This window comes from Dermacentor silvarum, chromosome 4 (assembly GCF_013339745.2).
Source record: "Dermacentor silvarum isolate Dsil-2018 chromosome 4, BIME_Dsil_1.4, whole genome shotgun sequence".
Classification (NCBI taxonomy): Eukaryota; Metazoa; Arthropoda; class Arachnida; order Ixodida; family Ixodidae; genus Dermacentor; species Dermacentor silvarum.
The window spans coordinates 178596392-178668480 of record NC_051157.2 but is presented as its reverse complement, the minus strand read 5'-3'; the positions used below and the strand labels follow the sequence as shown (position 1 = coordinate 178668480).

The window sequence follows — 72089 nt, the reverse complement described above, 5'->3', positions numbered from 1 at the left end:
TGACTAATTTCACTCTCTCTCTCTTCAAGTTGAGAGAATACCCCTAGTGCAGGGTAGCAAACCGGATGCTCTTCTGGTTGACCTCCCTGCCTTTCCTCTCCTTGCTCTCTCTCTCTCTGTGTGCAGTATAATGACGTCATAGGAAAATAAGCTTGTGCGGGATCCGTGCCCACACTACAAAATCACTGTGCTCCATATATTATTATTGTGAAATGTGAAGCTGCTTCTCCCACGTATTAAAAGTTATACGTAGGTACAGTTCGGTATGTTCTATGTTTTCCATGTTTTTCCATTGAGGCCACCTGAAACGACCCGGGATGGCTAACAGTACAAATGAATTTATAAATCATTAAATAAATTAAAATATTGGAACATGAAATGTCCTTCTGTCCGTATTTGCTTTCATAACACCGGTTTGACAATTACTACTGACATGTTGGTCGATAAGCCTAGAAGAGCACTCCTGGTACTAAACTCAGCAAGTTTATGAAGAATTTGAACATAAAGTAAGTTATTAGCTCGCTTCAACGTGGACAAAAATGTTTCAGCCACCAAGCACGCCACAAGTCGAAATGAACAAGTGTTCACACTCTAGCTGCAATACTAAAGAATGTGAACAGTGGGCGATTTAGATGCCCCTTGATCAGACCAATCACGCGCAAGGAACTCCCACAACGCGACTGTTTCGACACTGCTCAGAGAATGCACAAATAATATCCGGCATACATTCATTTACTCACCAGTACTTGAAGCCCCACATGTGCCGGACCAGCGCCGCGCAGCGGATATCGTCTTCAAGGTTTTCATCCAAGAATGCTGGAATGAAACAGCAGGCACCTCGTTACGTGGCGCTTGCACGTAAAATTAACTGCACGCAGTGCTATCGTCCGCCATCAAACATGAAACCAATATTTTGTGAGCTGCCATTCTCGCGCATTCTAGCCCGTATGAGGCTATCTTGGTGACACAAAGTGTTCCGGACGTGTAGTAAAATGACACGCTACGACAGCGACACATAGTTGGATAATTACATAGCGCCAACGACCTCGAGATAGACATGCCTGAAGGTGACAACTGGAAGCGCGACGGTGTGCTTGGGACTTTTCGCCACTCGCGTTGGTGTCAGGTTGCAGCCCAGCAACGGACACTCATGCGCATGCTTGGCCGAGTGAAACGATGTCGTGACCAGCTTCCGCAAGGCTCACTACCACAGTGACCGCTTTGTTCATTTGATGAAACAGTGCACTCAGAAAGCCTGGCAGCATAATTGGTTGGAACGCACAGGCCGACATACCGCACAGTCTCAGCGGCGGAATTGAAGCAGAGGGCAAATCAGCGAGTAAGAAAAGCACCTATGTGCTGAAGTTCTGGGTCATGAAGTTCGCCATTTAGGAGCCCGCAGGGCATTGAGAGTTTGAAAATCCAATGGAACGACGCAGTGAGCAAGCATCGCCGTTGATGGTTCCACTGACATTGGAAGATCTTGAACCCTCCGTTAGGAAAATAACCTAAATAAATGTGATGCAAATGTGCACTACCAGAGGTATGGCAGGCTAAGAGCAATGAAAAGTAAATGAAGATGGGCTTAAACCCAAAATGAAGTTTAACAAAAATGCTTTTTCAGAAAAGTCAAATTTTAACTGCTGAAGTATTCTTCGAAAACTCTATTTTCGTTAATTTCACGATAATAGGTTTACGAGAAAATAAAGGCCTGAGTTCCTTTTTTTTATTTCTTGCTGCAATTACAGATCCGGTAGGTAAGAGTGACGTAAAACATTTGAATGTATTTTCTCGTACTTTGGTCGTTGTATTTCAGTAAATGTCTTTAAAACTTGCTAAGTTTAGTCTCCAACTCATGCAGAATGCCATGCCATTCACCTTTCTTAAGAGATCTTGCCTGACGGTTACGAATGTGTAACGCGAATGTTGAAGTGATAGCTGTGGTCTAGGCTAGGCGTTTTCGCTCCCGATCTCGAGCTCACCAAGCCACTGCAAGGGCCTGGCGTTTGCATGGCGCTTCTGTGTAAAAAAATTAGGGGCAGCTTCACACTAATGGTGCGAAGACTGGGCAAACAGCGAAGCTGGCGACACCACCAAGCTTATCTCGGTTCGGCCAAGTTTTTGCAAGCTTATGCTTCGAGACTCGGCCACGTCTTGCGCAAGATCACCCCGGTATCATAGACAGCCCAAGGAGCAATGAACACTCGGTCATTAAAGTATCTGTAGGCTTCTGGACGCTCGAACGCTTTTCCTCGCTTTCGCGGACTCTTAACTCTGTATCTTCTGCGAATCACCGACGTTTTGCCGCCGCTTCGGCGGCGTGATACTCGGAATCGGACCGAAGTCGTCTCACTTGCTCTCGAGTAGAGGCGCAGCGGCTTTCGCGCCGCGCTTCCTTTTCTTCCGCCACCCCATCTTCGCGGCGACGTGCTCGTCGCGGAGACGGTGGGGCTTTGGTTTCGCCGCGGCAGCGACGCGGAGCTATATTACCTGTGGGTCGGCGTAGCGACGTCACGGCTTAGCTCCGTGTCTGCGCAGCCGCGGCAACGACTCCGCACAGCGCGGTGACGTCATGGCTCGGCAGAGCTAAGGCGAAGCGATGCGGCGCGTGCGATGACGCCACGGCTCACGCAGCTGTGGTGAGGCACAGCGGGGTCTGCGCAGCTGGTGCGAAGCGTTTCTAGGCGACGCATGGTGACTTCATCGCCAGGCGGAGGTTTTGAGGCATACAGTGGACGGACCATCCTCGAGCTTAAACAGCTTCGCTAGTTCACAGGGGGGTATGTGCCATTGTGCTTGGACCCTTTGTGCACGACCTCCAGGATCGGCCCACAGTTGTTCGCACTACGTGGCCTAACCAAGAGCTTTAACGGCTCCTCTGTTAAAACTTAATGCCCACCCCTCCCCTACCGGGAACAGAGGTGCACGCGAAGCTTTTCCAACAGTAGGGGAGAGGTTGGTTAGTTTTTTTGAGCGTTACAGACGTTCACGGGACCACTGCCACTGCCATTCCTTCAACGAATGATTGGCTGGGGGAATGGCGTGATCGCGCGCGCCAGCTGCAGGCGCCGCGTCTACTTCTTCATGCATTTAAAACCCCGCTCTAAAGTAGCGTATTATGAACCAACAGTCGCTGAATCGGTTAGTGTGGTGGTCTCGCAACCCGGATGTTGGTGGTTTGATTCCTCAGCCGGACGAGCAATTCTTAATTTCTCGCGGCTTGGGTTTTTTCACACGCCAACACCCACACCGATGCCGACACGAGTAAGGCAATACAAGCTTCGCTTGAATATGTATTACAGCGTTCTCCTTCAAACTACGCTTCTCTCCGATGCTCGAGCACTGGCCGGCTTTCTACGCATACACTGTCGCGACCGAAGGTGGCATGACGAAAATGGGATGACAATAGTGAAATGACGAGGATACTATAACGACGACAATGTCATAACGAAAGCATGAGGACAGTGAGATAACTATGAGTGTATGACGACGAGGACGGTATGACAAGAATCAGATCGCGAAGCTGGAATTAAGACGATGGAGCGACGGCATCATGACGACGGTGTGATCACGAATCCATGACGACGATGGAACGACACCGGCGTCATAATCAAATTTGAGGATCGATGGCGTGATTGCGATGGAATGAAGAAATAATGATGTCGACGGACCGACGGTGGCATGACGACAATGAGCTGAGTGGATGACGACGATCGCGTGAAGAAAACGGCGTGACAAAGGCTGTAGAATAAAAATAAATGACCACGATCGCGTGAGATCGCATGACGGCGACAGCATGACGACGGTAGCTTTACGAGGACGGCGTGACAACATGCCCCGTGGCACATATTCCAGTAGCATTTACCGATCGGAACTGTATACTGTACTGTCTCCGAGATCGGCGTACCACTGTAGAGAGAAACAAATTTATTGAAATAAATAGTGTGCTTGGTTTCTGCGGTGGAGCCCCTCTTCCAAGACCCCACTGGCTACTGCGGCGCGCCGGGCTTGGTCGAGGGTCGCCGATTACCTTCCCAAGTCCAGTTCGGAGAGTGGCGCCTCCCACGACCAATTGCTGAGTGTATCGTTGAGTAGCGGCGAGAAGGCGTCTGCCGGATGCTGCTCGCATTGGTTAGTGATGTGCTCTAGTGTTGGGGTGGAGTCGCACCACGGACATCTGTCGCTGTATTTGTCGGGAAACATTCTTTTGGAGTCTATGTAAGTGTGGGTAGGTGTTTGTCTGTATTCGGCGCCAGTCCCTCGCCTGTCGCCTGTTGAGCTTGAGGTGAGATGGAGCTTTGGTTCGTCTTCCTAGTCGTTGGGGCTCAGGTATGTCTCTCGATGTGCTGCCGGGTGTTGAAGAGGCATCCGTTCGAGCGGTATGTATCGCGACTCGGCCTGTTATAGCTCGAGCCAGGCGATCCGCCCGATCGTTGCCGTCCATTCCGGTGTACGCGGGACACCAGGTTATGCCGTGGTCCATTTGGAGGCTTGGTCCTAGTATGCGAAGGACCCCGGCCGGTAGAACTCCCCGAAGGAAGAGCCGGCAGGCGTCTTGCGAGTCTTTGAGTATATAAGCCGACTGGTTCTTGGCCTCAGCGTCTCGGATGGCTAGGGCTATGGCCGCGGATTCCGCCGTGGTGCTTGAAGTCGTGCGTACGGACGCTGCTACGATCGGTCTCCCCCGGTTAATCGCGACAGCCGCATAAGTAGGAGTCGCTGTCTCGACTCGAGGGTAAAAGCCCGCGTCAGTAAAGTAGGTGTCTGCGTCCTCCTGCCTTTTGCGCAGGATGGCTGCTCGGGCTGTAGATGGCGCCAACGGCGACTGAGCAACAAGCTAAGAAAGGCTAATGCTTAATACATATACTAGGCCTGAGAAGATTTCATCAGAATCCAAGACGTAACGGCGAGCTATTACAGAAACTTCCAATGCGGCGTCACAACCCGTCTCCCGTTTTTTTTTCCGCTTACCAAACCTCCTCTCATGATTAGAGTGCCTTTTTTGGTATTGTAGAAGGGTAATGTGCGAATGCAGCTGAAATTATTTTCATCTTGAATATGTTGTCCTTCTAAGGAGGAGGAGGAATAAACTTTATTTAGGGAAATGAGCAGACGCTAAAATCGTCCGAGGTGGGCGGCGTCCCTAGTCCAGGATGCCGTGGGCCTGAACCGATATTTTGGCCCTGCTCACCAGGCGATGCTGGTCTTCAGGGCTCGGGCTTGTCAGCTGGGCCTCCCACTGCTCGATGGTTGGTCCGGTGATGGGTGGTGTCGATGGGTTTTGTTGACATTCCCATATCATATGGTAGAGGGTATTGGGCGCAGAGCAGAAGGCGCATTTGTGAGTATAGCTCGTAGGATACATGGCGTGTAGCAGGGTGCTGTGCGGTAATGTGCCGGTCTGTAGTTTTCGGAAGATCACTGCCTCTTCTCTTGTTAGCTTGGGATGCGGGGGTGGGTAGATCCTCCTGCCCAGTCTGTAATGACTCAGGATATCGGAGCATCTTTTCGGGACGCTATCATGTTGGTCTGCCGGTGCTCGTGAACCTGGTGGGATAGCCCGGAGAATGTGACCTCTAAGAAGTTTTATTTGAGAACTCTAGGTCAGTTACCCTTGCTAATTAGCAATAGTAAACGCAGCTCGACGCCAACGCGAACACCATCTTAAGTGCAGTATAGGTGGTGTGGTTACGGTCGAAGGTGGACTTTTGAGTTTTATGCTAAGCGCGCATTGCATACTTGGCGAAAATGCACGAACTGACCGATACCCGTCGCCGTGGCGTCGTGGATGTGGCGTTGTTCTGAGCATGCAGTCTCTTGTTTCATCACCGGCCGTGGCGGTAGTGGTAGCGAAAGGCAAAGACACTCGTGAACTTGGATTTAATTGCACCTTAAGACACTCCAGGATGTAAAATGATAAGTCGCGTCGACGTTGCAGAATTCTTTCGTCCGACAGAGGCTGGTCGTCTAACTGGTTCAGCACGACGGAAGAGATTGTGTCTGCACACTGCTCTGCGGACACTGACAAAGAACATGCCAAATTGTTTCCGCGTCGCCGCAATCGCCACATGCTGCGGTGTCCGCATTGGCAATCCCTATGCGGAACACGTAGGCATTAGTAAACGTGGCGCCCAACCATAGCCGACACAAAAAGGTCGCGTGTCGTCGGGGAAGTCTTGGTGGAACTCGAAGGCTTAAGGTTGGATTCAGGGTGCATAAACGGGCGTGCATTAAATGTGTTTCCTTCCACGCTGATGTAGTGCATTTGCGTGCAAGTAGGTGGAGCTTTCTTGCAGCATCTGTCCTAGAAATTGGGAGCGATAGGCAGTTGCCTTCTACATGAGCTGAACGAGCAGCTTCATCAGCACGTTCATTGCCACAGTGACTTGGTAGCCACTGAAAAATGATTTCATGGCCTTTCTCAGTCAGCTGGTGTATGGTCTCGGTGATCCTTAAAACCAACTGTTAATGCGGACCGCGCCGTAAGGCTGACTGTAAACTCTGTAGTGCCGTCTTCTAGTCGCAGAAAATGAACCATTTTTGTCTTGGTTCGTCATTAATAAAGTGTAGTGCGACTTGAAGCGCAGCGAGTTCTTATAAAGTCGACGTTGTCAAGTGAGATGTTTTCATATTGATGGTGGTGGCTATTTCTGGGATGACGACCGCTGCGGTAAGCTGTTTTACAGGACGGAGCCGTCGGTGTATATGTGGGTGTAATTCCGGTACTTCGCATATAATAGGAGTAACGTAAGCTGTTTAAGAGCCGGCGATGACGTATCTACTTTTTTTCCGGACGCCAGGTACTGTCAGTTTCATCGCTGGCTGAACGAGGCACCAAGGAAGGGTGGGAGGTCTCGCGGAAGGTGTCAAGCAAAATGGTATAGCCCCACGATGTACGGGTACCGTTCGGCAGAACGAGGCGCATGGTCTCTCTACGGGTAGAGAGGCTAGATGGCGTCACGTAGTCCATGCAAGGTGCCTTACGTGCACTCTTAGTGCTTCAACTGCGATGTTGGTCTTGGTGATATAGTCTCGGGCGATTGCAATAGTTGCCGCCGTTGACGCACTTTGAGGAAGACCTAGACAAATCCAGAGCGCCTGAACCTGCACACTTTGTATAGTATGTAGACGTGTTTTGCTTGCGTTAGTCAATGCTGGCAAGCTGTGCCACAAAAAGCTGAGAAACATAGCTCAATATAGTTGAAGCATAGCCCTTGTCGACATTCCACAGGTCTTTCCAGCGCAGAACTTCAAAAGGTGACAGATGCCTGCCAACCACTTCTTCCTGTACAATACATGTGAGCTCCATGAAATGTCTCTGCCAGTTATGACACCCAAGAATTTGTATGACCGTACAAATGGTATTGTATGCCCATTGATTAATACAGTGTAGGGCGTCATTTGCTTACGTGTAAATGCCACAAGTGCTCATTTATCAGATGAAATCTCCAAGTCTTGATTCCGGAGGGAGACTGGCAGCCTTTTGGATCCTGGCGCGCAGCTATAAGCGTCTCACTCCGGACGCCCAAACGCATATGTCGTCCGCGTACATTTACAATTTAACTGTGCTTGGAAAGTGATCAAGAAGACCAATCAGCGTAAGGTTTAAAAACCTAGCTAGGCTCAGTACGCCACCCTGGAGGACGCCGCAGTAGGTGTAATTTAAAGAAGTGAGGCCATCCTCCGTGATCACAAAGAAAGATCGCACAGAGAGATAGCTATGTATTGATTGGAACAACCGATCACCGAGGCCTACCTCTTCGAGAGCGGCTATAGGATGGCTTTGTGTGTAACTTTGTCGTGCGCCTCTTTGACGTCCAGGAAGAAAGAAGCGCACAGACGTTTACCCCCTTTTTGGTGCTGAACGTAGCTAATCAGGTCGACGACATTTTCAATCGACGAGCGGCCTCGTCGGAATCCTGCCATGGCATCTGGGTAGACGTTGTGGTATTAAAAATACCCCTCCAGGCGTCCGAGCATAATCGTTTCCATCACTTTTCCCACACAGCTCGCCAATGCAATCGGGGGATACGATGAAAGGTCCAACGGAGACTTGCCAGGCTTCATTAACGCAAATACGCGACTAGTCTTCCCCCTTGTGGGAAGTGTGCCGGTTCGCCATGATTCATTATGCAGTTCAAGCAGAACACTCCTCGCCCGCTCACCCAGATGACGCAGAGCTCAGTAAGAAATCCCGTCAGGTCCTGGTGATGACGTACGTCTGGCCAAAGCTAGCGTCGCCTTTAGTTCATGGATGGAAAATTGTAGATCCATGCGGGGGGTCACGTGCGGGCAGGAAGCTGATGGAATGTGTTATGGTATTGGCCCGGATAATCTGGCACAGAAGTCTTCTGCGACACCAACATCTGGTCGTTGTTGGAAGAGGGTCAGAGCCTTGAATGGAGACCGCTGTACGGGTTTTGTCCACAGCCCTCGCACCGTCCTCGATAAGTGCGACAGAGGCTTGCGAGGGTACAGCGATTCACACAAAGCAGTCCCGCGTTTTGTCTCTAGTTTATCTAACTGGCGCTGGATCTTCTTTTGTAGGCGTCTAGAAGCCCGTAGATCGTCCATTGACTTCGCGCGTTGGTATTTACGTGGGCACGTCACCGCATTGTTCGAAGTCGCTTTCTATATCAAATTCAGTTAATTTCGAAGAGCCCATTAGGGTACGCGTATTATCTTTCACTGTGTTCTTCATCATCTTCCAAATTTTATAATAAATTACCTTGACATTGGTCTTCCGTAACAGACTGGAATCTGGGCTACTCCACTCTTTGGCCTCTGATCTTGAGTCGCAGAAGTCGCTTGTACTTCAGTGGCAGATACCCACTCTACAAGGACTGGCCAAGAAGGGCTAGTACACATTTTGGAAGTTCGAGTGTATTTCATATACTTGAGCTTTCATATACTCTGTATTACAGACAAAAGTAAAAACACCTTGTGAATAGTGTCACCCATTTGGTAAAATGGAAACATCAAACTAAAGAATGAAATAAATTTAGAAATGGAAGAAAAGTCTCCCGTCTCCCGGCTCAGAAAAGTCTCCCTTCAATGATACCAAGGGTGAATGTGCCCATAGATAACACAAGAGAAAGCGCTAAGTTGAATTCGAGTTAATGTAGTGTGCTTAGTGTGCTTTACTTTCCGCGTAAACACTTTGCTAGTGCTCATCGTCCGCTTTGCTGACGACTATAATGTCGCAGAAATATACGCCGGTCGTGGGGACCATATTATCCTCTACGCTCAATGCACAATTTAAGCAATTTACTCAGAAGAAACAGTACAGCTGCTAGACCAATATCGTTTGCTTTCAAAGAAGCGATGTCTATACGGGAGAATTATGCATTCTGCCAGAAAGTTCAAGACCACATCACAAACATCAACGTTTAGCACGCCATTTTTATGTATACGCACCTGATTTAGAAAAACCTGCAATTAGGTCGTTTTATTTATTTTCTTTGGCATGAAACTGATCGCCATCGCAATGGCATATGAGAACAGGTCTAACTGCAGCTGAATGTAACTTGATGTTTACCCAATAGTTTGCTCTCATCTCAATTTTGCCAACCTAAGTTAGAAAAATAATCGATGACGATTTACTCGACAAGCAATACTGTCCTATGCGATCTTTGAGGTATTCTCTTCTCTTTTGCACTTACACATGCAGCATATCTATAGCTCTCAGCTGGTGAGAGCGATGGACAACACACCATGCAGAGCTTTCGTTTATGTCATCTCAAAAATAAAGCAGTTACCACCAAACTAAAGTCACCCACGTAACCAAGCACACTGGCTTCGTTTCCCTTGCTGCAGCTTTACCTTCCTTGTCATTTGTGGATTGTTCTTCCTCGCTGCCCCACTCTTGTGTGAAGTTTCAAGGAGGTTATCTAGTAGCAATCGTTACGCACTTATATCATGCAACACCCATAATCAATATGTTAAAAGTCTGCCGTTTTATTGATATTGCACGCCTTGTTGTGTAAACGACTTATGTTATTGTGACATTGTGACAACTTACAACTATAACTTACGTTATTGTGACAAACCAACTAATAACTTGACTAACTTCTGACTATTATTACTTACTACTAACAAACTGGATACTACCTTCTAACTTGACTAACTTATTATTGACTAACTTAAGCTATTGGAGCAAAATGAACTCTCTATCGGACTGACCTACTTATAGCCTTCAGGAAGATACTTCTATACGACACGATGTAGAAACCGTGGAGCTTTCTTTCTAAAGCTTGTTAGAGTTCAATATGGCTGTCACCAATGTCATGAATGAAAACGTCCAATGTATTGCATGCTCACATACCATCGCAGAGTTCATGACAGCGTCCGTTGCGCATACCAGGCTTGTACTTATCGAAGCAGAAGAATTGACTCGCCAGCTGCAATGACACACAGAAAAAAAGAGTGGCCAAGGGAACAAGAGTTGTTGGCAAGGTAAGACACGCCTGATGACACTTTGCTTTGGCTCAGCTTGGGAAAATTGCCTGGTGGGAAGAAATGAGAAACAAACGAGGAAATAATAACCTGAGAACAGCGCAACAGCAAAAAATGAAAAAAGGGGGAGTCGTCTCTCATTACACTTGCGCTAAGTGCTACGCCGCAGCGTACCAATTGCCTATTTTATCTGCAAGGAACACGCGTTCACGCAGCTGTATTTTCTCTTGAAAAAAATTCTGAATCACAGTGAAATACGCTAAATCACACTAAATACGCTGGCTGTAGGATTGTAGTCACCCGGCCGTTAATAAATGCAACGCCTGAACTCCCCAAGTATAGGTAACCAGGCAGGTGCGAATATGGCTAAGCTCCCTGCCTTTTGCAGGGACAATAAACACGTAAATTTTGAAGTCTATTTATCAATTATGGGTTAAATAAAATTGCTACACCCTAATTCTTGGCCCATTTCGAGGCGTTACGTGCAACACCTATAAAATTTCCCCGCTCCACTGGAAAGCCCAAACATGGCAGAACAATCATATATATAGGAAATAAGAACCAAGTTATTCGCGACAGGTAGTGAAATTTTTAAATGTATACCTTGATTAGGCGCTCTGAAAATAACTGCCGAGTACTCGTCCTGTCCCTATTTCAATGGGCAATATGCATCATGCAGTTTCTTTTTCCAGGCCTTCTCACTGAACTATGCAAGACACGTTGTTTATATTTCGTTCAAATACTAAGAATGTCTTGATTGATAAATGTTTGCTCGGTATTGGTTAAAAAATGCTGGCTTTCCCGTAATCGAGAGTAGATGTAAGCTTGAAATTGTTGCCATATGGCGTGTTTTGCTGCCTCTGGTGCCGCCGCCTTCAACCGCTTTTCTTCTTCCAACAGTGCAGCGCACTCAGCGTCTATCGCTACTTTTTCTTCTTGTCGCGGGCCGCTCACGACTCACGGACCACTGGCGTTTAAAAGAGCACACGCAACCCTGTCTCAGCGCCAAAACATGACAATCAAGTGTATGGTTCCCTCTATCTGCGAATTGAACGTTGCTATTATGAATGGCAAGTAAAACTACAGCCTACTAGAAGTTACAGCTTCAGTGACATTGTGAACAAACAATAGAAAAAAAGCGGGAGCAATATTTTTTAAGCGAAGCTTTGTAGGCTCGCAAGTTTCGGCGGTGGTGGTGGTGTCATGCTTAAAAGTGGGCCGATCTTGGCGATAGTGCAGAAAAGTCCAAGCTCAATGGCACATACCAGGGACAAAAAAGAAAGAGAAAGGAAGGAATGAAAAGAGAGAAAGAACGAGGAGAGGAAGACAGAGGGAGAATTAAAGAGAGAAATAAAGAGAAATAAAGACAGACAGGAAGAAAGAGAGAGAGAGAAAGAAAGAAAGAAAAATCACCAGCACTTCCCCTGTTGAGAAAATGGGGGTAAGCAAAGGTTGTCTGTGTGTACTTCACCTACTACTTTCCCTTCCCTTTCCTACTACTTTTCGTTCCCTGTCGTGCAACTTTTCATTCAGTTGCGTTGTACGTTTTCTTCCCACGATGCATACATTTAATAAACGTTTATGTTCTATTACCGTAACATGTCGTGAACCTTACGTTACCCTGACGAAGGCCAGATATACGCAGGACAAGCTTCGCTTAGCTCCATTTTCTCGACAGGGGAAGGGCTGGTGAATTTTCTTTGTAACGTGTTTGAGCAGTAACTGGATTATGTAATGCGGTCCTATACAAAGGGTTGGGGGCCAGAGACCACATTTTCTTAACTTTTGACTGGTTGCTCGGATGATCTCATTTTGTTCTCGCTACGATGCCCAGATTTTATCGTTTCAGTGCCCGGATAACGGCTCTGGATTTTGGCTCAAGGTCGCTTGAAGGTCGCCGACAACGGCAGTTGAAAGCATTTAATGCTTAATGTAGCCTTTACTCAAAGTTACTTACTCAAGCGTTTCAATACGTCATACTTCCATTATCCGCAATGTTTCTCGCACTTCTAAAATAAGTTTCGCAGACATCAACTTCAAATGTGATGAAAATAAGCCTAATGTTATTTGTAGCATGTGACAAAATTTCACAATAATTGCTTAAGTAAAAGCGTTGCCAATAACTACCGAACCCTCGCTGTCTCCTTATTTTTTATGCATCGTACAAGGTGGTACAGTTGGTTTCTTTGGTGTACCCAGTGAACTATACTAGGCACTATGTTTATATTGTTAAAAATGCGCGTTATGAATAATGTGCAGCCAAAGCTCAAAGTTTATGGCTGATTGCGGTCTTTGCAATAAATTGCTTGTGCAGGTGCTCCGGAGCATAATTACTGTGTTTTGCGAGCGGTTCAAAATTTAGCCCACTGCCTTTGAATAAATACTCAGTCCACTCATATCCAATATAGCGAACATGAGGGTAATGCTAAGGCAAATACATGCACAGACTTAAATACATGTTGGTTAAATAGAGGCTTCGTAAAACGTTTCTTTATAAATTGCTTCAAAGTGTTACGAACCCAGCACCTCCAACACAAAGATGTTACGTAAAACAACAGAAGGCCGGACTATGTACAGTGTATTTACACTGAGATACATAGTTGAACAGCCCGTGCACCAGACAGACTCGTCTCACTTGTCTGCTCCAGGCAGAATGTCTCTCTCGGGTTGTGGTAACTTCGTAGCAATATTCTTGAAGGGTACCGGTGGAACAGTACGTCAAACCATGTTTATATTTAGCGAAATCAAAAGAACATTATAAGTTACGCGTAGGCGAAATTATGAGTATGTGGCCAAATTGCGGTTTTTGAAAATAATTACGTATGTGAATGCTCATGAGTGTTAGTGTGACTTACAAATGGCGTAATATTTAGCCTGGTGCCGTGGCGTAATTACACATGCCAATAAAATTTCGCAGACGTGACAGAAACTACATGGCGACTTTGCATAGAACATAAATCAATGTGCATAGAATACAGCTTTTATAAAATATTCCTTCCTGAAGCGCTCGAAAGCGCTACATGGGTATCTTACACTGTTTTTCACTGTCCCGAGGGAACTCTACCTTAGACAAAGTTTAATTTCGCAAAAAAATAATAATAGTAAGGCATACGTCTTGCGTAGGTAAAGTTCAGCGTGTTTTACCTACTTGTGGCCCTTGGGTTACTCGTAAATTACGTACTTAAGTGCTCAGAAGCGTTAAAAGCGTTTTACAAGTGTTCCAAAATTTAGTCCCCTCTCCTTGAATAACTAAAAGTGTCCCGGAAGTCAAATTACGCCACCATCGGGGCTACTCTGTGACAGATTTGTGTACGAAGCTAAATGGACGTGGATCAAATACAACCTTCCTGAACCACTTTTTGAAGGGAAAGCATCATTACGCTACCTCGGGCAGCCGTCGGTGGCTCAACAGTTTGCACCTTGAGAGCTACAGGTCAAAGCACAAGAGAGCATGAAGGCGTGCTTACAGTCCGACGGTGTGTGTGTGTGTGTGTGTGTGTGTGTGTGCGTGTGCGTGTGCGTGTGCGTGTGCGTGTGTGTGTGTGTGTGTGTGTACGCGACGTGGGACTATATTTAGGCCTTTACGGAGCCTTGAAAGGAGACATTGCCGCCATTGCCCGAGTAGAGTTGGACCGGGCTGCGAGTTGCAACCAAGTCTGACTATTTGCACATCATTGGACGGACAGACTCCCCGGAATGTTCAGTGTGTGGTGTTATAGAGACTATAGACCATGTGCTCGTGGTGTGCCCTGAGTATGCATGCGAAAGACTCACACTGGCAGCCACCTTGAGGCATTTATATAATAGACCACTGTCAGAGGACCTCTTGCTAGGCGCAGGGCCACAGAGTTGTCAGACAACAGAGGCAATGCGTGCTTTTTCACGCTTCTTAGGCGACACGGGCCTGGACTCACGCTTGTGATAATCATCTGTGCAATGTGTCCTTTCACCTAGTTCCTCCCATTATCATCCCCCATTATGACCCTCTTTCTTCCCCTCCTCCCCTTCCCTTACGTAGAGTAGCAGGCCAGATGCTCCATATTCCGGCCGACCTCTCTACTTTTTCACATCAATAAACTACTTCTTCTTGGCCTAGGCTAAGCACTGCCAAGTCACCCCAGCCTTTTCCAGAATTTACTGATTATTGATCGAATATCGATTAGCTATTGATTGGCTATCAATTAGTTATCGATGACTGACTAAGCTTAAATAGTCCCAACCATGCTTACCTAGACTTAGCCAGACTCAGCTTCGCTAGTTCAGATGGGTATGTGCCATTGCGCTTGGACCCTTTCTGTACTACCGACAGGATCGGCCCACATTTTCTGTTCGCGGTTGACACATTACGCCCGACTTGTAACAGCGGAGCAGCTCCGCTGTTAAAAGTCGCAGTTTCGCCCGAAAGGCGAAGCATCAATTGCGATAGCAAATTAGTAGAGGGCTATACGGAGTAAGGAGGGTATAGTTTTATCGGCTGCATAAACTTGGACACCATTCGCCTTCTAACAGAATTAACAAGCATGGTGTCCGCGCACAAGCGAACATGAATCGATCACACTCGATGACCGCAGACTACCACTGTCAAAACGCTGGCGTCGGCAAGCGCGGCTGCAGCAGCGAGCGAAGGTTATGGGGTCTATCGCTTCAACGGAAACTGAGCGACGAAAGCACAGCGCATACAAAGTTAAAGAGCCATGGGGAGATCGCTTTCAAGATACGGTGCGTGCGACAGTCCGGAGCCGCGCAAAGTACAAGTACGATGTTACTGGTAGAGTAGAAGCCACGCCACCTGCCTCCCGCGCTGCCTTCCCGCTTTCCTTTTTTCGCGTAGGAGATTAGAGTCGCCAGTTCCCTAGTTCCCTTTGCGCCAGTTGCAAGATACGCATTTGGTGCCACAGCTAAACATCGCCAGCGGACATTTTTCATTTCTCTCTGGCTGACCTGATTGTTTTTCAGTTCCCGACTTGTTCACTTGTTGCCATTCTTTGTGTTTGTATATCCAGGCATGTGCCCACGTGCATATACACAATCTGGAGGACTGGCAAAAATGTGCACATGCCCTATTATGACATGCCCAGTTGCGCATACCCATTGGCCCGACTTGTCTATTGAGGAACATACCCAGGTGCACCTGGTTGATTTCACATGTCCAGTGAACCAAACTGTCTCTTCTTGGACATACCCAGGGGCATATGGTGAGTTGCACATATCCAATTACCCAAGTTGTATATTCATAATTGTCTATGCGATAATACAGAGTACCCAGTGACCCAAGTTGGCGTGAAAGAATTAGCACACTAATATCACAACGAAAAGTGGATGAAGTTCCCAAAGAATGCTAATCGAATTAATATATGTTTTGCAGATATGCATTTTCAAAACAAGTACAACATGGTCGAGTGATAAAATTCGCATGAACGAATTCTAGTGAATCAGAGACCGGGCAAAAAAGTAGCGGGTGCTTTGCACAAGAAAGCTGCTTTTACGATCATGGTCTGTAAACTTGGCCCAAGTTGTACTGTGGGAGTGGCGGCGCTCTCTGAAGTTGGTCCCGTCCGGAATGGACGGCTCTCTCTGAAGTTGGCTCCGCCCGGGAGTGGCGGCTCTCTCTGAAGTTGGTCCCGTCCGGAATGGACGGCTCTCTCTGAAGTTGGTCCCGTCCGGGAGTGGCGGCGCTCTCTGAAGTTGGTCCCGTCCGGAATGGACGGCTCTCTCTGAAGTTGGCTCCGTCCGGGTCTCTGAACTTGGCACGCACCTCGCCAAATTGTCTTTATTTTTGGGCCCCACACTATGGTGTTTGAAACTGTTCTGTCCCACTAAAGCGTCGGAGCGTTGCTAGCGCGAGATCTATATAAAACGCGTTCAATGCGAATAAAGAATCATTCTTTCTAGCACCACACACCTGTTCGGACTCCACTGTCTCTGCGGCGTTCGACACGAACGCCTTCTCCGAGTGTCCGTCTGGGCGGCGCCCGAACCGTACGCTGGCTCGGACGCATGTCTCGGCCGCGATGGAACAGCAACAGATACGAGCAGTCGTAGCAACTCAAATTTATTTAATATGCTAATTTGTCTCAGACCATTATTACCATGTATTAACACTCACCGCCACGACCACGTAAACTCGAAACATCAATCGACCAAATCGTTTGCACACTGACTCGGCTACGATATTTAAATTGTACACTCTGTATAGATGAGATCTGTAAACAGCTGCCAGCTGCGTACTCTAGAAGCGATGCTCTCAGGGCAGCCTACTAAAAGAGGAAAGGTCCATGAATAGGTGGCACTTAATTTTTATGACACTGTCAGAAGCACTTGAGTTAGTGTAGCACTCAGTGTAGGAGGTACACGATGTACTTCCTGCGACGAGCTTTCTGAACAACAGTCAAATAATTTTTGCCCTAAGTCTATCTGTGGCACCAGAGGAATCAAAGGCTGCACTGAGTGCTTTGTGCCTTCCTGCTTCCAGAAGAGTGGTCCAATGTAAAATGTTTAGGTGCGTCTTTGGGGCCACGGGAAGCACACGGTACAACTGTGTTCTGGGTACATTGAGACCGTCCCATATGAAATACTTAAGTTTTTTGACGACACGGGTGCACAGAATGCAGAGCTGGTTACATACGCAGCTATTGTCCGAGAATTTGTCTCGAGGGTATTCTGATTCCGATGCTGCTACGGGGATTGATGGTAGGAGTGGCCGCGCCTTGTATTAACATGCATCGATACGAACACGTTACGACTGTGATTGAATGTGATCAGCATTCATGTCGCCTATTTCAGGTGTTCGGAGCCTATCTATCTATCTATCTACTTGTCATAAATTCATGATCGCCACTAAACCTGTAGAGTCTGTACAGGAGTATATGTACGTGTATCTAGGTCAATTACTCACAGGCGACCCTGACCATCAGAAGGAAATTCATATAAGGATAAAAACAGGGTGGAGTGCATACAGCAGGCATTACCAAATACTTACTGGGAGCTTACCACTGTTATTGAAAAGAAAAGTGTACAATCATTGCATTCTACTGGTGCTGACATATGGAGAAGATACTTGAAGATTAACAAAAAAGCTCGAGACCAAGTTCAGGACCACGCAAAGGTCGGTAGAACGAAAAATGGTAGGCGTAACGTTAAGAGACGGGAACAGAGCAATGAAATCAGGAAATTTGCAGGCGCCTGTTGAAGTCAGTTAGCGCAAGACATGGGTAATTGGAGATCGCAGGGAGCTCCCTCCGTTGTGCAGTGGACATAAAATAGGCTCATGATAATGGTTTATCTATCTATCCTGTTACGACAGCGCAGTGTCCCAAGTTGTCTGCCAGTTAGCTACCAGCTAGTGTCTAAGACACTAGATATGTGCTCGCAATCGTGACGCCTTCGTGGTTCCTTCCATCGTCGCTATTCTAGCATCGTCATCTGACTCTCGTTATGCCTTACTCCTCACGCCTTTCACGTCCACCAAGTTGACCAAGTTATCTGACAGCTTGGGACACTATGTATGTGCTTGTAGATGGGACGTGACGGCGGCTGTACGAGCCGTGCCGTTGTCTCTACTCAGAAGGGCGAAGGCGGCGAGCCGAGCGACGGGGCTGCGACGAACAGCGTGGCTGGCTTTCAGAACGACACTGCGCGTGCCGAGCTTGCGCTTCGAGCACGCGCTGCGCTTCTTTTATTTTCTCCTTCGACAGCCGGCGCCAAGGCACCAGCTGAGAGCGCCGAACGAAGTGCCCCGCCCTGCGGCGTCGGTGGGCGCTACAGGGCCCCCCGCCCAGACGGAACGTCGAAAAGACAAGCCGGTTAAATCACGATTGAAAATTGTCCGTAGCCAGTCCGAGTTGTGAACTTGAAGGCACCGGGTCGCCACCACTACTCAGGCGGGCGGCACTGGGAGCTCCGCAACGGTCGAGGGACTCGCAGAACGGACGCTGTTGGGAGGGGCGCGTCCAGCCGACGATATAATGATCGGCCCATGCGTCTTGAAGGAGGAACGGGGAGGCCTGTGAGGCGAATGGTACGCCGGCGGTACCCGCGCGAGCGTGGTCGGCGGCGTATTACGTTCCGCACCGTTACGTGGCGCGTAGGGCGCGCGCACGACCGATGGCGTTGAAGTGCTGGGCGGACCACGACGCGAGCAGTGCAGGTGGACGCGGCGCAGCCTGGCAGGGTACATAGCGACGGAATACGTCGCGAGTGCGCCACGAGCTGACCGGGCAAAGGGGGGTCAAGGCCTGCAGGAGCGTCCGGTGGTTCGTTGAGGACGCCTGACGTGGGATGCAGTGAGGGTCGCTGAAGGTCGTGACCCGTGTCCGCGGTGGTGGTAGCCGGCAGAGTCGGAGGCAGTGGGATCGACGCGGTACCGAGCTCGGGCGCCGCCTCGGAGACCGGCTCAGCAGACCGCGTGGAAGGGTCGGGTGCCGTTGTTGCAGGAGCGATGGCGTAGGAGACAGGCCCGATGGCGTGGGGCACGGTAGCCGGCGTTGGGTCGGCGAAGTCTCCACTGTCGCCTGCCACCGTTGGGGGCGAGAAAGGCGATGACGTGGCCGGTGTCATGGTCGTGACGATACCCTCGGTGACGCCATTATGCGCGTACTCGCACGTAAGAGACCCCTGGAGAGAGCCGGAGGCCGGGGACTGTGCGGTAGCGCATCGGGTTGTCGCCGAGACGGTATCGGGGCAAGTCGAGGGAGGAAGGCTTGCCTGGTGGTGGCTTCCGGGCACAGGTTGAGATGCGGGTAGCGCTGGCGGTGGGAACGCAGGCAGCGATTCGCGCACCGTGTGGTCAGCCACTGGAACAGGGTGGTAGGCAGCGCCGAAGAACTCGAGCACGCGCTGCCGCAGTTCGTCGTACGGGCGCGGGCCAGGCGGTGGAACGCCGAGGTGGAGCTGGAGAGCAAGCGGCAGTACGTCGAGGAGTACCGCGTGCTTGAACTCCTGGATCCAGATGTGGTTAAGCTCCAGAGCGGCCTCGAACTGAGCGAACCATGCGCCGACGTAGCTGCAAGAGAACGGCGGCAGTGGGGGTCGAACTGCGGCTCCGGCCAGTGAGCCATGGCAGCATGTCGCTCGGTGGAACGTGCGTTCTCCCTGGTCACCAATGTAGGAGGGACGTGACGGCGGCTGTACGAGCCGTGCCGTCGTCCCATATCAGAAGGGCGAAGGCGGCGAGCCGAGCGACGGGGCTGCGACGACCAGCGTGGCTGGCTTTTGGAAGGACACTGCGCGTGCCGAGCTTGCGCCCCGAGCACGCGCTGCGCTTCTTTATTTTTCTCTTTGTTTACAGCGCCGACCATAGCGCTCCGCGCTGCGGAGTTGGTGGGCGCTACATGCTCATCACCGTCATGGCCACCAAGGTTGTTGCATCGTCATCATTCAAACTTTCTCGTCAGACTCTCGTCATACTGTCGTCGTCACGCCATTGGCGTCGTACAGCCGTCGTGCCTTCGTTGTCGTACCGTCGTCGTGATGCCGTCGTGGCCGTTAAGTTGTCGTCATTGTGGCTTCGTCAGCTGACTCTCGTCATGCCGTCATCACCACGGCTCTTCGACCATTACCGTCGTCATTTCGTCCTCGTCACACAGTCATCGTCATTCATTCGTTCATACCGTCTTCGTCGTGCCGTCGTGGTCGTTCCGTCGTCGTCGTCATTCCAGCTTCGTCATTCGATTGTCTTCAGCCATCGTCATCATCGTGACACATTCGTCATGGTCCCATTGTCCGCATGCCGTTGTCGTCACGCTGTTGTCGTTATACCATCCTCGTTATTTCAGAATCGTCATCTCATTGTCTCACACCGTCGTCGTCATACCGCCTTTGTCGTTCCATTAACGCGATTTCTTCTTCATCACTCCATCGTCGTCACTCTGTCGCAGTCATATAGTAGTCGCCATGCTCGTGACTGACCGTGGCAAGTGAATGTCATGGCAAATTCAGCCGATCCCGGACAGACGGTATGTCGCATATAGCCGACGCAACGGAAGTCTCAGAAGTACCGATGCTATACAGTGTGCGACTACATTGCTTCAACGCTATTCACATTACCGTCGGCGGTCATCGTGAGATGGCGGCGGCCGGGATTTTTACCATCAATTTGCCACGTTTATTTGTTTAGACGGCTTCCCGTTTTGTTTCTTGAAGCACGGTAGCTTGGAATACACTTCAAGTTGGGGCCAATATGCTTTCATCTCGGCATAGGCTGTTTTAGTTTCATTGCCAGCCCCCTTTTATTGCGATTAGCATTCTAAGGTCATTTCACGCCCGTTCCGGTTGCTAACCTTATCTACATATCTATCTATCTAGCCTATTACGCCAACCCAGTGGCCTGAGTGGTCAACCAGCTTGGGGCACTTGGTATGTGCTCGTGGTCGTGATGCCCTCGCGGTCGCTCCATCATCGTCATGCTAACTTCGTCACCTGACTCGCCATGAATCGCAGTCACACTGTCGTTACACTTGCCATCACGTTGCCGCCGAGACGAGAAGGGTGTCGTCCTGGTGCTTGCGAACCCTAAGAATTGTTCCTTCGCTATACTCAGTGACGTATACTCAGTGACGCTATCCTCAGTGGCACAAACTCGGTGACCCAAGTTGGCGAAAGGTTCATTGAAGAGCGGCACATACCCAGTGCATTCATGCCGCAGCTCACTGAAGCACTGTCCTGAAAGACCGATAGGAAAGGGAACCGAGGGGCCCGATTTTGATTGTCATATCATAAGAAGCCAACAAACAACGACACCAAGGACAACATACGAGAAATTACTTGTACTTACTATGTGAAATAAAGAAATGATAAATTAATGGAAATTAAATTGGATGAAAAAACAACTGGCCGCAGGTGGGGAACTACTTGCCGCAGGTGGGGAACAATCCCACGTCTTCGCATTACGCGTGCGATCCTCTTACCATTGAGCTACACATAAGTACTCCAGAAAGCAACACATAAATACCCCAGAAAGTAGATGGGAAAATGGCACTGTGGTAGCTCAATGGTGAGAGAATCGCATGCGTAATGCGAAGACGTGGGATTGTTCCCCACCTGCGGCAAGTAGTTTTTTCATGAACTTTTATTTTTATTAGTTTATCATTTCTTTGTTTCAATTAGTAAGTACAAGTAACTTCCCCTATGTTGTCCTTAGTATCGTTGTTTGTTGTATTATTATGGCGTGAAAGACGTTACTCGAAACGCGGCACATTATCAGTGCACTTGTGGCGCAGCCTGCTACTGCATCGAGTTGCTGTCCTTGATTAACCCCTGCGGCATGAATTTAATTCCGAACAGCATGGCAGAAATTAATGAATCTCTTTGCTCATTGTAGAGTGGCACATTCCAAGCGGCACGTACCTAACTACCCAAGTTGGCGCGAACGACATTCATTGAAGAGCGGGCCGCTCCTAATGGCATATACCCAGTGATCCAAGTTGACATCAAAGAGGTTCATTGAATACCTGCTGAATACCAAGTGGCACATACCCAATACTCCAGGCAGGTGGGAAAGTGTTTCTTCGAACAGTGGTGCCTACCCAATACCGCATCTATATTGATCCATGCCGGCGTGCAAGAGGTTCGTTCAAGAGCGGCACCTACAGTATATTGAGCGTATAATCCGGAACAAAAATGCAAAAAAAAAAGTGAACAGTAAAGTCGCGGTGCGGGTTGTACGCTAATTTCGCCTTGAAGTGTGGCTTCACGGTAGCATGGCGTGCTCTACCGTGAAGTCACACCTTATCTCCTGGGAACCCACCCTCTCATTAGCCGCTGGCCGAAGATACGACGTGAACGAGTCATGCATTCGCGAACAGAGACCTTTAGCAAGGATTTTAGCATTGTTGTATGCTGTTATTTATGCGTTTTATAAGCCCGAATTTCTTTTTACGCGTGAGCATATTATCACCCACTCGCTCGGCGATAAAAGTTGGCAAAGCGCTAAGAATGAGCTCAGCGGTGCAACTGTTACGGCGGATGATGGATGCCCTAGATAAGATTAGGCGAGCGGCGCTGCAGAGGACGTCATAGGCACAACTAGCGCGGTGCCAACTCGCACAGGTAGCGCGGCGCGGAGCGGATGGATTCAGCGCCCGACATAGTTCGGTGCTCGGAGAGGCATGTAATTAGTTCTGCATCGCCGCTTGGAGAGAAGAGTCGGTACTTCATCACTGTGAGGAAGTATGGGTGAAGCCGGTCCTTCTCGTGATCTTGAAGCTGAGCGATCTAGAAGGACCGACATGCAACGGAAGCCCGGTTTAGAACAACGTAAGTCTACCGATCCAGAAGTCGTCGCTAAACGCCAAGCCCGAGCTCGGGATCGGTAGACTCACCTCGCCCTAGACGGCGCAACCATTGCATCTCGGTCCTTCTAGCTCTCCGTTCTGCTGCGAGATTATAATAATAACAGGATAAACAATGACGGCAGAAATGAGAGAAAATACGCTCACGCGAAATACGGGTCCACTTCGGGAAACGAGGGTTGTTCTTTTTTTCTTTCCGGGCTGTTGGACACAGGTTGGTTCGACGGTTGGTTTGGAACGCTGTTCTCTCAGCACAGCCGCCTGATGCGCTACCCATTCGATAATGGTCCACCGATGACCCAAGAAGGCGGGAAAACAGTTAGGTAGATGCATACGCAGATAAGATATTTTGTCCCCGGAAAGTGTGAAGTGCCCTAAGAATGCTTTTTGCATTAATAGTGTGGCACAGGCCGCAGTTTTGCAGAGAATATGCCGTTATGTCAGCCAAAAGTCTAGTCTTCGTTGGCGATAGGCGGGCATGACTCTTTTTGAATAACGAATCGAATAGTCTTTATTCAGTGAATCGGAATATTTTTGTAACAAATAACGAATATTTCAAGACGTCTACTGCGCCCAATAAACATAAAATTGGAGCAAACGTACTTTAAATTTTCATAGCATATACATAAATTATGAAAACTTGCGAGGGTGGTGCAGGCCCCCCCTGGCTATGGCACTTATGTAGCCATAGCCATACAGCGATCATTCGCACTCTCTGAAGAGTCTTGTGCACGCGAACAAGCAACTTGTTTCATCCTAATGCTTTATTTGCGCTTGAATAAGCAACGCTTCATACCGTACTATGTAATAATGACAGAAACTTGCTCACTTTAAAAATACTAGGATTTGAACATCGTTTTATGTTAAGTGCGATAAAGGCTGTTCATTATTCGAAAACCATCCGAAAACTGTTCGATTAGATTCGATTCGCTACTGGCACTATTCGATTCGCTCTCAAAAACCACTCTTTGCACACCCATAAACATTTGTGGCTGTCATACTTATGCCGTGTCGACACTCGGAAAGCCCGATATACAGTTTTAGCTTTAATCCTGTTTACAAATATACCCATGGGTCCTAATTTGAACAGTAAGGCCTTCGACTGCAGCAAGGTACAACTCTGATGGCAGTGATGTCAGAATGGCACGGATGTACGACAAAAAGTGTTTTTAAGTTTCACGGGTCTGCAATCAGCGAGGGTTAAGGCAATTACTGAGAGAACACTTTTGACAGTTCCGTCGACTCGGGCTTTAAATGGTTTTAAGTTGTTAAGTTGTGGCAGTACACAGAATGAGAAAGGAATAATGAAGCGAGTTGAGGTGGGATGCTCTCACCACCCTGCTCCCGCCGATGCTGAGCGATGAAGTTGACATCGCCTCACCTGAAATATGCCGACAGTTCGCTGACCTCCCTCCCGCTTCACTTGCATCGTCATGTTGAATTTGCTCACCATGTTGGCCACGCACAGGACTGCAGAAAAAGACAGCAGGCAACGTGTCGCTTAAATGGCCTCCCTGAATACATAAGCAGTATGGCGCGCACACAGTCAGGGACCCCTGTTTCCGTTATTGATAATAGCAGCTATGACAACGGCGTCAAAGGGAGTGGAGAATGCGAAAGCAGCGTCGTATTCCTGTTATCTCACGTCAACCGGAACGGAGATGTACAAATCATTACGACTAATTTATCATATGTGAGAAATATATTCCAACAGTGCATAATAACATGCTCTTGTTTCTGTGCGGGCTCGGGCAGACATGTGTTTACCTTAGGACTGTTGCGCAGGTTGGCTGGACTGGGGCAGGCACCAGCCACACCCTTTAATACCACCAGTACGTATATGTACACTGCTGAAGGAACCAAGAGCACGAGGATCAAGCACGTACGCGGCTACCTAAATTGACAAGTCACGTTACTGTATTGCTCTGCAAATGTATATGGGTTGGTATGGCTTCATCAAAATACTGGCATCGGCAATGTGACGTTAAATATATTCAACGTCGAATTGCACTTTTCCTTGCCCAACAGCACCTTCAATTCCAGAATTAGAATACAAGGAACACGAAACTGCTAAGACATATCGTAAATAAAACAGACGGGTGGGCTGCGTCCTTTCTGCGCTATGCTTGCAGAACTTTATATGCTTTGCCTTGTTCACTGACAACCAACGACGAAGCCAGTATGGCGAATTGAGTTACATTGGCATTCGCCGTGGAGGCTTAGCAGCTATGAACTTGCGCTGCTAAGCTCGAGGTCGCGGGTTGCATTAGCGGCCGCGTTTTAAGGCGATAGCGTTAAGGGCCCCGTGTCGCAGAAAATCCGGCGTCGGAAGCGGCGTCGGCGTTAAGCGTCGGCGTTTGGCGGAAATAATCATGCCGAACCACATCATCCCGAACCACCCCGACCACACAGGCCCTCCGCGTGGTGCAAGACGTTAGTGAGCAAAAATTGAATTTCTCGAAGTAAAATACGTCAGAAAAATCGTTAAGTACGACTTAACCACAACCTACAGGCGTGATACCGTCGGGTTGTAATTTGAATATACGAGAAAAAAGCCTGATAAGCAGCCAGGGATCTTTGAATGCTTTCACGTTCCACTCTTAAAGGCGAAGCTTAAGCGTCCTCCAATTCTGATGGTGTTTGGCTGTACTTTGGTTCTAGCAACATTGAGTGGAATGTTGAAAACCGAGCCTTTCTAAATTTTGGACACGCGCGTGCCTCGGGGAACAGCAAACAATTCATAAAAAAGCTCGCCGCGCGGCCCAGCCGCCACTGGTATTATTACAGCGAAGCTGTATACCTCTACCAGCCAAGGAAATTTTCGTGTCGTTGGCGTAGGCAAAAAAACCAGCAGATCCCACGCCCTGTGGGAATCGATGTTATGCGAAGCAGTGTGCGGGGAACCTAACAAGTTAACGAAACGACCAAGAGAACATCAATTCTTCTTCCTGGGGTTTTACGTGCCAAAACCAGTTCTGATTATGAGGCATGCCGTAGTGGGGGGCTCCGGATTAATTTTGACCACCTGGGGTTCTTTAACGTGCACTACAACGCATGCACACGGGTATTTTTTTTTTTTTTTGCATTTCGCCTCCATCGAAATGCAACCGCCGCGGCCGGGATTGAATACCGCGACCTCGTGCTCAGCAGCACAACGCCATAGCTAAGTGAGTCACCGCGGCGGGTCATGAGAGCATCAAGACGTAGGTGGCTGTTTCATGACCTACATTACAGGCACGTCATTCATGTCATGAGTTCCTCAGGAGTCCCTTTAGCTAGGCCTAAGAGACCTTAAGGCGAAAGCTTTAGTCGTGCTCATGATTATGACTTCAACCATCAACCTTTATCCTTTTCATTTATTTAGTACCCACGTCCGAACCCATATCAGTGTTTTTGATTGTTAATATTATCTCGTTGAGTCATTGTCATTTGTGCGGAGTCATGCTCAAGACTATGACTTCTACCATCATCCTTTAGAGTTTCTTTCGCTTAGTACCCTCCCCCCGTCTGAACCCATTTCAGCAGTTTTGAGTGTTAATTTTTTTGCTGAGTCATTGTCATTTTTCTTAAGTCATGGCCATGACTATGGCTTCTACTTCAACGCTTTAGTGTTTAATTCACTTAGTGCCCACGTGCAAAGCTATTTCAGTGGTTTTTGAGTGTTAATCTTTTTTGCCGAGCCATTGTCCTTTCTGATGAGCCATGCTCATGAATATGACTTCTACCATCATGCTTTAGTGTTTCATTAACTTAGTAACCCCGTCAGAACCCATTTCAGTGCGTTTTGAGTATTAATCTCTTTTCGCTGAGTCATTGTCATTTTTGCAGAGTCATGCTCATGATGATGATTTCAACCATCATCTTTTAGCGTTTCCTTCCCTTACTACCCACGTTCGAACCCCTTTGAGTATTTTTTTAGTGTTAATGTTTTTTCGCTGGGTCATTGTCATCTTAAACGGCTCTTTCATGACCTACATGACACACACGTCGTGATATTCATGTCATGACCTATCATTTATGTTCGTCATACACTCTTGTCATACTATGCCAATTTTGGTAAATACCAAGTTCACGAAACGACCATGAGAGCACCTAGACTCTGTAAGCGAATAGATAGATAGATAGATAGATAGATAGATAGATAGATAGATAGATAGATAGATAGATAGATAGATAGATAGATAGATAGATAGATAGATAGATAGATAGATAGATAGATAGATAGATGCTGTGAAAGTGGCAAATGTTCGCCAAGAAATGCTTCGCATTTAAAAACGCCAGGCTAAAAATTGAATACAAACAGCATATCTCCTTTAAATCAGGCATACAGCGTACAGCTCAGCACTCGTTTTCAAAAGAAAGACCACAAAACAAGCATCAAAACCACTTGATGGATAATAAGGCGCGTGTGAGGAATGGCAACAACCTCCGACGCTTTCCGGTAAAGATTAGGTTTGCAGCTGCTTCGCAACAGGTTGACGTCATTCAAAACCCTCGAGTGAAGTGCAAGTCGTATAATATATGCTGATGATGTCTACGAATAATGCGAAGCACGTTCCTTCTCCCGCGTGTGTTTCCCGGTAAAGATTCCGGTTGCTATAGCTACTCCGAGTGGAAAAGTACCCTACAGCATAGAAGTCAAGTAGTGACGTCACCACGGTCTATCAACTCATTCAGTTTATTCCAGGCTACAATGGGTAGACCACGGAAAGTAAAGACGCCAGAAGAACAGCGTGAATATAATGTCGTTGTGAAGTATTAAAGGGTGTGGTTAAGTACATTTCACTTGTCTCAGGTTTCACTCTTTGTAGAGCCACGTGTGTGAATTCAAGTGACTTCACAATGGGTAATCGTTGTGGGTGTCGTCTACAGCTTCGTTGTCCAACGACGTTCACAGCGTGGATTGGAGCCACAGTTTTTTTAGGACAAGCTTGATGATGTCTTTTACCATGAAGCATTAGCGAAACCATCATTGTTTTCTTTAACTCCCTCAGCAATTTGACCATTATGGACGCCTTTCTTGCTGTTTTAGTTTTTATTAGTTATTACAGTTAGCACGAGTTAAGTCGTAGGCTCGGTTTGAGCGGGGACTTAATTTTTATGCGTAAGTGTAAAATGACCCATTGAGCGAAATGCAGCTCCACTAACGTGAAACCTGGGGAGGTCGGAGCATGCAGTGATGCACCGCTAATGGGCTCATACTGCCTTAAGCAATGGCTCATAACCCCGTAAACGCGGCTTCCCCATTATGACGACAAAAGAGAAGTGAAATTCTAGGCTGGAATGATGAGTGGCAACGCAGCCAACTGTGGAAGACGACGACGACGACCCCGGGAGCAGCGGCACGAGCGCGTGCCGAGCGCGAGCACGAGCCCCTTGCTTACTGTGACTACGAGGACGACAGAAGACGCCGACGGCCCAGGCGCATAAGGTGCTTCGCACCTAATAATAAAAAAAGGTTCTAGGGCCTTCACATTTTCATATAAGACGGCTTAAATTGCTCCTGTAAAAATGTATGCCCAGCAATGCATTTGTGTTTAACAGTGAAGCCGGTTTTAAGGAGATCAGTGTAAGCTTGGACTTTGTAAGCTGTCTTTGCCACGTTGTGTGTTGCAGTGAAGCCTACTCATAAAAAATAATGTGATGCGAACGGAGCCCGATAACGGTGTCTCGTCCCATTCTTAAAGGCGACGCTTAAGCGTCCTCAACTTTTTTAATGGGGCGAAAGGCAATAACGCCCGCGTACCTCGATTTAGGTTCGCGTTAAATAATCCAAGGTGGTCGAAATTATTCCCGAATTTGCCCTATCGCTTGTATCATATTCATATCGGGCTTTTGGCACGAAAAACCCAGAACTGAAATTTTTGAAGTCATATCGGTGACATGCGCGATACTTGGCGAGATCACCTAGAGTGGGAGACAGCCGAGAATAGAAATAGAGATTTCGGCCAGAGCGATACCGACAGTGATAATCCGGGTATTCGGCTGGACAAATTAGCTATGAAGAGCGTCTCATGCGAATACGTTATTTTATGAACAGCGAAGCTGTTTTTAAGCCAGCCGTAATTTGTGGTGCGTATCGAGAAACTACCAAGAAAGAAAAGAAACTTTCCTGCTGATGCAGGATTCGAACCTGCGTACCCCCGGTCCCAAAGCGAGCGTCGTAACCACTAGGCTATAGAGCTTTTTTTTTTATTGCCGGAATTTTCACTTTGTGTACACCAATTTCCACAGTTTTTGCCAAAGAACAAAATACATAATTACACATATACACATACTTTCACAGTTGCATGCATCCATGTTGTGCGGTCAGCCACATTTTGGCTGGCACTGTCATGTCACGTTTAAAATTCTTTTAAAGTTGCGAGGGGCTCAATCCTCGTCAGCCAATCTTGGGGGCATTCCTGATCTTTAATTACATTGATGAATTTGGAAACACCCTCCCGGAAAAGTTGTCGCGCAGGCCTTCGGTCAGGCTCACAATAAAAACCTTGCCATTCGAGCCCGCCAGAAACAGTGGAAGCCCATTAGCATAATGAGGTCCAAAGGCAGTCCTTCTACATTTTGTACAGTTAAAGATCTCATACCTAATGAATTTAAGGGCAATTCTTTCTGTAGTGTTCTTTGAAGAACGTCCCAAAAATAAACCCCTTCCCAACAATGCAAAAAAAAAACGTGATCGATTATTTCCAGTTGTTTACATATAAGGCAGTTTGCTCCCCAAGGTAAAAAAAAATCATTGTCTTGAAAAAAGGCCCACAGTGGCAAAGTCCCGGTATGTAACTTAAAGAAAAAGGATTTTGTACATGGCTGCACCTGCATATTTTTAACACGCTTTAAAACGTCAAGTCCCTGTCCTCCACTGTTTATGGCTCTATACATAGGAACCGGTATGATCATGTCAAGTGTATTCCTGTATAATCTCTTCCGTGACACCGAAAAAAGGTAATCATTAGAAAAACGTACGGATAGAAAACGGACACTGTCCACTACTTCCCTTAGGTACCCTCGAAGAGCACCAGGCATACTTAAATCGCTTACAACATAAGCCGGCACAAGCTTGCTCAGTCGCAACTGACACATTGTGCGCAGAAAGGGGTCGAAAAGAATGTAAACCTGTTCACTAGCTGTTTAACGAAAAGATGTGAATGGCCTAGGCCCCCGTCTTTGACTCGATTAAACAAGTTCATACGGCTACATCTCTCCCATTCTGATGCCCAAATGAACACAGCAAAAACTCTGTGAATTTTTTGCACATTTCTACGAGAACAGTATAAAACTTGCATGACGTACCATATCTTGCTTATTAAAAACAAGTTGCATACAGTGGCTTTCGCAAACATTGACAGATGAGTGCCTTTCCAATTTGTTGTTTTTTCCTTGAGTCGCTTAACTTCCTTGAGCCAGTAGTCCTCATTACGACGGTAATGTTCGAGTGGTACGCCCAAGTATTTAGCTGGCGATTTAATCCACCTAATGTTGGCGAACGTTTCCGGTGTTGACTGCCATTCACCATGCCAAAAACCCATACACTTACTCCAATTTGCTGTGCTCCCTGTTGTGTTTCCAAAATGTTTAACAATGGTGGTTACTTCTGTAATGCTTTCTTTCGATGTACAGCACACCGCTACATCATCTGCATATGCTAAGAGTTTCACTTCGGCTTCCATAAGTTTGAAGCCCTTATGCTACTGTTCTGAATGATTGCCTAACAAAAGCTTTCTAGATAAATGGCAAACAAAAGCGGGCTCAGTGGACATCCCTGGCGAACGGAACGCTCTATCTTAATGGGGGCCCCTAGTGTCTTATTAATAATCAGCCGTGTTGAGCAGTTCCGGTACGCCAGAGCTACCCCATCAGTGATGATTGATCCTACATTCACATGTTCAAGAACTAACAACAAAATATCATGCGGAACAAAATCAAAAGCCTTTTCTAAATCTATCTGCATAAGGGCAACAGCATACTGATAATCGTCACAACATTCCAAGATGCCTCTCATCGTGTGTGTATTTGTGGCGATAGTGCGTTCCCTTATACCACAAGTCTGGTGTGGTCCAACAAGATACTTAATGACCGACTGTAGTCGACCTGCAAGAACTTTCATTAAAACTTTGTAATCCGTGTTGGTTAATGAAATGGGCCTTTATGATGTGACCAGTCTCAGCATTGCTTTTTGGTCCGTCTTTGGAATAAGGACGGTGTGTGCTTCCGAGAATGATGGTGGTAATGTGTTGTTGGCAAATGCCACGTCAAACACCGCTTTCAACAAAGGCACCAACTCATTCTTGAACCTTTTATAAAAAGCTGCACTAAGGCCATCCGGACCTGGCGACTTATTAGGACTCAGGTTATCTATAGCGTTTTCAATTTCCGCAAGGGTAATGGGTGCTTCTAGAAGCGACTTCGTTTCAGCTGATAGTTAAGGCATACGTGACAGATAGTTTTCCTTGTACCCTTTGATATCCACCGGCTTGTAGGCAAAGAGCCGCTCGTAATATCGGTTAAAAGCACACATGATGCTCTCTCGGTCACTCAGTTCTTGGTCATTCTCTTCCAGTGGCGTAGCCAGGGGGGGGGGGGGGGTTGGGGGGGTTCAAACCCCCCCCCCCCCCCCGAAATTTTCTCCGCAACCCCCCCCCCCCCCCGCCACTTACCCGCCCTTTGTTTTCGTCGCTTCGCGCTGACATAATTCATGAAACCGGTGCTACTATCACAATTTCATTCCTGGGCGCTTCCGTTTTACAGCGAATCATGTCTGCATATGGAAAAAACTGTCACGGTGTTTGTCAAGGCTTTGACACTCTGTGAAGTTTTGGGCGAGAATGTGGCGGCCGCATTCTGAAGCAACAAATGTGCAACAAATGAAGCAACAAATGCGGCAGCCGCATATTAGATGATGGCGAAAACGCTCGAGGCCCGTTTACTTAGATTTAAGTGCACGTTAAAGACCCCAGGTGGTCGAAATCTCCGGTATACATTTCCGCCACTTCCCTTGAGGTGCCGGTTAGTCCGCGCTCGCGCAGGATCTTAGGCTACGTTCACACTTGGTCTCGAAGCTGTAGGAAGCGGCAAAATCTTGCAAAAATCCGCTCGCCTAGGCGGCAAAACAGGAAGAAAAACAGGCTGCGAGCCAAATCAGTCTCGGGCCGATTTTTTCGCCATGGCGAAGCGGAAACGCGGCGGAAAGTCGTTCTGCTTCACTGCAAGCTACACTAGCATGTAAACAACCGGTCGTAAAATTGAACATGGCACCAGAAGTGTAGGCTGTAATGCTGATCGACGCGATCAAGAACCAGCCCTTGCTCTACGACAAGAGTGGCACTAAAACGTACTGTCAGCAATACTCGCGATAGTATTCAACGTCGCGCGACCGGAGGTGCGGCAACGAAACCTTGGCGTGACCCAACTTCTCGCGCTTTTGCAAAGCCAGGCGAACCCACCACCGCCGTTTCCGAAGTGTCCGCGTCTTCCGTTTATTCATTGTCCATTTCTAGAAAACAAGTAGGTAGAAGTATAAAAGCCATTTCTTCTTCCACTTCCACGGCAGACAATAGTTAGGCAGATTCCTCGTTGGCGCTCCATAATTCTCCTCGCACACGTACGGTATGTTGCAGAAGTCGCGGGATGCTTTTCTCGTCGCGACGATAGATTGGAAGCGTAGGTCTCACGTAGGACGCGCAGGCTTTGGCGAGCCCCAACATAAGGGCCAGCCCGGGTTTTAGCTGTGGTGTTCCCGTTGCCCCTTTGGTGTCCTGGAGGCGCCGACAATACGAAATGATGAAATGTTATTACAACTTGTAAATAAAAGCTATTAAAGAAATATTCTCACGCCTAGGCACCAACCTGTGACTCAGCGCTACCGCGCCCGTGTGCGGAGAATTACGGAACGCCAACGAGGAAATTACCGAAGGTCGCAGATGACATGCGAAGTTGCGTAAAATGATCACTTTTGATGACGGTACGTCGGTCAAAGAATGAACATACCGCTCGACATAATGCAATAATGAGCGCCACCACGCCGACAAACGTACGCAGACGAGATGGATCTGGACGATAACGGCAGCGGCGGCCGCGACGGTAGCAAAACAAATGTGAACAACTTGGACAGGCGCGGAAAAAATTTTCCGGCCGCTTTGGCCTTTCCGCCCGTTTGCCGCTTCCCAAGTGTGAACGTAGGCTTAGTCTGCGCGAGAAACGTCTCTTGTTTGCGATTGCGCCCCTACGGAAGGCTGGTAATTACTGTTGTGTTGTTGAATCACAAACCAGCAATTACGGAAGGCTGGTAGTTGCTGTTTCAGTTGTGGAATCCCAAACCAGCAATGTACAGACGTAGGGGTTGATGACAGCAGTGAAATTCCACCGACTCGCAATAGAATGCACGAAACAGACAGCCGACAAGCATGAATTACTGCTGTGCGCAGTACAGCGTAAGTAAACTCTTGTTGCAGGCGCTGACAGTTGTCGTCGGAGTTCACGCGTCCTGAGAAATTGATTATGTGCACTATGTGCTGAACAATACCGGAGTTCATTCCTGCATCACTAGTACACCAATAAGTCGAGATTCTGTGAGGTACAAAGCCGCTTCCTGTTTGCACCGGCGTAAGTGAAGCAGAAATGAGTTGCACGCACTACTTAAAATGCGTACACATGCCATATCTATGCTGTGCGGTGAAATATTCTGTACAATTCTGAATCTGTTCACGTAAAGGCAAATGACGGCTGCACGCTCGCACACAGCGGAAGACACAGCGTCCCATGCACTTTCTGCAGGAAATGCAACCCTCTCGTATGAGGGAGCAGGGCGACGAAAGGTTCGAAAAAAAAAAAAGCCTTACGCGTTTTTGCGCGTATTTAAGTTTTCTAGCGCAAAGACGCAGCGAACAAGCTATTGCTATGGGAGTAGGTATAGCCTGGTCACACGTGCATTTTCACGCGTATAGCCGTCCTTGACTTGTGAAACGCACTTCGCCCCGACGAGGACGACGCCATCTACGCTTAACGGAAATTAAAAATTAATGATGCCTTCTCCGATCGCACGGGTCGTCTCAATGATGCGTTTTCGAAGACTGGTCCATTCAGTGGCGCGATGAGAGACCGTTGCCCCAAACGCCCACTGTATCTGTCGTACTTACTGTATTTACTGAGCTTACTTTACTTTTTACTTAATTTCTTCACAAGCACACGGACACGCGAGTGGGGGGGGAGGGGGGTCCCATGTCTTTGATATACATGTATAGAGTGTGCTTAAACTACCGACATTTATTATCGATCACGTGACCTAGAGGAAAGCAGAAGCTCGCCCCCCCCCCCCCCTCGGTCGGGCCGGTGAACCCCCCCCCCCCCCCCCGAAAAAAATTTCTGGCTACGCCCCTGTTCTCTTCAATCACTTCTATTTCGTTGCGGCGTGCATGCATCTTCTCGATACCTAGTGCGCGTTTCGTGGGCGTTTCACCCACGGCCCATACTTCTGCTCTGGCTCGAACGAGCGCGCCGCGATAGCGGTGCTCCTCGAATTGCTCCAGCTGTTGTTTTATCTTGATTAGGTCATCTTTAAACAGACCAGGCTGTTTGATTTTCCAGCGCAGTTATTTTCTGCAATGTTGCTTTTAACGTACTCTCTCTCATCTTTTCGCGGTATTTTAACACGCTGCTTCTTTCAATTGCCTTTATTTTAAATCTTTGTTTTAGTAGTTCCCAGTCTACACCTATGTTATTGTTACCACCCAGTTTACCATCGCGTATTGCTTCAGACACAAAATTTATAAAAGACTGGTCCCGTAAGAGCATTGCGTTAAGTTTCCATAGGTCCCAGTTAAAACTATTACTTCTTTTTTTAAAGCCCACATCGCATTTGACTAAGCAATGGCACGAGAAACAGGTAATACATTGTAAATGTTACATGTCGGTACAATTTGAAGGGACACGTAAATCCTGTCTAGGCGAGCATGACTAGAGCCCTGAAAATGCGTGTACTGCACCTCGCGTTCCCCTTCGAGACATTCGGCAACGTCGACAATTTCATGCTCGTGTATCAGTTTCTCCAAAAATTCGGCGCTCTTATCGTTCGGTCCAATTTTTGTCGTTCTGTCCCTCCCACTCAGTACACAATTAAAATCCCCTAGCAAAACCAGTTGTTTCGTAGCGTTTAAATGTTTCTTAATTTCTGAAAAGAAACTGACGCGGTCGTTAACCGCGTTTGGCGCATACACACAAATGACCCGCTAGTCACGCTCGCCCAACGAAAAATCGCACGACACAACCCTACCCGACACACAGGAAAAATAATTTTGTATCACAAGGCCCTGTAACTTTTTAACGAAAATAATGCAGCCAGCAGATGTTCCAACGGCATGACTAACCATAACAAAATACTTAGACGTGAAGCGAAGCACCATGCCTCCAGTTTCCTCCTCCCCTGCCACTTTAGTTTCTTGTACTGCCAACACGTCTAGATCCTGGTCTACCAAGAGCCGATAGACCTGACACTGCTTTTTCTTGGCGGCCAGTCCTCGCACATTAAGTGTGGCGAAACTCGAAGGCTGGTTGGAAGCCATTGTTCACTAACAGTGTTAGAGGTGAACCCGAGGCATGGTGCTTACCTTTAACGTCTAGCACATAGCTAGACGTCACCGTGCTTGCCCGGTTGCCCGGTGTCGTTGTGTTGCGACGCTGGTTTGTCCCCGATCTTCCTCTCTGTCGCGACGTTGGACGTTGGCTTGCAGCGAGAACGTCTACCCAGGGGCGCCTTTGCGGGCGGTCCGTCAGTCTTGCTTGCCTCGGTGGTACCACTGAGGTCTTCTTCCTTTTCCAGTGGTCGCTTGACGGCCGCACCAGCAACCGGCGTTTGGGTGGCCCCGAACGCTGTGAAGTCTTGGCAGGCGGTCGGAACGCCGACCACAGCAACTTGAGGAAGATAGTCCTCTTTCGCGACGTCTTTTGTAGCGTTAGCTACACTGGCCTAGCCAAGCCCGTTTCGCGCGGCACATCAAGAGCCGTGCTGCGCATGCGCAAGGATCAGTGATGTCACACGGCTTGCGCGCCGGAGCTACCGGAGCCGGCACCTCTCGCGCACTCCGCCGCCGCCGCGCGCGGATCACCGCCGCCGGTCTGCGCATTCCAGAGGAGTGACGTCGTAGCCGTGGTAGACGCACTGGCGCCGCCGCGCGCTCGCTGTGCAGTCACCGTCTGACACTGCGCTGGAGCCGCTGCGCTTCTGACTGGCGTTTGCCAGTGCGGTATAGCCACGGAGAAGGAGAGCGCAAATGCTGCTCAACAGCGCAGAAGAACGGAGAAGCTTGACTCATAAGAATAATCTTATCTTCAGAATAATCTTAAGAATAAGCTAAGAATAATCAGCTGAACGTTTGCTAACGCTACGTATATCCTGGCATAGCCGAGCTAAGCCACTGCAACTTTTTTTTCTTCCGTTGCCGGTGTCGTTGATTTAGTCGCCGGTTTAGGCGTCCCATGTTCTTCCTCCGCGACAAGTGCCACTGTGGGGGTCACCTCTTGTAGGTTCGCCGCGTTTCCTGTGCCCCTGGCCGCGTCTTCAGCCTCAAACACGTCCATGGTTTACTCTGCTGCCTTATCACTCTCAGCCTGGCCAACCGCCGCGTCGTAAGACCGCTCACACTTGGCGTCAGTATGCCCGAAACGTTTGCAGAGTGAGCATCGGGGCACTTTGCAGTCGCGACGTACGTGGCCGTTTCCTTTGCAGCGCAAGCACTGCATCGACCGTCCAGGGGCAGCTACGAGAGCCAGATCACCGGCGGCCCGGATTTGATGAGGCAGGTCATCCACGTGGACACCGCTCTTGAAGTTCAACAACACAGACCTCGTTGTGGATCCTTTGTCACTGACGCCTTCGACGCGCCAGCGCTCCCGGCTCACCTGCAGCACCTTGCCAAAGCCAGCGAACGCTGTCTTCACATCCTTGTCCTCGACGCCATGAAGTAGCCAGTGGAGCCGCAGCTTCACCGTCCGGTCCTGGAGATCGATGATGAGGCAGCGACGCCCCTTCACCTGAAGCTCCTTGATGGCCTGTAGCCTCATTGTTGCATCAGCACCGCACATAGTGACCGCCCTGACATGATTTATCTGGTACGCTCCCAGTGCGACGACTTCAGGCAGCAGTCCGGTAGGGCGCAGCGCATCACGAAAATCCTCAACCTTATAGGGCCTTGCTCGGACGTCGCCGTGTAAAAACACGGTGTTTAACGCGACACGACCCGTAGGCAACTGCGGCAAAACAACCTGATACTCGCTATCGTCGGTCTCGTTGAGCCTGTTTCCGCGGGTAACATCCGCCAAAGCCGCTCCAAGGGAGCACATGATTCTAGCGTCCGACGCACACGAGAGCCGACGAAAGAATGAGTACGCATTGTGCATAATAAAAACATACATCACTAGGCTATAGAGCCATTTTTTACATGGTATTTATTGAATCATGTAAACGCGAGAAAAATACTATCTGTGCAAAACGTGCAAGCACCAGCCCACCCATCTCATATGTATGGCCTAGAAAGGACCTGAAATCTCGTTAAGCACATCCTGCACGTACATGGACACACGCACACGCACCACGAACTACGAGTAGCTTTGATCTTTAAAAAATCACAGCATATCCACGGGGTGAATGATGATGAGTGGGCGAAGCTCCGGAGGGAATCATCGGATCTCCCGCTTAAGGGGACGCTAGCACAAACGCGTTAGAAACGTGCAGTACTCTCTAGTAAGGGGGAGCGGCCACAGCGTCTTACGCAGCCATTTACACATGCCGGAACGTGCACCGCGTTTGCCGACGCCATCACATGACTGCTGAGAGAGTATACCCCCCGTATTCATAAACGCTCCTCGACTTTAACTTGACTTGCCACCGCTTTGGGCAGCGCGTTCGAAACGCGTTGAAGTTAAGGCGGAGAGGCCACAGCGTCTTACACCAGCTTCTTACACGGGCCGTAACGCGCTAGCACAAACGCGTTAGAAACGCGCTAGAAACGCGGCCTTTCGTTAATGTTGCGTATTTATTGCCATCGTGGTGCGTGTGTCCATGTCCGCTTCGTGGCGTAGTGGGCTAACGCCGCGCGCTTGGAAGCGAGGGGTCCCTGGTTCGATTCCGCGCTACGGACACAACTTCGGAATTTTTTTTCTCATTTTTCTCAGACTGGTTACACACTACTACTACGACGACGGGGACGGAACGGATGCCACTTTAAGGAGCTTCGCCCCTAAAAGGTGGCAAGTAGGTTTGATCCTAAAAAGGTGGCAACGAAAAGTAACGTAACAAGAGATAGTACCAGTCCGGTTGAAACTCTGTCAGGTAATACATGTCCTTCAAGTGGACAATCATTTGAGCATAGTGAAATTTTGACGAAACAACACGTTGAGCGTTTCTGTCTAACATGCGCGTCTTCCATAAGCTGTGTAGTCCAATTAAGAAAAACATATCAAAAGGCACGTCTTCCCCGTGGGGTGCAATCAAGTATCGGATGGTATGGTGATTCAAAATGAAGTCTCTCTTGAGAGTTCTTTGGAGCACATCCCAAAACTATATTGAGTCTTTACAACTTATGAAGCAAAGCTCTATAGTCTCAGGTACATCACAAAGGCGACAATTCACAGTGGATACAAAAATTCCTTTTTTGTGCAACCGAGTTTTGACAGCTAGGTAACGTTTCACTGTGTAATTTAAAGAAAAACGTTTTTGTACATAGGGACAAAGGCATCTTACGGACTCGTTTAAGTACGTCATTATGGAGCCACGCTTTCAGAACGTGCATTTATGGGAACCATATGATTGCGTTCGAGCATCGTCGTCTTCGACCACAGCTGGCGCGTTCGTATGCTCGTCCTCTGCGAGGTGAAGAGGTTTTGCGCGCTATGTGAGCGAGAGAGAAAGACGCATTCACGGAGCGGATTTTGGCGCTGAGCCGTGCTCCCTCAAGGGCTGCAGAAGATAGCGCCAACCTTTCCCTTTCCCTCAAGAACCACTTATCATATCATCATCATCTCCTGGAACGCGGTGTCGGTGTTGCAAGCTGCGCTATGCAACGCGCAGTGACGGCCGTAAGTCCGAGACGCGCGAAAAGAAATTATCATCATCATGAGTACTGAGATGAAAAGTTCACGTGCATTTCCAGAAAATGCTGGGCTACGATCGCTCAGCTTCGCTGTTTCAAGCGTTGCGCGGCAGAGTGCAAGGTATTTAAGCTTTCTTGATCTAGTGCCATGCGGCGTCCTACACTACTAGAAGCACTTCGGGTGACCAGATTTAGCTGGGACATTACTACCGCTGGGGTCTTCTGTACCACAGCACACGTGTTGGATGGTGATTTGTCCCGCTTTGGCCTTTCCAGAGCCTCAGTTGTGTCGAAATGCCTGCCCTGTGGTGTTGAATCGGCTTTCGCGAATGTGATAGGGCCAGGTTTAAAGAGACTCAAGAACGAAGCACTCTCGGAAGTGAGACAGCAGCATTTGTGGTGCGATCTTATATCTTTTCGGAAAGCGAGCTATTTGCTTGCCCTCGCGTAACTGGTATGAATGGCGCAGAAGGAAGTGCGATTCTGATCAGTCCTAGAGCGAATGACCGCTTCCGGTTCGTATAAGTAATTTTCTCCAACAACGTACGATCCACTTGTCAATGCGTTGGCTACCACGCTGTAGCACAGCCGAAACACACTGACGAGGTCATCGTCAAGCCGTCTTGCTTGTAGTGTATGTGTTGCTAAAAGCACTTGGTATAATGCCGATCGAAACGCAAGTCGAAATTTGCTGAACAGCTTAGAAAAGAGTTCGCTTTCACAAAACAAAACTTGAATAAATTTTAAATCTCATTCATATCTCGTTTGCCACCAATATTTTGTAATTATTGGAAAAGTAAATATGGTGAAATATATGATGACCCTTGCTGTATTGTTTTTCACTCAATCAAGGGTACCGGTGTCTGAATTTTCAACGTGAATTGAAAAATGTTCTCACTGCCTGATCGCTTGGCGTGGGAGCCTAATACATAAGGGTCCTCGTGTACGGCCAAATGAATACAACCCAATGCAACACAGAAACATCTAAGCACCAATAGCTATAAACTATTTGCGTCAGTCAGAGTCATCGTTCCGCCGCATTTGAAGTCTGGTAGACCAGAGGCCAATGCCCTTGCTCAAGACAGCGATCACTGCGGTTGGTAAACCAGCATGATACATATAAGGTTCGTGCTTCAGCATTGCCTTGTTGCCCTGTGATACATAATATCCGAGAGGGATCGCATAAAAAGAATCCAACAGATACTTGGGAGGACACAATTTCCATAAGACGGGGGAGTGCGTCTTAGAAGACAGGACCATGAACACTGGAAGAAAGAAGGTTATTATTTTTTCTTTGGCTAAAAAAAGGTACCCAGGCTAACACCGCTATAATTATGCCTTCGCGTGGTCATGCCAAATGTTTGGACCTTGTGTTTGGACCGTAACAAACAGATCTATGACAGAGAATGTACCACTGCCTCGAACGCTCGCGCAGTCTGCAGGCAGTCGCTCGACCACTCGACAAGTGTGATTCACACTGTATGGTATTCTGGTATTACTACCCGACACTATTTAACTTGTGGGCGAAAATCTCGTGCAGCAAACAATCAGTCGCACAATGTACCTACAGACAAGAATTCGAAAGCTTCTTTTAGAAAACAGCTCAACTTATTCCGCAGCACAATGGTACTCACGCGGTAAGGATCGTCATATATTACGTAACTACTCATTGCTGCTGAACGAGAGCTTAGAATTGCAGTGCTGAGAATGCTGCGGTAAGGTCACGTTCATAAAACGAAGTTTCAGAAATAAGCAACTGGTCTCCGAGACTAATTGTAGGCTCAAACACGCGCACACGCATCGCGCTGGTAGCTCTGCCCTCCTAAACGCCAGCAGAAACTCAGGCCATGCTTACTTAAATCACTTCAATACGTCTCGCAGAACCGTTTCCCACGTAGAAGACACCATGTCATGCTAAACAGGCCGCGCGAGCGCGATAAGATCACGAGAAACTGCCACCGAACCTTGGCATACAACTTGTAGCGTGTTGTATGCGATGGTATACGCTCAGCGGCAGTTTCTGTTAGTTTTACCGGGTCCGATTTAGCCTGGCATGGCGTCGCCCTGTTAAGCTAGCATGCCAACTGCCCATAGATGGCACCACCGCCTACGCAATATGGTGGCGCCCATGAAAAAAAAGTCACAGGCCTGCGCGACACGCGCAGCCCGGTCACAGCGTAAGCTGGAGGAGCAGCTTTACAGAGCTCCATTTTCGTCAGCACGCACTAGAGGGTCTTCAAGCGAAGTCTCATTGCGTCGTTTTCCCGAAAACAAACGGAACTGTCCGCCCGGCGTCAACGGCGAGCTGCGGCTAGTGCTGCTTGCTGCCCAGCGGTCTGCTGAGCCCATCGTTGCCTGGTTGCAGCAGCACGCGCACCTCTACGATTCGCTACTTCAGCAACGGTTCGTACCTTGCGAGGAGGCGCCATAACTTGTACCGAATACTAAACAGCTATCCCGACTACGTGCCGCACATGTCACATCCCTTGACACGTGGTACGATACGATGCAACTAGCTGCTACATGTCGTGACCCCTGGTGCAATACAACGCAACTATAGTGCAATGTGTGCACGCATCGACGCTATGCGGCGTGCATCTCACATCGCGTGACAAGTGGCACAAGACGCCGCCGCCGCTGCTGCTGCCGCTGCTGCCGCTGCTGCCGCCGCCGCTGCTGCTGCTGCTGCTGCCGCTGCTGCCGCTGCTGCCGCCGCCGCCGCTGCTGCCGCTGCCGCTGCTGCCGCTGCTGCTGCCGCTGCTGCCGCTGCTGCTGCTGCCTGCCTGCTGCTGCTGCTGCTGCTGCCGCTGCCGCTGCTGCTGCCGCCGCCGCTGCTGCTGCCGCCGCCGCTGCTGCCGCTGCTGCTGCCGCTGCTGCCGCTGCTGCTGCTGCCGCTGCCGCTGCTGCTGCCGCTGCTGCTGCTGCCGCTGCCGCTGCTGCTGCTGCCGCTGCTGCCGCTGCCGCTGCTGCCGCTGCTGCTGCCGCTGCTGCTGCTGCCGCTGCTGCTGCTGCCGCTACCGCTGCTGCTGCTGCCGCTGCCGCTGCTGCTGCTGCCACTGCTGCTGCTGCCGCTGCCGTTGCTGCCGCTGCTGCTGCTGCCGCTGCTGCTGCCGCTGCTGCCGCCGCTGCTGCCGCTGCTGCTGCCGCTGCCGCTGCTGCTGCCGCTGCTGCCGCTGCTGCTGCTGCCGCTGCTGCTGCTGCCGCTGCTGCTGCTGCCGCTGCCGCTGCTGCTGCCGCTGCTGCTGCTGCCGCTGCTGCCGCTGCTGCCGCTGCTGCTGCTTGCCGCTGCCGCTGCTGCTGCGCCGCTGCTGCCGCCGCTGCTGCCGCTGCTGCTGCCGCTGCTGCCGCTGCTGCTGCTGCCGCTGCCGCTGCTGCCGCTGCTGCCGCTGCTGCTGCTGCTGCTGCTTATGCCGCTGCCTCTGCTGCTGCCGCTGCTGCCGCCGCTGCTGCTGCCGCTGCTGCCGCCGCTGCTGCTGCCGCTGCTGCCGCTGCTGCCGCTGCTGCCGCCGCCGCCGCTGCTGCTGCTGCTGCTGCCGCTGCTGCTGCCGCTGCTGCCGCTGCTGCCGCTGCTGCCGCTGCTGCCGCCGCCGCCGCTGCTGCTGCTGCTGCTGCCGCTGCTGCTGCCGCTGCTGCTGCCGCTGCTGCCGCTGCTGCTGCCGCTGCCGCTGCTGCTGCCGCTGCTGCTGCCGCTGCTGCCGCTGCTGCTGCTGCCGCTGCCGCTGCTGCTGCTGCCGCTGCTGCCGCTGCCGCTGCTGCCGCTGCTGCTGCTGCCGCTGCCGCTGCTGCTGCTGCCGCTGCCGCTGCTGCTGCTGCCGCTGCTGCTGCTGCCGCTGCTGCCGCTGCTGCCGCTGCTGCTGCTGCCGCTGCTGCCGCCGCTGCTGCCGCCGCTGCTGCCGCTGCTGCTGCCGCTGCTGCCGCTGCTGCTGCTGCCGCTGCCGCTGCCGCTGCTGCCGCTGCCGCTGCTGCTGCCGCTGCCGCTGCTGCTGCCGCTGCTGCCGCTGCTGCCGCTGCCGCTGCTGCTGCCGCTGCTGCTGCTGCTGCTGCCGCTGCTGTCAGAGAGAGAGAGTTGTTGCGTATGCCAGTCGCGCACTCACGGCAGCAGAACAGAACTATTTGATAACCGAGCAGGAATCTCTCTTAATAGTTTGGGACGTACAATAGTTTCAACCATACCTTCATGGACGACACTTCATTGTAATTACCGACGACCACGCCTTATGCTGGTTATCATCACTGAAAAATTTGTCTGGATGCCTTGGTCGCTGGATACTCCGTTTGCAAAAGTACACTTTTGACGTTGTATATAAGTCTGGCAAAAAACATCAAGATGCCGATGCTCTCTATCGCTGCCCCGGGCAACTTTCATCTTCGAGAGACTCCCTTCATTCTTCGTCCCGAGATGACGACGCCGCATCGTCACTTCTGTTATCATCACTAGCCGCTACTGACCCGGCATCTTCCAATCATTGCGCTCAGTTCGCTTCATGTCAACGCGACGATCCATACTGCAGCCGGATTATTTCAACGCCTCTGTGGAGCTTCTACTCCACCTAATGCCAGCCAACTGCGGCAGTTTAAACTCGAAAATATTGTGATGCACCGTTACACCGTTATATTTATACTACCGATGGACACAAGTGGGTTCCCGTTCTAACACGTTCACGGCGTTCGCTAGTCCTCGAAGCCTTTCACGACAACCCATCTGCTGGTCACTTGGGTTTTCACAAAACGTACAGCCGTTTAGAGGCCGCTTTTTCTGGCCTGGCCTGTCTACCTTCGTGGCCAAGTACGTCGCTTCGTGCGTACTTTGTCAACGCCGGAAACGACCCACTTTACCCCCTGCTGGCCTTTTACAGCCACTACCGTGTCGCGAAACACCTTTTGACGTCATTGGGATATACCTGGTCGGCCCTCTTCGCATAACGCCAGCAGGTCATCGATGGATCGTGACAGCTATCGACCATCTTACACGGTACGCAGAGACCGCTCCTCTACACTCGGGATCTGCCTCAGACGTTGCCGCCTTCTTTCTGCAAGCCATTGTGTTGCGTCATGGCGCACCTCGCATCTTGCTGAGTGATCGCGGCAACTCTTTTTTGTCAACAATGCTCGAAGACGTATTGCGAGCTTCTGCCACGGTTCATAAGACATCTGCGTACCATCACTCAGCAAGATGCGAGGTGCGCCATGACGCAACACAATGGCTTGCAGAAAGAAGGCGGCAACGTCTGAGGCAGATCCCGAGTGTAGAGGAGCGGTCTCTGCGTACCGTGTAAGACGGTCGATGGTACATCTGCGTACCATCCCCAAATAAGTGGGTTAACAGAGCGATTCCATCGCACACTGACGGACATGATATCGATGTGCGTCGAACCAAGCCACAACTGGAACACAATTTTACCATTCGTGACGTTTGCTCATAACACCGCAGTTCAACGAACTACTGTTCTCGTTTACCGTCGTTCGCCAACTTTCACCATCGACGCCTCCTTCTTCAAGGCCCCCACTAACACGTCAGCAACTATACCTGAACAGTTCTTCGCTCGAGTTGCCGATTGTCGACGACGTGCTCACCTCAATACCGAAGCCAGCCAGCAAGTCCGCAAGCAGCGTTACGACAGCTCAAACCGTGACGTCACCTTTTCCCCTGGCAATGAAGTGCTCCTCTGGGCACCTGTTCATCCTCCCGGATTGTGAGACAAGTTCGAATCGCATTTACTTGGCCCCTACATTGTTACTGCCCAAACCTCCCCAGTGGGTCACTCAGGTGTCTCTTGACAGGCGTTGCCGTGGTGCCGAGATAGTTCACATTTCTCGTCTGAAACCTTTCGTTCGCCATTCGTTTCCATTCTAAGCCACGCCGCTCGCACGTGGAGGGGTGGGGGGGGGGGATTTGTGCCCGCATTATATTTACGCTTCATCTTCTCATCTGTGCATACTCATGATCAAGACTTGAGACCATCGTTGGGGGCTTTTGCTCGGGACAATAAAGAAGAGTCTTGCGACCTTACCGTTGTCTCACACTTGCTTAAGCAGCCGTCCGCGGCGAGGGAGGCACGCAATTTGAAAACGAAACTATCGGTTGCTTTCCGCCGGTTGCGTCGACCACAGGGAAGAGCTGACTCGGGCGCTAACCATTGCTTTGCTATGTTAAATAAAGATGCCACGAACCCGGTCGCTCGCTGAGCATGCCGCCGTGCTATCTGCCTACGCTCTTCGCCCTCTCCACAACAGGGCGTTGCTAGTGTTTCTCCCCTCCTCCTCTCCTTGAGGCTTCTAGCAGCTGGTAGCACAAATATAGAGCCCTACGTGCCGTCGAAATTCGACAACAGACCACCAGCTTAAAATTCGGCTCTTGAGCGGCCGAAGACGCCCGCGTAGCAGGTTACAAGAAAAGAAGGAAGCTGCGTACTGTGGGATTGCAAAAAACGTGCTGTGCGTTTCTCTGTTCTTTGATAAGTGTTGCAACCTTAAATCAATTGACTGACCGATTTAAGGTTGCAACTTACCTGACTCATGCAGTTGTCGCAATTTTCTACTGTGTTTCAGTCGTGGTTTGAGTCTTCCGCTAGCGCACATTAGTTTTGCTATGTTTTGTTCATGATGTTCTGACTTAATTTTCGCCACGCATGAGCTAGTTTTAGGTTGTTAATCCAGTTCTATGGTGTATCAGTGAAATAAGGAAGTCTTTTGTTCTCAGACGCGGCTCCTGGTGTGGCAATGGGAACAAAAATCTACTTTCTTTGTGCCACCTGAGAACCAAGAATTGTTCAACAAATGGAGAGCGAATGGTTACTAAGAGTACTAAACGGGAGAGATCTTTATCAAGGAAGGGCAGAGTCTGTCACGTCACTTGGCACAACACTTACTTTTTTACAAGTGCTACTCCAAGTACACTTTGCTGACACTTCCGCACAGAGAGCACAAAGAGGAATTGTCGCAAGCATATTATACAGCATTATTATTTACGTATGCGAATGCAGCAATTTTTCCGACAAGAAAACAGAGCTGTACAGAAGGCGTCTAGAAAAAAGAAAAAGCAACAGAAATTCTGAGAATTCTCTACTAAAGCGTTCGTTTTTACTTAGTTTTGCTTACTTGCCTGTCCGAGCTTATGCACGTCTATCCATGGCCTCTCAGGTGGCAAAGAGTGCTTAGGCTTGAGTAGACAATTGTCAGATTTTCTCGCCGCATCCGACCACTTCAATGCAATTTTACCAATACCGGTAAAGCCAAGCCGGTACCAAGCCGGAACGCCGGAACTTCGACGGAGCAAAGCGGTCGAAAGCGAGCACCAGCTGCCGCAGTAGCGCGTGAGGTGTTGCGTGGGGGAGAGTGCATCGCGGCGATAGTACGTCACCCTGGCTGTTGCTCTCGCAAGCCTGTGTTATGCGCGCTTACCTTGTCCACACAAGCTAAGCTCTGGCTTGCGTTCTGACTGCGCCTCGGTAAAGCCCAATGAATACGTGCCAAGCGTCTCAACGCGCTCGCTTGCCCGCGAGGTGTTCATAACTCGAAGGAAGCTCAGCAGCGTTCAATTGGACATTGGGCCAGCCCAAAATCTCACGTAGGCCTACACACAAATTTCAAGTTAACCCAACTCCAAATTTCAAGTTAGCCCTACCCTACTATAAACTTCCCCATGCATTTTCTAAGGAGCCGTATGTATCTATGGGTATTGTTTTTTATTTCATTTTTTCTTTAAATTGTTCCTTATCACTTAAAAAAAATACCGATCGTCTACATTTACACTACCATAACAATTACCATCACTACCATTACTTTGCAAATTACGCATTTTGAGCAGATACATGGCATTACACGTTTCGTGTGACAGGGCTGGCCAGCTCGCCAAAGCAAGCTTACGGTTTATATGTTGGCCAGACACTTAAGAACATAAAATAAGCGCCCGTTTGGTTCTGTATCACTACGTAAAGGTCTCTGAGACTAAGAATCCAACACCGCACGAGAGGAGTGATAGAAAGCTAGTTTCTACCCTCGCAAGCCCACCGCACCATCGATAGTCGCCTGCTCCGGCGTACTAAGACAGCGAGACCCTCTCATTTTCAACAACACCGACGAGCACGACGTAGAGGACTCGCTCCGTATGAGCGAGTAAGCACCCAAAATAAGTGGGATGACGGCACCAAACTCAGCAACATCAACTTTTACCTGGCGGGCGTAGTACAGCTGTGGCTTCACAACCACGATTGTCAACTGGTCACCCTTTGCCAATGGTCACCCTTTAAAACGAGCTTCGCTGAAGTCTTCGGCCGACCCGCTGTTCGCAAGGTCCGCGCAGAAGAGTGCTTACGCGCGCACAGCAGTCCGCCCAGAACTTCACGTCCTACATTGAGGACATTGTAGAACTCTGGCATCGCATCAACCCTCCTATGTCCGCAGTTGATAAAATCAATCACATCATGAAGGGGGTCGAGCACGACGCCTTCCAAATGCTCATTGCCAAAAATGCCCAAACTGTCACAGACGTGCTTCAGTACTACCAGAGCTACGACGAGGTGCTGAAACAGCGCATTTCTACACGACTTCTAAGCTCTGACATGGCCAACATGGCAGAATTAACTATAGGCGCCGTTTATACTAACACCACAATGTTAACGAAGCAGATACACCAGTTTGTCCGAGAAGCAGTGGCACGACAATTGTCCCTTGTTCCCTACGTCCCGGACTCCGCATAGGCGCTTGCTCCGACACTACGCCAAGCCATAGAGGAGCAAATTTCTGAGGTGCTACCAAACACCTACCAGCATCCGCCTGCTTCCGCTCCTCTGACCTATGCTGAAGTTGCACGCAGACCGTCACCTGGGGTGCTATGCAGGATGCGCCGAGTTTCTCGTTCGCACGAGTTTCACCCGAGTTTGCTCGATGGCAGCAGTGAACGGAGATAGCAAGGAACGTGCAAGAACAGCAGGCAAAAGAAATGTCGAGATAAAGCCGCGTATGACAACATGAGCGCACCCTGCGCGGCACAGTGATTCCGTGCTTCAAGCACAGAAAACTGCGCAGAAAAATGCGCCAGCGCCGCGTATTGTTATCAACGTATTATCACCATTTAGCAATACCGTGACGGTACCGCTGTTTATCGGCACACTTGCCGTGAGCCACCTTCCACGCCTTTCTAGGGCGCGTAAAGGGCGTGCCTCCTCTTTCGAGCATTATCTTTCTATCCTCCGTCGAATGCGAACAGGGCACATGCGGTGCACTGTTGCGCCTACACTTTACCTCAATCGATTACGTTAAAATACAAGCAAATAAAATAAGAAACACTTTATTTCTTGAAGTATTTGTTTTTCGTTTGGAATGCTATAAATGTTTGATGACAAACAGAGATCGAGCGAATTATAAAATTTTGCACTTTTTTGCCGCGAGTGGTGACAGTAAGGCGAAAGCTTACAAGCGGATACATTGTAGAGGGTCGCACGCACGAGGGAGTTCATACAGTGAGCAGTCGCCAGGGGCGCTGCAGTACTATCCTTGATAGGGTGCCTTGATGCCCGAGCGCATCGAGGCACTCTAATCCTTGGTAAAGTCATTCATGACAACAGTGGCGCACCGACGGGGGGGGATTCGGGGGTTGTAACCCCCCCCCCCTGAGGCCGACTTAACCCCCGCTTTTGTTTAACCCCTTTTCTTTCCTTACGCATTTGAGTAATGCAACTAAGATGTAAGACGCGCAATCGTCTGCACACTCGCAAAAAGCGCATTTTTTTGACAATTTCCTGTGAAGACATCGAAATTAGTCCTGCTTAGGTGGTATTCGCAAACTGTCAACCCCCCCCCCCTGGCAGAGATCCTGGGTGCGCTACTGCATGACAATGATCTTTCCATTCCCTGACTATTAGAGGAATGGCAACGTAGCGCTACGGCATGGTTGTTCACCGCAGGTGCTTCACTGAGGCGCTTTAGATATATAGCTTTACCAACTGAAACGACGGGAGCAACGGTTGTCACTGCAAAATGGCTGTGCGGTAATCTAGGGTCCGTAGTGACGCAGCACAGTGAAAATGCGCCCGTTTATCTGGGTGCGGGAAGCCTCCACGATGCATTGCAAAGAAGAGCGCGCTGCCCAGTGACACAATTCATCGCTTGTCGTCGCTTGCCCAGTGAAGGTGCCTCCATTCGCATGTATACGCAGAGTTTGAGTGTGTTGTTCTCTCCAATGTGCTTGCCGATTGCCTCTGCTGCTGAGCTAACAGCGATCACAGATGGATATACTTAACGACTGCGCAGCAATCGCATTTTGGCGGGTGATGGCTCCTGTGTGCAGTTAGGAAATTAAACTTCGAACGCAGGAAGGGGTTGCTATTTAGTGCGCCGTTCTTGTGATAAAGAAATGCCATCGCACTGGGTTTAAAAAAGCGAGCGTTTCTCGGCGCTGACCGTGTTTGCGACACTGCGGGTCCGATACATCACCGATGACAGAGCAGCCATCTCAAACAACAGCTGCGATATCTTGACGTTGTAAAACACTACGCACTGCTCAGCATCGTCATCCACCACGGCTCATCGACGCCTTGCAAGCAGCTACAGTGTCGTTCCGATAATTATTTGCTGTGCGCTACGTCACTACAATGCAGACAATGAACCATGTTGTGGGGCCATCACAGCCTAAGAAGATAGATGCATGAGCCAGCGAAAGTCGCCGTTTTGTTTTTGATAGTGGTTCTCAGTAATGACAGTGTGCTGTCCGTATTTTCTGTCGGCGGTCAAGATTGTTGATGCCTCTCAGTTCCGCACCACGTCGCTGTTGCCGGAAAATAAGTTGGGCGTGGCCCAACCGTGGCGGGCGCGTGCACAAGAGTTACATGCCTCGCGCGGGGCGTGACGTATGGTTTTGATTTGACACGCAAACTCGAGCCAAACTCGTACATCGCGAAACCCCCCTCGAGTTGAACTCGGGAACATGGTGGCGGCAGCAGCAGCCTGTGTAATCGCATCCAGCGGCAGCAAGCGTCAATATGACCGTCTGGACCCGTTCACCTACATGTCCGAGGTAGAGTTTCAGCGTCATTTTTGCCTTTCCAAAACGTGTGTGGGCTGGCTGTGTGACGAGTTAGGCGAAGGCCGTCGTCTGCGGAGATAGGGTGGCGGGCAAATGATGCTTTCCCAGCGCAGACTGGTGTGACTAGGCTGCGGAGGAATAGTTCGTGCGATCGCTTCGGCTCTCTCCTGTTTCAAGCAAGCTCGTCCACCGCGCCCCAGCCCCAGGCCAGGTCCGGCGTCGTCATCGGAGTATTGGAGCACCTGCGAGCACCTGGGGTTCAGCCCGGACCAACCAATCCGGTGCAACAGGTGCCGAAATCAGTTTTCGCAGATACACGGTACCACTGCACTGCACGGGCAGAGAGGCGAAGGAAGTTACTGCGCCAACACGGACCACCTCGGCCGTCCGAACGACCACCTCTCCAGGCGGCAAATGATTTGGCTCACGTAATGCGTGAGCAAAAGCGTAGACATATGGATGATGAAAGAGACCGCAGACTTGTTTCCTCTATCGGAGCACGCCATCGCCGACTGACTGGAGGAGCTAGCCCCGTAAGGTCGCGAGGGACGAGCTGCTGGCGCGAGCTCCACTCGGTGGCCCTGGGAAGACAGCGCAAATTGACGAGTGCCTTCTTCGCGGCGAGCAAAAGCGCAATCGAAGCCGCCTAATGACGGGTGACAACGTTCCGCCGAGCCGCCAAATTACGGTGGTGTTAAAGATGGTGGCCCATGGGTCTTCGGCATGGTCTGCGCGACCTGAGGGGTGCTGCTACTTTTCAAGGTCGACCGACGACAAGCGGCAACGCTAGGCGCCATTATTGCAGCCAATGTTCAACCGGGGACCATTATTCATAGTGACGAATGGGCCGCATACAGCTGTATCCCAAATTTAGTTAATGCTAACGGGGGGCTATGCCTCTATCTGCATCGGGTGACAGTTAACCACAGCGTGCAGTTTGTCGAAACCAACACGGGCGTTCACACGCAAAAAATAGAAAGTTATTGTCAAAAAGTGAAGCGCCACCTCGTCAGCAGTGGGTACAGAGTAACTGCACTCATGCTGGAGTCCCACCTGGGATGAATGTGGTGGCACTCAACGGCCACGTGTGCTGCAGAGACCCTTGCTCGCGTTTGTTATAAGCCACGGATCGCTCGGGCTACCCAGTATAAAGACTCTTACCTGCAGTTGTTAGAAGCCATCGCTCGGCGCTAGCCAGTATGAAGGTGCGTCACAATTTCAAAGAAAATAAAGCGTAGTTTTTTTTATCCTTGCATGAGTGTTTTCCGACATTCCTGAGTGCTTACACGGTAAGCGCGCGGCAAACCACTTCTGCGCTAGCCGACGCTCCCTTCGTCTCGCAGCCTTACTTTAGCGCGAGCAACGAGCGATCTGTTGAAAGCCGAGTGTAAAAATCAGGCGCACACCAATCTGTGCTCGGAAATGGGAGCGCAAGCACATAGCGAGCCGCACCAATTCAATCCAGAGGAAAGAGAAAGAGCAACGAGCGATCTGTTCAAAGCCCAGTGCAAAAACCAATCGCACACCAATCTGTGCTCGGAAATGATAGCGCGAGCACGTAGCGAGCCACGCCAATCCAATCCAGAGGAAGAAAGAGGAGGGCGAGCGTGCCCTCGTGATATAACGCGAAACGATTAAACTACAAATTAGTCTAATACACATTCAGTGTACAACTTGTAAACTTTAAAACACCTATACCCTACGGTAATGTGGCTAATATCATTGTACTAAATGCATTTATTTGATAACTTGCTTGTGCCGCTAATGCACTCGGTGGAACGACAAACAAGTGAAAGAATGCACGACCATGCACCGACCGTATGATGACGTGACCCCAGTTTGTCGACCGCCCATATGGCAACGCCCAAGGGATGATGGCCACCCAGACAGGGGCGGATCCAGGTTTTTTCTGAGGGGGGGGGGGGGGGTCAGTTTCTGTCAATGATGATGATAGTAGCCTTTCTTATTTAACGAAATTTACCGTTTTTCCTGACGATAAACCCGCGTTTTATACGGCTAAAGCAATACCTGTAGCCCTCCGTGGTGGCTCAGTCAGCTCAGGCGTTGAGAACGAAATCGCGGGATCAAATCCCGACCGCGGCGGCCACATTTCGATGGAGGCGAAATGCAAAAACAGCCCGTCTTCTTGCGTTGTAGCGCAGGTTAAAGAACCCCAGGTGGTCAAAATTAATCCGGAGCCTTCCACTACGGCGTGCCTCATAATCAGAACTGGTTTTGGCACGTAAAACCCCAGAAAGAGGAAGAAGACCTGCAGCGAAGCCAGGTATCGGTTTCTCCGAGCTTATAGGAAAAGGACGTTACCCAATAGAGCCATGTGCTTGGCGGCTGCGCCTGATAATACAGGGTGTTCAAAACTAAGCTTTATGGTTTTCTTAAAGTTAGGCACTGGGAGGCACGCGAAGACCACCTGTGCAAATAAGTTATGTGGCTAGGGGGGCACAAAGTGAGATGGTAATTATCGCTGTGAGCAGCCCAATTAACTAAAATTGAACAATTATTTTTTGTTGACTGCAGTAAGTGGGTATGTTTGTATTGAAAACTTAGAGACAGTCGAGTTTCTACATAGTATCAGTCGGAAGAGTTATTCTAGCGTGTCCGTGCTCCGAGATATCAGACTCCAAATTTCAATTGTCGTACTGCGCAGAATAATCGAGAATTAAGACGCGACAATTGTCATGAATTCCAGTGAATGATTATGAAGCTCAGTGACCACTTCTGTGGAGGGATGGCGGTGCCATCTTCTCTCTTGAGTCGTGGTGGTGTGTTGACTAGAGGAACGTTCTTGAATACCGGCGTAACGCTCCGCTCCAACGCAGCAACCACTACGCTGACCCGCCGTGGTTGCTCAGTGGCTATGGTGTTGGGCTGCCGAGCACGAGGTCGCGGGATCGAATCCCGGCCACGGCGGCCGCATTTCGATGAGGGCGAAATGCGAAAACACCCGTGTACTTAGATTTAGGTGCACGTACGTTAAAGAACCCCAGGTGGTCCAAATTTCCGGAGTCCCCCACTACGGCGTGCCTCATAATCAGACCGTGGTTTTGGCACGTAAAACCCCATAATTTTTAACCACTACGCTGGTTGTTTACGATATGCGAATCACCGCGTATGAAGACTCACGACGCCACCTACAAGAATAACGATGTGGCGTAGTAGGCGAGAGCGCGAGCCAGCGTCTTCATGTTTTGTTTCCCACGCGACGTCATCCTTTTACACAAGGCGTGCATCTGCTCCCGTTTCTCTAACCACGCGACGCCATTCTAGGCCCGCGCGCTGGCGTTGGCCGCTGACGTCACACTCCCTCACTTCGCAGCCGCGGCTCGAGGCTTCGCCCCGCTCCGCGAGAAGGCCCACTCAGATAAACAGATCCGGCGGGCTTGAGCCTCCTATGCTTAATGTACGACAATAAAACTGCGAAGTTACAATGAAAAACTTGTAGCGTACGAACGGTACTGTGCTCGTACTGGAATGAGTGCTACATTTAAAAAAAGCTTCCTATGCGTAGTTCTTAGTTTAGCTGTTGTATTATTTATATATGAACACTTCAGCAAGAGAACTCTTTCACTAAGCAGGTAGGTCGCGGAACCGATGACAACCAATGAGGCAACCGTTGACACCCCAAGGGGAAACTAATTTAATCAGGCGCGAAGGCGCTCAAGCGGACCTCGGCGTACTTGGCAAAAGGGACGACCCCTCATTCATTCGACGCCACCGACGGGTCGGGTAAGGAACGGCAGGCGCCAGGAGGTCCAAGGTGTTCATGAGAAAAAATAACTACGGCAACTTCGCGACACCACACTCCTACGGAACACAACTAAGCTTGTGAGCGAGCTAGCTTTACTTCTACATCGCTGATACCACGGGTACTGACGAAAAATACTTTTGAAGAATGCTGGTGGCCATATTTTTTTTGCGACAGGGCCATCCCCCTGTCAGCGAGGGGGCGATGCAAAAATCTGAGTGGGGGGTCAGGACATCCGGACATCCCCCCTGGATCCGCGCCTGCACCCAGAGTGAATCTAGATAAACCAATGAAACTGGAGGTGTGCCGACGGACAAACTTTGTCTTGTTACCATTAGTTCTTTCATCTTGGGGCGTCGCCAGAGCTCGTGAAGATCCCGAGTTTCGCCAAACTCGGGGCATCCTGCATAGCACCCCTGCAATGTTTCTCAGCACGGATCCTGGTCGACCAGCAAATGCCTTCCAGCACCAACGTCCACTAATCCTTGGCGCACCCGGGACACCAGGCCTATTTGTTACTTCTGTTGTATACCTGGCCATGTCGCACGTTTCTGTCGTTGTCGTGACTTCCGTACTAGTGCGGGCGAAGAAAATCAAGGCTACTTTTGTTCTGAGCCACCGCACCCGATCTCCCACTCAACGGTGGACACTTGCTCACCGAATCGATGTGGCTGGGACACACGTCGGTCGCCATCTCCACGTCGCCGTTCACTTTCCCCTATAGTTCGTCGCCCCCTACCCGTTCAAACAGAAAACTGCCCATCGCAGTTCCGGAGGCAAGAACTGCGCTCGTGTCGACAACTTCAAGGCCTCGATTTCTACCTGCGAACGAAATAACCCTGAATATCGAAGGGGTTTCTGTGCAAGCACTCGTCGATACTGGAACCCCTCTGTCTGTTCTTAGTGGAGAACTGTGCCGCGAGTTCAAAAAGATCACGATTCCGCTTGCCGACGTCTCCCTGCGTACCGCAACCGCGCACCACATCAAGATACAAATTTGACGGAACCGATGAACAGCTCATCGACCGACTTAAAGAAATCTACATAGGCCCCGCATGCGCGGCAGCGGATAAAGAATATCAGGGAGCGGAGAATCCGCTGCTGGACGAATCAATTCTAGTAGCAGAGGTCAGAGCCGCGCTCTTTGACATCAAAAAGAACACAGCCCCTGGCCCAGACAAGATCACATACGGTATGCTAAGGAACTTAGACGACGACTCTATAGTTCACCTTACAGCTTATCTGAACAAAGTGTGGGAATCCGGGGAAGTCCCTAAAGATTGGAAACATGCCAACATCATTTTAATCCATAAGAAGGGCAAAATCCCGGGTATAGAAAATCTCAGGCCTATTTCACTGACCTCGTGTCTAGGCAAATTAATGGAGAAAGTAATTCAGAAGCGACTAAGCCGATTCGCGGAAGAAAACAGCATCTGGCCCCACGAGATGGTAGGTTTCAGACCGCACCTTAGCGCTCAAGATACCATGCTAAGACTGCAACATGATATTATAGACAAACGAAAGACCAAAGATACGAGAGCAATACTGGGCATAGACTTAACCAAAGCGTTTGATAATGTCAGCCACTCTGCCATCCTCGACGGCCTGTCAGATGTTAACGTAGGGCAGAGGACTTTCGACTACATAAAATCTTTTCTCAAAGATAGAACAGCGACCCTGCACATGCAGAGCCTCAGCTCAGAAGAGATTAAATTAGGAAACAGGGGCACCCCGCAAGGAGCCATCCTATCCCCCTTCCTATTTAATTTAGTTATGAAAGACCTCCCGCGAAAGTTAGGAAAGATCGAAGGACTAAAGACGAGTGTCTACGCAGACGACGTCAACGTTTGGCTCAATGAGGGCAGCGATGCGTCTATCGAAGAAAGGCTCCAGAGGCAGCCGACATCATAGACTTCCATGCCAAAAGTAAAGGACTGAGCTGCTCCCCGACGAAGTCAGAACTACTACTAATCAGGCCCAGGACGAGGACAGACAACGCATCTCCTCCCAGAATCTCGATAGACTTAGACGGGAAAGAAATTCCGCAAGTAGATGAGATCCGAATTCTGGGCATGCTCATAAGCAAAACAGGAAACAACCACACGACTATAGCTAAACTAGACGTGCACGCAAACCAAGTGGTAAGCATCGTTAGAAGAATCTCGGCCAGAGGCAGAGGGCTAAAGGAGAAGAACAAGTTAAGGCTGGTCCAGGCCTTCATCTTGAGTCGGATCTGCTACTCAACCCCATTTCTTAACATCAAAAAAGCAGAAAGAAACAAGTTAGACGTAATAATAAGGAAATGCACGAAACGTGCACTGGGACTACCAGTCTCGACCTCAACTGAGGCACTAGAGGGAATGGGGGTGCATAACACATGGCAGGAGTTAGCGGAAGCGACGAGAAAGGCACAACTCGAACGCCTGAGTCTAAGCGAGACAGGACAGCAGATACTAAACTGGGTAGGACTACAAGCGAACAGAGGAACTAAATATCAGACGTTCCACATTGAGTCCAAAATTAGGAAAGCTCTCACGGTCGCACCGATACCTAAGAACATGCACCCACAACACGATCAGGAAAGACGCCAGCACAGAGCCAAACACTTGACAACAAAGCTAAGCAGAATGCCACCCGAGATGGTTGCCTTCACAGACGCCGCCCTTGGCGGAGACGGAAGCTCCGTCTCAGTGGTAGTCGACGGGTCCGGAGTAGAACAGGGCGCGATATATACAAGCGGAGTAGACGCCACGGCAGCGGAGGAAGCAGCGATCGCTCTGGCGTGCGTTAGCACGGACGCGAGGGTGATCGTTAGCGACAGTAAATCGGCAGTAAGAAATTTCTGCAGAGGCAAAATATCAGACTACGCGTACAGCATAATATCGAAAGGTCACATAGATAGAGGGATCACCATAACCTGGGCCCCCGCTCACTGCAACATAACAGGAAACGAAGCCGCCAACGCCCTCGCCCGAGCGCTCATTATCCGGGGGGGACGGCGGCCTCAACCTAACTTTAAGGTCGAGGTGCTCGTGACCTACCACGAGATCACAGAGCATTACAGATTAGGACGCCGGAAATATCCACTCCCGGATAGGTCCCTCACGTCCGCAGAGGCGGTCACCTGGCGCCGCCTGCAAGCCAAGAACCACATGTCTCCCAGATGGAGATACCTCACGCAAACGGGAAATCCGGAGGACCAATTCTGCAGATTCTGCGATAAGATAGGAACTTTAAGGCATATCCTATGGGAGTGCAGCTACTCCCCGGGATATAATTTATTCACGGATGAACAAGTATGGGAGACCGCGCTTCATAGCGAAGACCCGGTGGCACAGGCCAACATTGTCCGTCTGGCAGCTGAAGCGGCAAGCCGCTTCGTCTACTAACCCCTGCCCCTTGGGGTGACATCGGGCTCCCTGGACGCCTACGAGCGGTACCGGAGCTCCGGTGTCACCCCTTACGAACAATAAAAGTTTACTCACTCACTCACTCAACCTTCAGTGGCATACACTTCTCGCCTTGTCAATAAGGACATTTTGTACGTAGTCGAATTTGTCGTTTTTTCACCATCTTAGCACGGCGTTATTTTAGGTTGGGACTTTCTAGCTAGCCACCATGTCTTTGTTGACTGGGCACGTGCCGAACTTGAGTTATCGCCTGATGTGTGACGCCGCATCTGACAAGCCACCTTCTTCTCGAGTGGTCTTCGCCTCGGACACTGTAATACGTTTTTTGTCTTCTGTTTTTCTGTCACTTTCTTGCCGTAATGCTCCTTCTTCCACAGCCCTGTTTGCGCCCTCCGAAGCCTTCACCTCTCGCAAGGACTTCCTCCTCTCATTTGCAATTGTCACAGTTGAAAACTCTTGCTGCGCCATTTATGTCAGGTATCGGTTCTCTTCCCCAGCCAACTTATTCCGTGGTGAATGTATGGGTCTGTTTTAGGATATTAATTTCATATAATCTACTCAACTGCCACGATAAGTCTTCTCGTCGACAGCATTACTCCTGCTACCACTGCCGATTCGTCCTCTTTAGAGGCCTTCCTTCCTTCAATTGATTTCAAGCTCGCGCCAGCCCAGCGTGCCCAACTCTTGGAGCTGCTCGACCCCTTTCTAATGTCTTTCGATCATAAGCAATCTTCCTTGGGCCGCACATCCACCATCGTTCACCACATTGTCACCGGCACCCATGTACCATTACGCCAGCGTCCACACCAAGTTACTCACGCTGAACGCCGTGTCATTGACAAACAAGTCAACATCATGCTTCATCGTGGCGGAATACAGCCCTCACGCAGCGCTTGGACCTCCCCAGTTGTGCTGATGAAGAAAAATGACTGTAGCATCAGATGTGTTGATCATAGGCGCCTTAACAAGATCACTCGAAAAGATGTTTATCCGCTGCCCAGAATCGAAGACGCTCTCGACTGCTTGCAAGGAGCAGAGTTCTTTTCCTCATTGTCAATTCGATCTGGGTACTGGCTGGTCCCTATGAATGAAACTGACCGTCCGAAGACTGCGTTTGTCACCCCAGATGGTTTATATAAGTATAACATGATGCCAATCGGCCTTTGTAACACACCGGCCACCTTCGACCCTCTCATGGACAACATTCTTCGAGGCCTCAAATGGCACACGTGTCTTTGCTACCTCGACGACGTCGTAGTCTTTCCGAAGGGCATTGACTCCCATCTGAATTGCCTCGCAATCGTCTTGACTTGCCTTCCAGACGATGGACTGCAGCTTAATTTGAAGAAGTGCCACTTTGCCGCCCGCCGGCTTACCATCGTAGGCCATGTTGTCTGCAAGGACGGTGTCCTTCCTGACCCTGCAAAGCTTCGCGCTGTCGCCGAGTTCCCCAGGCCGTCGACGCTGAAAGAACTCCGTAGCTTTATAGGCCTGTGTTCGTACTTTCGCCGATTCATGCATAATTTCGCGTCCATAATCACCCCTTAACGCAGCGGCTTGCAAACAGCCAAGGCATCTTGGCATGGTCTACAGCTTGCGAAGAGGCATTCGCCACATTAGGCCATCTTTTTATATCCCCACCCATTTTACGCCACTAACCCAGACGCTCCAACAGAAATCCACACGGACGCTAGTGGAGTAGGCCTCGGTTCTATTCTTGCCCAGCGTAAGTCTGGCTTCGACGAGTACGTTGTCTCTTACGCCAGCCGCACTTTCACCAAAGCGGAAACGAACTATTCGGTCACCGAAAAAGAATGTCTTCCAATCGTTTGGGCAATCGCCATATTTCGACCTTGCGTATATGGCCGTCCACTTGACGTTGTGACTGATCACCAACCACTGTGCTGGTTGTCGTCGTTAAAAGATCCATCTGGTCGCCTAGCTTGTTGGGCGCTTCGTCTTTTTTACTATGACATCCGTGTGGTCTACCGGTCAGGCCGTAAACATTGAGATGCCGACGCTCTTTCTCGCTCACCACTGTCCGATTAGTATGGTGCTGCGTCTGTCTCCAGCTATGATTGTTCGTCTCCTACATACGCCGACATGCCAGCTGAGCAACGCCGGGATCCGTGGATAGCCTCTCTTCTAGATTATTTATCTCAGCCGTCACCACGCACCACCGAACGCTCGCTTCGGCAGACTGCTCGCAACTTTGCCATCCATGAACGGCTCCTGTACCACCGCGACTACCCATCTGATGGCCGTAAATGGCTGCTAGTGATTCCTCGCCATCTACGTTCCGACGTCTGTGCCGCTTTTCACACGATTCTTTTGTATCGCCCCGACGCTTCAGAATCTACGACTCTATCCGAAGCCGCCACTTACCCGAAGAATATCGTCAGATTGGACTCTTACTTATCGCGCAAGACCAGGCCAGCCAGAAACATAGTCGTGACGCAAGCTTGTCTTTTCCATCATATTCACCTGGAACGCTGGTATGGATCCGCGTTCCCTCCTTATACTCCCCGTCTTTCCACAAAGTTCAACTCAAAGTATGACGGCCCTTACCGGGTTCTACGACAGACGTCCCCGGTAAACCACATCATTGAGCCTATTCAGCCATCTACGGACCAACGGCGTCGCGGACGCGAAACTCTTCATGTCGACCTACTGAAGCCGCACTACGACCCACCAGTGCTCCCTGTTCCATAAGCCCACCAGGATGGCTCAGTGACAAATACGGGCGCCAGCAGAAGACGAACTCCGCTGCTGTTGGTGCTCGCGCTCGCTCCGCTTTTTCTGGGCATTCATATAAACGCCGAGCGCATCTAACCTTAAACACCTACTATCAATACTAACTCAGATATTCGCTCACCGGTCTGTAACTGGACGTCTCCTTGTCGTGCCACTGAGAACATACCACAAAGCATACTGCGTAAGCTTACGTGCCCTGACCATTGAGCACTGCCAATCATACACAGAAAAAGAGCGTAATATAGCTGTGACACAGAGTGCACTTTCTGAAGGTTTGCTTTTCGTTAATAGCGTTTTTGTAGGCCCGTTTGTTATCTCTTTTAATTACTGCTCCCTGCAACGTTAACCACTCATCCTTCTCTTTTTAATCGAAGGCTCACAAGTGTCGGCGGCGGTGGGGGTGGTGCCACGCTGAAAAGTGGGCCGGTCCTGGCGATAGAGCAGAAAAGGTCGAAGGTCAATGGCACAACCTCCTGTCGTGTGGGCCGATCCTGATGATAGTGGAGAAAGGGTCCCTTCTTGTCCAACCAGGGACAAGAAAGAAAGAAAGGAAGAAAAGGAAGGTAGGAATTAAGACAGAAAGAAATAGAGAATGAAAAGAAAGAAATCACGTGAGGCGCACACCCGCATTGGATATGCTACACGCGTGATCACGTGACACGCGCGCGACCATTCAGGTTTGTTTGGTGTGTCGAGAGGCCCTAGGGACATGGAAGGAAAGCGGGTTGGCGCGCGCTCCTCCCGGCTTCCCTCGCCTCAGATCAGTTTCGGCGAACCGACGGGAAGGCCACGCGTAGTGCGCTCCACAAAGGAGCAAGCTACGTTTGATGAACGCCGGCGTTAACTCACCCGGGAAAGGGCTCGTCGTCGACGTGCCGATTCTAGCGTGAGGGCTTCCCTAGCCGAGGCTCGCCGTCAGCGAAGAGCCGACGATCCCGAGGCGACGGCTCCCGAAGCCGAAGCCCGCCGTCAGCGACGAGCAGAGAATCCCGAGGTGATGGCTTCCGAACGTTACCCTGACGAAGGTCAGGTGTACAAGCTTCACAGCGGAACGGAGCAAAACGCTAACGCTAACGCAAATACACTTGGGCGCCATCTCGAGGCGGATACAGCAAACATGAGCAAACCCTCTCGTTAAGCCTACTCCGCCGCTAATCGAGAACGTATATCGAAAACAACGCCCATTTGTCACCTGTACGCCGCTGTCGAAGCATCATCACACAAATCTAAAGCAAACACGAGCATTAGTAGGGAACGAATGAGCCGAACAGTGCAGGCCGACGACTCTATAGATCCGAAGTGGACGGCTCTCGCTTCAACAGGCGCCGCCATCTTGCCCTACATACGGAATCCCTTGCGTGCGTTAGCGTTGAACGCTATATTCCGGTAAAAGCGTTCGTACGTAAGAGTTCTGGCTACGTTTACGTTCTGCTCATGAGCAATTTGCAGCACGCAACGCTAACGCTAAATCCTTGCGTTTGCTGTTTTCCGCTATACTAAAACTCCCTAGTGCCATAAAACGCGAGCGTCGTCAGTGGAAGCTGGAGCAGGCGACCAACGGGACGAATACCGGCGGGAGTTAAATGCGATGACTACTTCTCGTGACCCAGCAGCGAAAGAAACGTGACACATCAAGCGACCGAGAAGCAATACCTTATAGGAGTGTCGCCATCTGTGCAAGAAGTGGCAAACCAGCCTGACGTGGTCTCAAGAAGGGGATATTGTTATGAAATCAGTAGGCTCTCCTGTATTAAAATATACCCGATAGCGTTAAAGGCCTCGTGTCGCTGAAAATCTGGCGTCGGTCTCGGTGTCCGCGGCTGAGAAAATCCTACAGAACCACCCCGACCACACAAGTCCTCCACGTGGCGCAGAGGCGCTGGTCAGCTAACTGAATTTCTCAAACTAAAATCCATCAGGAAAATCGTAAAGTACGATTTAACCATAATCTACAGACATTAGAGAGTCGGACTGTATTTGAAATATAGGAATAAACATAATTCTGTTACGACGAAACTAAGAAATAAACCCCTTTTCCAGCATTCCTACCATTCCTACCATACAGCCGCGCGCCCGGGTAGGTGACTTGCAAACACATCATCCAGATGGCGCTCGCCTCCTCGGCAGCGTTTTAACGGCCGCGTGAAACGTCAGCGGCGCGCAGAGGCGAACGTGTAGAAAAAAAAAGCTCCAGTTGCCGCGAAGCCTGAAAAGCATTCAGCCATCTATGAATGCTATCACGTTCCACTCATAAAGGTGAATCTTAAGCGTGCTCGAAATTTTTTCTCCATAACAGGACCGCGTGTATAGCCGGTACAGACGATCATTTCACTAATGAAGAATAAACTCAGATGCTTAAATCAGCATTAGAGAAAACATCGCACTGTCATACTGACATATTTTCTCAGAGTCACGGTCAATTAAAAACGCTTATGCACATTCAACGCAATTGTTGCAATCTATGAAAAGCGAGGCTTAAGTAAAGGGGTTAAATGAATGCTATAGAGGTAACGGTGATTTGTAAAGCTTGGTGGTTACAGGAAAGTACGACAAGTACCAAGTAAACTTTAGGGATGCTGCACCTTTTATGTTACAGTGGAACATATCAATTCTGGAGGATTGACCCAAATTGGCATACATACCCAGTGGCACATAGCGAATAGCTAAACCAAAGAAAATAATGTAAATCAAAAATTTGTTAAACGCAATTTGCCGCTCCATGAACAGATCGGTGTGCTTTAGAGAAGCCTGTGATCCGACGTTATATTGGCAGGTTTTATGTCGGAAAACCGTGCATGTTGTTCCTTATTGTGAGAAAGGCCTGCGAGTATTCTTAAAGTGTCATTGTTCTTTTTTTCTTTATTCTTTCATTTATGTTTTATTTGTATTTATTTTTGTGAGGCTTTGTTTCGCCTCGCTTGTGCAAGTTGCCGCCCGCGACCACAGTGCTGGTCCCTTTCCAGGAGGGCCGATTCGATCGTCAAGGCTCACCACCTGCCCTGTGAGAAGCATCCTTGCGTCGGCTTTCGCTGGAAACCGCGCTGGTAGCTGTATTCCCACAATGCCATGCATGATGCATCATTCCGCACGCCTGGCACATTGACAATTGCCGCGTCATTCAGTCCCACGGTGGCCTCGAGATCATGAAAGAATGATACCAAACCGTGCTGTTCTTCAAATTTCAACGAAAATAGTAGGTCATACAAGCGCCCAGCTGTAGGCCCGGAGTCCAATTGTGCAATTTCATTTATCATGCCTTCCTTTCATTCAAGTCGCCTGGTAATTCTATCTACCTTATTAGCGCGATCCTTACAAACTTTACAAACCTTATAGTTTTGTAAGGTTTTTACGGGCGGACATGTCCACTCAATACTGTTTTCGGTCAGGATGAGGCGCGCCACTAGACCACCTGACGAGAAGCATATTCGTAGTTACATGCACAGTGCGGTGTTTTAGAAAACCTGTTATTGCGATTATGTGTATATATGTGTGGCGCCAATGGAAAGGGCAAAGGTTCTGTTTCTGCAGTCTGCGTAAAAACAACGGCAATAGCAATCACGATAGGCAATAGTTCAATCTTTCTAATTTGACACAGTTTAGTCTCTAGCCATACGCCCTCGCAATTATCTGTCCTCATAGCACGTGAACCCCGCCAAAAGAGATATCTTGAAGCAATAGCTTTCTTTGGTTTTTTCCGCTACCTTGCTGTTTGTATCTTTCAGTCCTACCCAATTATTGTACCTTTAGGGTGACCTTGAAACTTCAACTCGCTTTAATGCTTGCTTAAAGTTGACCTTTCGCTGCAACGTCGAGCTGGTGGCTGAGGGACGCGTTCGTTAATAAAATATGCAGTGCGTATCTTGCCTTATTGCGCCATTATTATCTTGCTGGATCAGGAAAGCTTTGTTCGAACAGATTTCCACAGAGCATGGGATGCCCAGTGGCATTTTGTCATGCCGTAAGCTTTTCCTACCTAACTCAGAAAAGCTTACGCTTAAAAAAAAGAAAAAAAAACATTAGCACTGTCAGCAGAGGTTACCTTGTTGAGATTAGCTGTATGCATTAATGCTCCCTTCCAGTATATTTCCTTCCTCCATTGCTGGTCAATTGCCACTGCATACAGACGAACATAATGAGGCTAGGTTACCTTCATTAGTTTTCATTTTCCCGCTCATAGTTATAATTTCAAATTTCCGCCTTTCAATCTAGCTAAGATTCTCACATGTCGACCTAGCGAAACAAGCCCACATGTTACGCGTAATAATTTCACTGGTGAAGACTATAAATAGAGATACATAAGCACTGGCGACAATATTTCATCCTGTCATACTGACGTGTTTTATTGCGATAGCAATTAAATGGGCGCTCAAAGCTGATTTCTGCCGTCGGCGTCTCCGTGAGGTTCCATATGATGTCCAACGGCGATGAAATCGTTTCAGTGCACCGTATGCTGTATGTGCGTGTAAAAGTGCGCGAGGGAAGTGCGCTTTCACGGGGAGCGAACGCACGGCGGAGAGCAAACGCGACTTTTTCCGTCGCGCGGAAGGCCATGGGGGACGGGAGGGAAGGAGGGAGGGAAGCTGACGTTTAGCTGCGGCACCAAATGCGTATTGACACGTATACATGTTTATCTTTCACCGGTGACCGCTTTTCACCGGCTAACAAATGATAAACGTTATCGCTAGGCACAGGAAGCGCCTGCATGTATCGGAAGTTTCTCGAACGTTATCGATGCTTCTTTCCGTTATCTCCTGTCACAGACGCTCGTGTAATCTGATTGTATGACCGACGCGAATTGTCTAGAACTTTCTGGAAGACACGCAGGCACCAGGGATTAATCTGAAACCTTCGGTGACTCGTGTATAAAAGCCGACGCGTTTCGCCACTGATCAGATTTTCGACGAACGCCGACTGTGTTCGCCGCTATCGTTTACCTTCGAGTGCAACTTGTTTTTCTGGGCACGTCGACGCCTACTCCGACCAGCAAGCTAGCCGTAGGCTACTGAACCTGCGACCGGAGTACGAACCTCGGCCTCGCCCTCGGCAGCAGCTACCATGACAGCCCCTGCGCCAACATCTGCAGTCATGATGCAACAACCCAGGGAGCCGCCGACTTTCCGCGGCTCGCCATGTGAAGACCCCGAAAGCTGGCTGGAGGCATACGATCCGGTAGCGACGTTCAACAAGTGGGGCTGCGACGAAAAGCGGCGCCATGTTTACTTCTCTATTGAAGACGGCGCCAGAACCTGGTTCGAGAATAGGGAGCGTGCACTAACAACCTGGGAACTCTTCCGAGCCACTTTCCTGGACACCTTCACAAACATCGTCCTTGAATAAAGAGCTGCAGCCTTGCTGGAAAACCGTGTACAGCTCCCTAATCGGTATGTACACTGAAGAAATGACTCGATTGTTCCGGCACGCCGGCCCCGCTATGCCCGAAAACAAGAAAGTTCGCTTGCATCATGCGGGGAGTTAAGCAAGAGCTATTCGCCGGATTGGTGCGGAATCCACCAACGACAATCCAAAACTTCTCTCGGAGGCTACGACGATCGAGAATCCACTGGACATGCACAACCGGCAATACAATCACCGTTCGACGCCACACTATGCTGAAGTCCAAGGACTCGCCGACAACCTACCAGACACCCTCAGGGCGATAGTACGCGAAGAGCTGCAGAAGTTGCTACCGTCGTCGCAGCCTCAAGTTGCTTCCATCGCCGATATCGTGCGGGAGGAAATCAGGCAATCGCTAGGACTAGAGTCCTTAATAAACATTCACGCAGTACCCACCTCAGCATAAATGTCAACGTTAATGCGAGTAAAATGCGGGTGTTGGCCTTCAAGCAGGCCTGGACGTTGCGTTGCAGAAGGCTATTCGAAAGGCAAGTCTGGTTAATGGCAAGCGCGAGCTAGAGCGTCAACAACAACCACCGCTCATCGTCGTCTTCTTTTTCCAGACATAGACCCGCGGTCATTCGCCTTCAGTACAATTACCCCCCGCGGAATAAGGAGCCATCCTGGCGACCTAGGGGCAAGAAAACACAGGGGGATCGTAGCACTGCTTGAGTCGGGACACGTGGACAATTTCTTGGCCGCGACGACGATGGTCAGACGACGGTTCTAACGTCTTGATGAGGTAGTTCGCAGATGTTTCGTTAAGTACACGATATGGACCCTGGTGCTTGGAGACCAGCTTCGTTGAAAGGCCAGGTGTAGTGGACGGGGCACGCAGCCAGACTAGCGAGCCAGGAGCATAGCACGTAGTTGTAGTGGATGCATCGTTGTGTTGCTTCTGGCGCCACTGATCTTGTGATGTGAATGAGCGGGCAAGTTGGCGGTATTCTTCAGCGTATGTAGCTGCTTGAGATAGCGTCGTGTACCCTGAGGCGTTCGGTCGGTATAAAAGAATAGTGTCCATGGTGTAAGAAGGTTCGCGTCCGTGAAGGATAAAGAAAGGGGAGAATCCAGGTGTGCTTTGAACGGCGGTGTTGTAAGCGAACGTAACATAAGGTAGCACTCGGTCCCAATTGGAGTGGTCTGACGAGACGTACATAGCGAGCATGTCGCCCAGGGTTCGGTTAAAACGTTCTGTCATCCCGTTTGTCTGTGGATGATAGGCACCAGTGGTGCGGTGAACGACGCGGCATTCACGAAGCAATGCTGCGATGACGTCGGAGAGGAACACATGATCATGGTCACTCAGCAACTCTCGAGGAGCTCCATGACGAAGGACGAGATTGTGAAGAATGAAAGTGGCAACGTCTTTTGCTGTGGACGACGGAAGAGGTGAAGTTTCGGCATACCGTGTGAGGTGATCGACCGCAACGATTATTCAACGATTACCGTCTGGTGTGCTGGGGAGGGGACCGTAGATGTCGATGCCGACGCGGTCAAATGGTCGGGCGGGGCATGGCAGAGGTAATAAGGCGCCGGCGGCGTGTTGAGGAGGAGTCTTGCGTCGCTGGCACGTGGAACATGACCGGACATACTGTCGTACAAAACGGTACATGCCACGCCAGTAATACCGAAGCCTAATGCGTGAATACGTCTTTAGGAAGCCTGCGTGGCCACATTGTGGGTCGTCGTGGAAAGTGGAGCATATTTCGGCACGTAGGTGGCAGGTAATGACGAGGAGCCACTTCCGGCCGCCGGGGGTGTAATTCCGGTGGTACAGCACGTCTTCTCGAGTGGTGAAGTGCTCAGCCTGCCGACGCAACGTCTGAGAAGTGGGAGCAGAAGTCCGGCCAGACTGAATGTCTAGAATGGAAGCCACCAACGGGTCCTTGCGCTGCTCATATGGCATGTCAGAGATGGCGAGAGCGGTGGTATCGCAGGTAGTATTTGTGAAGCAGACAGGGTCGGGAGGCCTGGGCGAACGGGAGAGGGCGTTTGCATCCAAATGTTTCCGACCAGAGCGATACAGGACGCGGATGTCGTATTCCTGGAGGTGCAATGCCCATCGAGCGAGGCGACTACTTGGATCTTTCAGTGACGACAACCAGCACCGGGCGTGGTGGTCGGTCATTACGTCAAATGGGCGCCCGTACACGTAAAGACGAAATATCTCTATGGCCCAAATTATGGCAAGACATTCTTTTTCAGTCACAGAATAGTTGCCTTCGGCTTTGTTGAGAGTTCGGCTTGCATAGGCAACGACGTACTCTTCAAACCCATCTTTCCGATGAGAAAGAATAGCGCCTAACCCGACATTGCTGGCGTTCGTGTGGATCTCAGTGGGTGCAGAGGGGTCGAAGTGTCGCAGTATAGGAGGCGACGTAAGGAGATGGCGCAATTCGTTGAAAGCATCGTCGCAAGCAGGAGACCATGCCGAAAGGTTATTACTGCCAGCGAGGAGCTTGGTCAAATGGTTGATGATCATAGCGAAATTGCGGATAAGGCGTCGGAAATACGAACATAGAGCGATAAAGCTACGGAGATCTTTCATGGTACTTGGTTTGGGAAACGCTGAAACGGCTGTAATTTTGGCAGGGTCGGGCAGAATACCGTCCTTCGAAACAACATGCCCTAGAATCGTAAGCTTTCGAGTGGCGAAGTGGCATTTCTTCAAGTTCAGTTGCAGTCCTGCAGCTTAGCGGCAAGCTAGCACTTGTTATATATGGGACCTAAAATCGTAGGAAAACACCACAATGTCGTCTAATTAACAAAGGCAAATGTTTTACTTGAGGCCTCAAAGGATCGTGTCCGTCGTGCGCTCAAAAGTAGCAGGCGCGTTGCAGAGGCTGAAGGGCATGACTGTGAACTCATACAGGCCATCGGGCGTCACAAAAGCCGTTTTTTTGTGATGGGCCTCCGCCATCGGTACCTGCCAGTATCCCGAGCGCTAATCTAAGGACGAGAAGAATTCTGCTCCCTGTAGGCCGTCCAGGGCATCGTCGATGCGTCGTAGAGGGTACACATCCTTGCGCGTGATTCGATTAAGACGTCGGTAATCCACGCAGAACCTGATGGATTCGTCCTTTTTCTTCACCAGCATAAATGGAGAGGCCCAGGGACTGCTGGAGGGCTAGATTATTCCACGTTTCAGCATATTGTCTACCTGTTCATCGATGACACGGCGTTCTGCAGTCGACACACGGTATGGGCGCTGGCGCAATGGTGCTTGTTGAGCGGTATCAATGCGATGAACAACTGCTGACGTTCGACCTAAGGAATACTGGTTGTGGTCGAAGGACGCTCGAAAACGCTGCAGGAGTTGTACGATTTCCTTGTGCTGCGCAGGTGTGAGGTCGGAATCGACGGCATTTAAGAATATGTCGACAGGATCATCGATGCCAGCGGCAGGAGCGACAGCACAAATCGGTATGCCCTATCTCCAAGCATTGAATCCTCGAAAATGCAGTCATAAGTCTCGAAGCTCCCCAGACACTTGCCGCATAGTAGAAGTGGCGGACATGCAGATGCATTGCACACGTAGATAGCCGCAGAACCATTGCAGAAGTTGATGACAGCCCACGACACGGGAGGAGGAAGTTTCGGCGACAAGCAGGAGCTGCAGATGGCGAAAACAAAACAGGTGAGTTAGTGGCGGCAGGCGAAAACACAGGCACCAGAACGACGGACAAAGGGGCGATGTGGACGTCAGCCAAGGCAAACGCTTTAGGCAGAGTGTGGTCGTCGAGAACAGGCCACGGCCTCGACAATGTGAGTTCAGCACGAGCGCAGTCCGCGAGGGCTTGATGAGTAGACAGAAAATCCCATCCTAGGATTACGTCGTAGGGTGATCGGGGCAGGACGACAAACTTAATGGCACACATAACATTTTGAATAATTATACGGGTTGTGCACTGAGCGGTAGGCTTGACGTAATGCGAGGTCGCCGTACGCAGGGAAACATCGGTAAGCGGGGTGGTAATTTTTCTCAGATAGCGTCACAATTTTTCGCTAATTACAGAAACAGCTCCTGTGTCGACAAGTGCACGTACGGCGATACCTTCTACCAATAAATCAATTTCGTTAGGCGGATAAAAATGAGGTCTTGGAGAGTTCGATGACGGCGCAGTTTTTGCCTAGGGAACTGCGGCTGTCAGTTTTCCTCTCGTGCGCGGCTAGGTCGGCGAAGCATCGGGGAGATGGATCGGCGACGGGGAGGAGACGACCGGCGTGAGTCAAACGGGCTGCGTGTAGAATTCGGGTCGGCGACAGGAGAAGAAACTCGTTGTGAACGCTGAGCAGCTTGATAGGTTGGTGAAGCCAGACCGTTTTGAGAGCGGAAGCTGCGACGGTGACAGTGGCGGGCTATATGGCCCGCAAGACCACATGCGAAGCATATGTGCCAGTTATCAAAGATACGCCACGGGTTCACAGTTGATGGTCCTGTGGGCGCAGAAGGATGGGGCATTGTGCGCGAGGGTGACGGCGACGTGTAGAAGGACCCGGTGGCCCGGTAGGCGCAAGAAAGAGATGGCACCTGTGATCTGGCAAGAACGGCAGCGTAAGTTAGTGGCGTAGTGACAGGCAATGCCGGAGGGGCAGCTGGTAGTGCCTGGGCGACTTGCGTCTTCAATGACGTGGCGAAGAGGTGCGTCTAAAGATGACGGCGCTGGCTTAAGTGTATGGGTGACAAGGGTAAGTTGACGTGCAACTTCCTCGCGGATGAATTGCTTGATGTGTAGTAGCAAAACTGTGTGATCAGCAGCGGCGTCGTTGGCAAGGGTGGAAATGTCAGCTGTATATTGAGCAGCACGGCGCGTCGACGCACGCTGCTTTCGCAGCCCGTCGTAAGTCTGGCAGAGTTAAATTATGGGGTTTTACGTGCCAAAACCACGATCTGATTATGGGGCACACCGTAGTGGGGGACTCCGGAAATTTGGACCACCTGGGGTTCTTTTACGTGCACCTAAATCTAAGTACACGGGTGTTTTCGTATTTCGCCCCCATCGAAATGCGGCCGCCGTGGCCGGGATTCGATCCCGCGACCTCGTGCTCAGCAGCCCAACACCATAGCCACTGAGCAACCACGGCGGGTTAAGTCTGGCAGAGTTGTATCACGTCGGCTACCGTCTGGGGGTTCCTAGCGACAAGCATCTGAAATGCATCGTCCTCGACTCATTTCATGATGTGCTTTATTTTTCCCCTTCGGCGAGAGATTGGTCGACGCGCTTGCACATGGAGAGAGCATCTTCGATGTAACCTGTAATCGTCTTCTCCCTGCGTTGAACTCGACTGCGCAAGCGCTGTTCCGCGCGAAGCCGGCGCACGACGGGATGACCGAAGACCTCCGCGACGGCTGCCGTGAAGGTCGACCAGTTCGTAATTTCGCTTTCATGGTTTTTGAACCAGAGGCCGGCTACATCAGTGATGTAAAAGTGAACGTTCGTGAGCTTGGTGCCGTCATCCCATTTATTACAAAAGCTCACTCGTTCATACTCGACGACCCAATCCTCGACGTCCCGGTCTTCGGTGCCGCTAAATATAGATGGGTCGCGCTGTCGAGGCACGCTAGCACAGAGGATTGTCGTTGGCACGGGAGCAGATTGCGACGGGCCAGGATCAGTCATGGTGAACGCTGATGGTAGCGTCTGGCTGCGAAGTTCCAGGATGAACAGTACCCCGCAACCTCCACCACTTATAATGCGGGTGTTCGTCTTCAAGCAGGCCTGCACGTTGCGTTGCAGAAGGCTATTCGAAAGGCAGGTCTGGTTACTGGCGAGCGCGAGCTAGATCGTCAACAACCACCGCTCATCGTCGTCTTCTTTTCCCAGACATCGAAGCGCGGTCATTCGCCTTCAGTACACGATCATTATTGAATCAACCTAGCGACACACCATACTGCCAAACTCTTTACCTCTGTGCAGACTTCAATTTTCCATTTCCGACATTTGTAATTTCTCTATGTTCTGGCGCTTCTCGCTCAATGAACTTCTCTTCTTTCTTCATAATCGCGTGCTTTGAATGGGGACCTAATTCACTTCTCTCTAGCCGACCGTGTTCGTTTTTCTGTTCCCGACTTGTTCACTTGTTGCCATTCTTTGTGCTTCTATATCCAGGCACGTACCCACGTATCAATAATAATAATAATATCACAACAAAAGTGGACGAAGTCCGCAAAGAATGCTAATCGAATTAATATATATTTTGCACGTACGTCTCTTCAAGACAAGTACAACTTGATCGAGTGAAAAGATTCGCATGAATTCCAGTGAATCTGAGGGCGGGCAGGAACGTAGCGGGTGCTTTACACAAAAAAAGCCGGTTTTAGGGTCACGCTCTGTAAAATTGGCCCAAGTTGTACTGTGGGAGTGGCGGCGCTCTCTGAAGTTGGTCCCGTCCGGGTTGGATGGCTCTCTCTGAAGTTGGTCCCGTCCGGGTTGGATGGCTCTCTCTGAAGTTGGTCCCGTCCGGGTCGGACGGCTCTCTCTGAAGTTGGCTCCGTCCGGGTCGGACGGCTCTCTCTCTGACGTTGGCTCCGTCCGGGAGTGGCGGCTCTCTCTGAAGTTGGTCCCGTCCGGGTTGGGTGGCTCTCTCTAAAGTTGGCTCCGTCCGGGAGTGGCGGCTCTCTCTGAAGTTGGCTCCAGCGGACAATTCATGATTTGCGGCTGCAAGTTTTGTTGCACCGCACGATGTAATAATTCCTGCGGCGTGCTTTGGGAACAGCAGTGGAATAAGTTTTCCCAGAGGAAGGAAGCGATGCACTGAGTCGTTCCAGAAGAATGGTCAAATGTAAAATGTTTTAGGTGCGTCTTTGGGGCTGCAGGAATCATACGGTGCACGGAAGCACAGAATGCAGTGCTGGTACTCACTGACGCACTGAGGGCTGCCTACCAGAAGAGCGAAAGTATAATCAAAGGGACGCAC

The 72089-nt window shown here is 49.9% G+C and overlaps 1 pseudogene; it reads right to left on the bottom strand.

Moving 5' to 3' along the window:
• Positions 1 to 41500: 41500 nt before the first annotated feature.
• LOC119449069 (putative uncharacterized protein DDB_G0271606) lies at positions 41501 to 70792 on the bottom strand (annotated as a pseudogene).
• Positions 70793 to 72089: the final 1297 nt, after the last annotated feature.